At 37.8% G+C, this 70,291-nt stretch overlaps 8 protein-coding genes across 9 annotated transcripts in view; 5 read left to right on the top strand and 3 right to left on the bottom strand.

The window, feature by feature from the left end:
* LOC135687366 (uncharacterized) overlaps positions 1-6,047 on the top strand; it is an 11,706-nt gene extending 5,659 nt beyond the window's left edge. Inside the window, exons 3-10 of the mRNA XM_065203909.2 lie at positions 763-1,089; positions 1,540-1,686; positions 1,853-1,989; positions 2,876-2,939; positions 3,579-3,779; positions 4,352-4,449; positions 5,139-5,231; positions 5,773-6,047. Coding sequence (XP_065059981.2) covers positions 763-1,089; positions 1,540-1,686; positions 1,853-1,989; positions 2,876-2,939; positions 3,579-3,779; positions 4,352-4,449; positions 5,139-5,231; positions 5,773-5,860 — 1,155 coding nt within the window. The 3' untranslated portion in view covers positions 5,861-6,047. The remainder of the gene's footprint in view (positions 1-762; positions 1,090-1,539; positions 1,687-1,852; positions 1,990-2,875; positions 2,940-3,578; positions 3,780-4,351; positions 4,450-5,138; positions 5,232-5,772) is intronic.
* Positions 6,048-10,732: 4,685 nt separating this feature from the next.
* Positions 10,733-18,877, bottom strand: LOC135687367 (uncharacterized). Its single transcript, XM_065203910.2, has 6 exons — positions 16,392-18,877; positions 15,365-15,484; positions 14,351-14,396; positions 13,728-13,954; positions 12,831-13,080; positions 10,733-12,630 (listed from the first exon to the last, which is right to left on the bottom strand). The coding sequence occupies exons 1-6, from the start codon at positions 16,634-16,636 to the stop codon at positions 12,559-12,561; spliced, it is 960 nt and encodes a 319-aa protein (XP_065059982.2). The 5' UTR covers positions 16,637-18,877; the 3' UTR covers positions 10,733-12,558.
* A 129-nt stretch (positions 18,878-19,006) lies between these two features.
* Positions 19,007-25,973, bottom strand: LOC135687229 (1,25-dihydroxyvitamin D(3) 24-hydroxylase, mitochondrial-like). Its single transcript, XM_065203739.2, has 2 exons — positions 25,422-25,973; positions 19,007-20,454 (listed from the first exon to the last, which is right to left on the bottom strand). The coding sequence occupies exons 1-2, from the start codon at positions 25,694-25,696 to the stop codon at positions 19,134-19,136; spliced, it is 1,596 nt and encodes a 531-aa protein (XP_065059811.2). The 5' UTR covers positions 25,697-25,973; the 3' UTR covers positions 19,007-19,133.
* A 239-nt stretch (positions 25,974-26,212) lies between these two features.
* LOC135687228 (cytochrome P450 27C1) lies at positions 26,213-43,270 on the bottom strand. 2 transcript variants are annotated; one of them, XM_065203738.2, is made up of 2 exons: positions 42,927-43,270; positions 26,213-29,704 (listed from the first exon to the last, which is right to left on the bottom strand). In XM_065203738.2, the coding sequence occupies exons 1-2, from the start codon at positions 42,935-42,937 to the stop codon at positions 28,384-28,386; spliced, it is 1,332 nt and encodes a 443-aa protein (XP_065059810.2). In that variant the 5' UTR covers positions 42,938-43,270; the 3' UTR covers positions 26,213-28,383. The 2 variants fall into 2 exon arrangements, with proteins under 2 accessions (XP_065059810.2, XP_065059809.2); XM_065203737.2 differs by lacking the exon at positions 42,927-43,270 and adding an exon at positions 41,980-42,357.
* On the top strand, positions 36,651-48,385 carry LOC135687232 (uncharacterized). Its single transcript, XM_089114338.1, has 3 exons — positions 36,651-36,956; positions 46,177-46,369; positions 47,712-48,385. Exons 2-3 carry the CDS (start codon positions 46,348-46,350, stop codon positions 48,239-48,241), a joined length of 552 nt encoding a protein of 183 aa, XP_088970464.1. The 5' UTR covers positions 36,651-36,956; positions 46,177-46,347; the 3' UTR covers positions 48,242-48,385.
* LOC135687167 (serine/threonine-protein kinase Chk2-like) lies at positions 46,402-47,650 on the top strand (the record flags this gene model as incomplete). The annotated part of the gene is given in 2 exon segments (XM_089114573.1): positions 46,402-46,909; positions 46,944-47,650. Coding segments are annotated over 2 exon segments (915 nt in total), but the record flags the coding sequence as incomplete, so codon positions are not given.
* A 400-nt stretch (positions 48,386-48,785) lies between the features above and the next one.
* LOC135687231 (uncharacterized) lies at positions 48,786-50,912 on the top strand. The gene is made up of 3 exons (XM_065203740.2): positions 48,786-49,340; positions 49,568-50,007; positions 50,376-50,912. The coding sequence occupies exons 1-3, from the start codon at positions 48,922-48,924 to the stop codon at positions 50,582-50,584; spliced, it is 1,068 nt and encodes a 355-aa protein (XP_065059812.2). The 5' UTR covers positions 48,786-48,921; the 3' UTR covers positions 50,585-50,912.
* A 9,299-nt stretch (positions 50,913-60,211) lies between these two features.
* Positions 60,212-68,390, top strand: LOC135683610 (cytochrome P450 27C1). Its single transcript, XM_089114569.1, has 2 exons — positions 60,212-60,759; positions 65,218-68,390. Exons 1-2 carry the CDS (start codon positions 60,476-60,478, stop codon positions 66,539-66,541), a joined length of 1,608 nt encoding a protein of 535 aa, XP_088970695.1. The 5' UTR covers positions 60,212-60,475; the 3' UTR covers positions 66,542-68,390.
* Positions 68,391-70,291: the final 1,901 nt, after the last annotated feature.

Here is a 70,291-nt window from a genome sequence, read left to right as displayed (position 1 = left end):
TTTTCGCCCAGGTTTAGAAAGGGGACCATGGCTCCAGGGACAAATTTACTGGGGGGGTGTAGGGGGTGTGACAACCCCCAGTATTTGTGTGTCCTTCCGTAAATTTACCTTGATTCGGTAAAAGCAATTATTGCTGGTCAGTTGTAACAAAACGATGCAAAATTTTGATTTTTGTATCTTCTCATCTTCTTTTACTTTGAAGTAAAGGCTGAATTGTTAGAATGGGTGTTTCCGTCATTTTCCAGTCACCTGAAGGGTGTGGCATCAAAATCCAATGATTATCTAACAACCTCCCCAATCCTTGCCGCTTGAATTCGTCCCTGCATGGCTCAGCTTGAGTATAATAATTTAATATGCGATCTGCTTGTTACTGTTTATCAACTCCTCTGCAAAACTTTTTTATATCTATTACAATATTCGAACTCTCCCTCAATTTTATGCTTAGCCTTAAATCATGAAACCGTTTTCGTTCCTAGTCGCAGATTATCTCCCTATATTTCCCGCCAGTCTACCTTTAATTATAAGACGGCAAAAAGTGGCGTTTTGAGCGCCTGATTTCGAGACAATTATTAACCTTTTTATTTAAAGTTGTATTAGAAGTCTTTGCTAGTGGAAGAATAGTTAGACCTTAAATTGTGCAGCCTGTTCCAACTGCGATTTAATTTATGTTAAGTTGCCATAATTAAGAGTTTCTTAAAATTGTTTAAATCATGTTTTTATTCCAACTAAAGTTTTTAATTTTGTTTTCTCTCTTTCTGTCAGCTTATATTCCCATTTCTCGATTTGGACTGCAAATATTTCGATCTTGGGTTGCCATACAGAGATGAAACGAACGACCAAATCACAATCGATGCTGCAGAGGCAATGAAGGAATACAATGTTGGCGTAAAGTGTGCAACCATCACCCCAGACGAAGCTAGAGTTAAAGAGTTCAATCTGAAGAAAATGTGGCGCAGTCCCAATGGCACCCTCAGGAACATTCTAGGTGGTACAGTGTTTCGTGAACCAATCGTTTGCAAAACCATCCCTCGCTTGGTGCCTGGATGGGAGATGCCGATTATAATTGGGCGTCATGCTTTTGGCGACCAGGTGGGCCTTCTTCATTGATTCCTCTAGAAGCGCCCATGCCAGATATAGATTTAGTTTTTATGCTATGCTTGCAATATCAAACCGTTTTATTTGAGTCTTTTCCGTGGATTCTGTGGTGCTATTCAACAAATATTTTGTGATGAATTAGAGTATAAATTGCTTTTTATGCGACTTAAAAAAACGAATATTATTTGTTTATAAGAATTACACTGTTGCCATCAAATGCCCAAACATTGTGCAAATAAGTAGTATGGTCATACCGCCAAGACCATTTTGAATTCTCTGTACGATTTAATGTTCCTTAAAGCCCCTTTAGCAGACTGCGTATGAATTAAATATCTACCTTAAGTTCTTCTTCTCTGTTTCGTCAGGATTCAGTCGTTGAATTTGCCACAACGCAAGAGATTTTATCCATTGCTTTTCTTAATACATTTGCTTCTTTATTTCCAGTATCGTGCAACGGATCTTGTGGTCAGTGGTCCTGGAAACTTTAGTCTGACTTTTACACCGGCTGACGGCGGTAATAGTACTTCCATCAGTGTTTTTGATTTCAAGGATAGTGGGGGCGTCATTCTTGGCATGTATAATACCGACGAGGTAAGACTGATTGTCAAGTTGGCATTTCAATGTTTTTAGTTTAATCTGTGAAGTACTTCCTGGGCAAGAAAACCAAGGTTGTTTCGTTTTACTGCTTTTAACAATACACAAATCAAAATTGTTCAAGATGAGACCCCCACCAAAAGACTCTTCTTTTCTTTACTAGTCAATCAAGGACTTTGCACATAGTTGCTTCAACTATGCCCTGTCTAAACAATGGCCGCTCTACATGAGCACAAAGAACACCATTTTGAAGCGGTACGATGGCCGATTCAAGGATATATTTCAGGAGATCTATGAAGCGTAAGTTGATTTGTTCAATTTGTTAAAATAATTATGTCGATTAATACATAAGAGTACTTAGCAGTAGAGAGTCTCTTCTAAGAACCCATTTTGATTTTGATTGTTGGAAAAGTAGGAAAAGGCCATGTCTTCAATCACCCTTTTCGACTGACCACCTTTTACGACCACCTTTTAAGACCACCCTTTTCGACCACCCTTTCCGACCACCCTTTTCGACCGATCTTTTGTAACTATATTTCTTTTTGGACGATATCCGCAAAACTACATTCAAAGTTTGATGCAAAACACGTTATTCATGGGCCAAGACATCTTGGTTTCTCCGATCTTTGGTCACATGGTTTCAATTACCACCCTTTTGTCCAGTCTGGCAGGCAACATCCATCCTGTTTGTTGATGGTTGTAGTACCTATGAAACAGGGGCGGACACTTGGTCAAAAATTATTGGGGAGGGGGAAGCCTATTGTTTTAATAAAATGGCGTCACTTTTCCATTATTTTGAACAAGATACCATTGTCCTCTAAAGTATTAGGGGCAGCCGCCCCCTCCCCCCCAGGTGTCCGCCACTACTATAAAATCAAATCATTTACTGTTTTCTAACTCCCTTTTTTCGCTGAAAAAGCTCAGTAAGATTGAATCCTAATAACACAAAGAACAGCCTTATCAAGCAGTTATCACATGCTTTCATTGTGCGTGCAGTGAAAACATTTTGCTCTGCACTCTGCAAAAAATTGGACAAAGATGGCCAAAATTGTCCCAGTAAACTTTGTTATATTTTTCAAGTCGTCCGCCCAAGCTTTGTGTGAATGTCCTTGTCTCTCTGAAATGTTTTCTTACTTTAAGACGCAAAGTTAAACTTAATTTTCGTTCAATGCATTTGACATTTTAGAAGCTACAAATCAAAATTCGAGGCTCTTCAGATCTGGTATGAGCACAGGCTTATCGATGATATGGTAAGAACCTGCCTTCAATCTGCCTTCAATCTGCCTTCACTCTGCCTTGAATCTACCTTCAATCTGCCTTTAATCTGCCTTGAATCTGCCTTGAATCTGCCTTGAATCTTCCTTTAGCATTAAGCTATGTTTAATAGACTGCTCCACAGTGGCTTCGTTGCTCATGATAACCCAACAGTTTAAATTACTGGAACCAATTGTTTCTTGTTCAGCCTCTTTGACTCGTATCATCTCACTGACCAACAATTTGGAAAACTATAAGTCGTGCTGCTGATTGCAGATTTTCTATTCCACAAAGTGCATTGAAGCTCGTTAAAGCTTTTAACGTCACTTTTGGTCAAAAAACCTCCGCAGATTTGAACCATGGAGAAACAGAATCGCCCATCGTCGGCATTTGTTATCTGTGGATTGCCTGATTCTCTTTCATTTGTTTAACAAGTAACTTCAGGCACCGACAATTTATTTCAATTTTTTTCCTTTGCATTGATGATTCAATGTGCGTTTCTTTGACTCACGAACGGGCTGTTTCATTAACAAGAAAACTTTAACTTGTTTTTCTTCCCGATTATTATTCATATTAAATGCAATTCATCCTCATACTGCGATTGTTAAAAAATTGTTAAACGCTTTTCAATCAAGGTTGCTTACGCTTTGAAGTCAAGCGGTGGCTTCGTTTGGGCGTGCAAGAACTACGACGGAGATGTACAATCAGACACGCTGGCCCAAGGATTCGGGTCTTTAGGGCTGATGTCCAGTGTTTTGATTTCGCCCGATGGAAAGACTGTTGAATCAGAAGCCGCCCATGGAACTGTCACCAGGCATTACAGAGAGCATCAAAAGGTATCCGTTGTTTGTGCTTGTGCTTGAATCAGGATATCCTCGTTATTCTCTACGATATCATCGCAAAGTTATGACGATTTTAAATTAATTTTGGAATTCAGATTTGATAATCTGTAAGAATACTATGAAATAGCCAAATTAGCCACTGTAATTTTGCCTTGGTTCTATATATAATCTATGAACCATTCCAAAACAACAGTAATACTTCATTAAACTTCGGGTTCTGCACTGGTTATATCGTAGCCAGTTTATAAAAGATCTAGCTGGTTTTGCAATTTTTGGTAGAATTATTTCGTGTTCATTCAGATTTTAGAGTATTGCCAAATTACGGCCTACCCTTTTAAGTCATTTTTGCTAAGGCTCGTCAGTTGCATTAAACCTTGCTGCTCAAATGTCTGTGTCAACAACGTTGAAAAAAATCTAAAAAATTTCGGCCACTTTTCAGTGCTTAGGAGAATGAAAAACAAAGAGCCGTTTATTTAGTCGTAATTAGAACCTCTCTCATTATTTCACACATTACTTCGATAGCTTTGTGTAGTCTATCCACCGAATATGTTTCTGTTATTTTGCAGGGAAGGGAGACCAGCACAAACCCTATTGCCAGTATCTATGCATGGACTCGAGGCCTCCTTCACAGAGCCAAGCTTGATGGCAACAAAGACCTCACTGTGTCAGTATTTTAAACTGGTCTTACCTCAAATATTGCTTTAATATCAATGCGATTCAAAGGTCGCTCAACGAGGAATGTTTAACAGAGAATGCTATATTTCTGTGGTATTGCTGTCATCTTTGTCCAGTGCAAAATCTCATCTTGTATACCTGCTATAAGAGAAAATCCCTCAGAATCTGGTATTAAAGAATTTATGTTAAACAGGCGAAATCCACAAAGCCGCAATAATAGGTGGTAGCAAGCCCAAGGAGAGGGGGAGGGGGAAGGGGGCAATTGTCCATGTTAGCAAAAAGGGGCCGGCAGGTATTTAGATTTTCTCTATTATAAATAGCAAGACTCTGAATGGCAAGGTAATTACAAATGATACCTGTATTTGGAAAGTTTGACAATGCTTTGAAAATAGAAATTAAATATATAAAGAATGATTTTAAATTCATACTTTACGCATTTAAAGTTTGTTTGTTATGGTCGGAAGGGGCCTAAGCATTCTGCCTACCCCTAAGCCCGGCGTGGTCCCCAGCGACCTTGGGTGATAGAGACACCTAGAGAGAATCTTTATGTCAGAATTCTACGAATCTGTTTGCCTGATCCAGTCACCGTTGTTGTTGTTGTTGTTGTTGTTGTTGTTGTTGTTGTTGTTGTTGTTGTTGTGTTGATACATCATTGTGATGTGCCCATTCTATTTCCAGGTTTTGTAATGCATTAGAGCAGGCTTGTGTTGACACAGTAGATGATGGAATTCGCACCAAAGATCTTGCTGGTTGCATTTATGGCTTAGCAAAGTAAGTTTGGCGAAAATGCTCTTCAAAGTTTATTTACCGAGCCGATCTTTTAAGCATCGATTTCCTGTTCAAGTTTAACAACTATGCGATTCACAATCTTAGATGTCAACGCCCAGGGACATTCGATTGCGACAGAGAATAAAAGCAAATGCCGCGCAATGTGGAAACATACCTGAAATCAATCGACAAACAAGCCAAAGTCCTCCATAGCTTCTCGCGAAATATTATCACATGAAATAATATCACATGAAATATTATCACATGAAATATTATCACATGAAATATTATCACATGAAATATTATCACATGAAATATTATCACATGAAATATTATCACATGAAATATTATCACATGAAATATTATCACATGAAATATTATCACATGAAATATTATCACATGAAATATTATCACATAAAATATAATAATGAAAAATTTGTCATTCCTGCATATCATTAAGCCTATGTTTGGTTCATTCATCTGTTTTTGATCACGACAGTTTCGCGATGCTGTTCTCGTATTGACGTTTTTCATTCTGTTTCAGTATTAAACGAGAGCACTATGTCCTTACTGACGAATACTTGGATGCTGTCCGCTCAAAATTGCTTGAAATTTGGTCACCTCCTCAGTGAAGAAAAGAACCGTCCTTCTTTGAACGTGTGTCGTACAGGCGTTGTTAAATCTTATCAAATTTTGCACAAATAGAATGATTTTTCTACCATTGAGTGTACAATATAGCTATGTTATTTATAGTGAATTGTGGAGGCCAAGTGGCCTGGAATTTGCAGTAGAATGCTATAACAAATAATTGTGCAGTCATATTGGTTTTTTCTTTTTCTCTCTATTCTCTGTTTTTTACCCTCTGATGGTAAAATGACCTCAGCAGGCCAATGAAATGCCTTTCCCAATAACAGTGTTACTTAATACCTACTGATGGTGAAAAGGCCGTTCCTATTGACAGCATTACTTAAGCATGCAAGTTTTCTATCAATATAATATCTGTTTTCTTCTGCCTTTAAGCCCGGAACAGTGTTATCGCCGTACATTCAACTACCTATAGCTAACGGGCTCTTGAACGTAACGTACCTTCTGTCCAAAATGTTCTCATTTACGTTCAGCTTTCTAGAAATTATTACAAACTTCTCCTACCCCCTCAATCGATTTGGAATTCCAAAGCTAAACAATTACCTATTTTCTCTAATATTTGCAAAATATTATTCTAAATCATAAACGATTTTTTTGTGTCATTGAATTGGCATCATTTTTTATTATCCAGTCTCAGCAACTGAAAGATTTTACTTCAAGTTTTATTTTAATGCCGATAAAGAGTTTAATTGATGTTATGACGAAATATCTTCAAGCTGAATGTGGTTGATTGATTTCTTAAAGGGCGCGCGCAGGGTCTGCACTGGCTAATCTTCCCTCTTATTTATCAGGGCCTAATTCTGTCAATCTCTGTTTAGGTACATATTTTGATGTTAACGGCCATTTAGTGGCGTTGCCTCAGGCTTTTATGGGAGGACATAAAGATGATACTAGTCTCTGCGTACAGTTAAGATACTACTTTTTTTACTACACTCTTTTTTTATAAGAACCAGTAAATTTGAGTTCAGGCTGACTGTTCTTAATTTTTTCGAAAATCTGAGGCTGGAATGTTCTTAATTTGTTCTTAAATTAAGAGGGTGTAAGCAGTGCTATTGCTAGCTTTTTCGTTCTAAGGAGGTGTTCAGGCCTCATTTGCCAACAAAGTGAGTGAGACAGCCTTAATTTGCTGACAAATTTGAATATTCACCGAAAAAGCACTCACACATTGCCAAAAATCCTCAATTTTGAGAAAAAACGTTGTTTAAAATTGCATTTTGCAGAAGCTCAGCCTCAGCTTGTTCTTAACTTTTGTCCAGTTTTGAGGCTCGTGTTCTTATAAAATTGTTCTTATAAAAAAAGAGTGTAGTACAGTGCGCCTCCGTGTAACAGATCAAACTACAATTTGATCTTTCAAAAAATAAAACGCTACAAACGGAGGGTTGGGCTATGGGGACATTTAAGAGGGAACATATAACTTGATTGAGGCGTTCTGGTACCGAAATATGGGGACATTTCAGGGTAAATAGATAGCTTAATTTCATGGCTCAGGTCATCATGTTGCCCAACGCAAGTTTATAAGCCAATATTTATTTGTTTTAATATGATGTTGCTTTGGACTGCTGTTATTACCTCAAAATCACAAGATGATATACAGTATTATAATCTAAGCTTGGCAATAAGGGAACAGGGTTTTAAAAGCGTGTCGACCTTCAAAATAATTGACAATTTCAATTACATTAACAGTAGTAGAAGACTACGCCGCCCAGCCTAACAGTTTGTGGGTACATTAAGTACAAAAACTTTCGACGTGAAAACTTCGGACAAATTCAGAAAGACTGGCGACATTAAAATTATCTGAAAATAAACTTTGAAACACGGCAAAAGCATTTTATAATAAATGTTTTTTATATTTGACCCGAGTTCACTGTTTGTGATTCCATTTCTAATGATTCCGAAAATTGTTGAAAACATTTGATTGTGAACCAAATTAAACGTTTAATAGTTGAAAACCTGGCAACAAATCAGTCTGGACGAAATCGGTATTGATGAAGTAGGAATATACCAAAAGCAATGGCACAAATATATCTTTGCAAATAATAACACTTTCAAACTCAAAACATTCTAATCGGTAAATTTTTGTAAACATTAGGAGGTATATGCATCTTTGGTTGAGCCACAAATAGCTAGATAGTTATATGATAATTGTCTATAAAGTTAATTGTATAATTGCGATTTGAACTGCACAAGAAATTAGATAGTTATTCAATAGATACTTGAACGGCAATTCCTACTCAGATATTCAGACAAAAATCAACTAATTCCATGAGCAAGAAACAAGCCTAGTTATTAATGTATCGAGGGATTATCGATCCTAAAGAAAATGGTGGAATTATAATAGCATGTGATGATGCAAAAAACTTAATTAAAATGAACAAATGTTAAGAGGGACAATTCTCCTTTTTCATCGAAATATCAAGATATGGACGAATTGCAAGCTCATTTTAAGTTAGTCGCCTAAGTATAGTGAAAGCACTAAGTGTTGCTATTGAATTTTGGAACAGGTTCAGAAGTACGGTAGAAAGAGAAGAAATTAGACCGATGATATAGTTGTTGTTCGTAGTAGCAATCCCACTTATGACACATTTACTCTGCAATGAAGTCAGTCATGCAAAAATGGCGCGTTAACACTTCTACTGCTATGATTTTTAAAATATTCAACCCTCTTCCCCTACAATTTTCTTTAGTATTCAAAATATTGGCCAATCTTTGAGCTTCTGAGAGGTATCATGCTTGTTGATTGGTTAATGGTTGAGTGACAGCTGGCTTTATCCACCTTGGCGTCTGTCGATTGCCTTCAAAAGCTCTTGCGCAACAGACATGCTTAGCGGAAACTGTCTTAAGAAATTGATTGTGTTTTGTATTTTCATGTAGTACGATATTAGGCCGGTTGTGAAAAAATATTCGCAAGGCATGCCGGTTGCGCAAGAGCCTTTAAAGTTAACTGAACGACGTTCACGCTGATATAACCACTCGAACTGTAACAGTAGTGAATTCATTCAAGAACCACAAAGACAATTTTTAAACTTTAATGACGCTGACTGAAATACAATCAGATTTTCATAAATTACTAAACAGGGGAAGAGGGTTCCTTCTACTTTCGAACTCAGAGCATGCCTTTATTTATATTATGTGCAAACATTTTCAGAACATATCAATGGGCAAACTACCGCTTTTCTGCATTCTTTGTGACCTCTCAAATCACATCATAGACCAATCGGTGCAATTACTATGGATCCAACTGCCTTAAGCCCAGTCTCCATTAATGCGAAAGTCAGCGATCGCTTTGCGCGGCCGCTAGCGAACAACTGGCAGTTGAATCTCCACTCTTCCCCTGATCGCTTGCGAAAATAGGAAAAGATGTTTCCCTCTATATTTCTGGCGCCTTCAGGTCACTTAATCAAAAACATACATGGCGGATTGCCAGCGTATTACACAAGAGCCTTACTCAAGAAAGCATACTATACTGAAGTACCTTGTTGAGCACAATAAACATTCAGGTATTCTAAGGCTTATTAAAAGCCATATTATTTCAATATTCACCCCCCCCCCCGGCCTTGTATAATATACGGTTTCAAGTAATTTTTTGACGACAGTCGTACTTCAAAATCAAAATTAAATCTGTATCGTGCAGCGAGAATGTTCAGTTTTCACTTCCAATGCTGTGGTGCCTTGGTGAACATGTCTTAGGAAATTGTGGTGTACATTTCTAAACAGCAGGCCAAGACAGACACCACTATGTTTCTTCTATTTTTGTATTCTGGATTTCATCAGGAATTTGTCTCTTGGAGCTCCCAAAAATTCGAGCACCATTTTCTTCTTGTTGATGAACTGAAGCCCTTCTTATTCAACAGCCTTTATGCATCAGAGTGTTTTTGTTAATAAGTAAAATTGGAGATTAACTGTTGCTTCATCGCAGCAGTGTTATCGTTGTGCCTGATTTCATATCTGGTTTTCAATTTGTGGGCTTTCGATACCCAGTTAGAGAACCATTGTTTATGCTGTTCGAGAGCGCTTCAAATCATTTACGAACATACCTATCTGGTTCCCAATCAAGATGGGACTCAAGCCTGAACAAGAATTTTAAGATATCTATGTGCCTGCTACACCGATTGGAAATTCTGCCTAATTCAGCATAAATAGCCTCAGTGCAAGAAGTAGATTTAACTCCAAGTATGTATTTACAAGCAGAGAAATGTAAACGTTCAAGGGTAGGCCACTCATCAAATCCCCAGATTTCTGAGCCATAATTTATGATAGGTACTATCATCTGGTTAAATAAATATAGAAAAAGTCAAGACTGTTAACCATTCAACTCTTTGCATTTAGAAATTAAAGCAAATATGCTTTACCAGCGTTTCGCTCGACCTTTTCAATACGCTCGTTAAAGAAACCATTCAACTTAAATTTGATTATTACAAAAATGAAATAACAGTAGGTTTTTGAAAACTGATAAACCGCTTTTCTCCGTCAAAACTCAAACTTCATCCAGAATCACATTAATGAAAAATCATACGCTAATCACTGAGGAAAAAGAAGTAGAAGAAATGTTTGATGGCTATTTTTTAACATTACCGACCCATTAGGATAACCAACTAAAAATGGCATTACCTGTACAACCATCCTCATAATTTCAGTTCCAACTGGTTACAACTAAAAATATTTTGCAAAAACTACAAGGACTAAAGCAAAATGAGGCATTCCCGATTGACAATATCCCTAACAGGATTCGAAAGGAAAATTCTGATATTTTCTTTGATATATTACAAAAACGAAGAGAACCATTCCATTAATAACGAAATGTTTTCTTCTGAATAAAAGGAGGTGAGTGTTAAAAAGGACATCGCATAGCAAAACTCGCAGTTTATGGTTCAAGCAAAGAGGCCCTCAATCTTATACACAGCTATTTGCCTGGAAGGCGGCAAAGAGTGAAAGTAAATAGTTCTTTCAGTACCTAGAAAAGACTTCATTTGGCGTTCCACAAGGCTCAGTGCTAGGCCCCCTGCTCTTCAATATCTATATTAACGACATTTTGTTTCTGGTGAAATATACTAATTTATGTAATTATGCGAATGATACTATTATCTTCTCATGTTGATCCGATCTCGACGCAGTATAAGACAGAGTTTATTTTATTGGACTTTTATCACTGCACATATCCTTTTAAAAATATTCACGACTACATCAAACAAGCTAACTGTATGGGAAGCTTTTGAATTACATCAGATCTCGTCAAAGCCTTACGAAATTTGACAAGGAAAAGTATACTAAGTTTAAACATGTTTTCGTGAACAAAGATTTCAAAGGAGAAGATGAAGAACAAAACAAACTAGATAGCTTCTAGATACTGAATAAATTTTATAGAGATTTCACAGACAATGATCATTTGTACTGTTATGTTCTCGTTTTTAATACTGTAATGCTCTTTTTTTAATGTCTACTCGTAGTTGCTGCAATTATACTTTTTCAAAGCGACATCTCTCTATTCTAGTTTTATCACTGCACAAAATATGAGCTTATCACTGCACAATTACGATTGATCACCGCACGAAATGGTTATCACTGCACGTTAAAATAAATCCTGGATAAGTATCAATAATTTTTGGGAAGAAAGATAAAGAAGTCTCTTCAAAAAAGTGTTATATTGTCCAGCGGGACAAGTGTTATAATAGATGTAATTGGCGTTGTCATTTTCTAACAAAGTACCCTGATGCATAAATAGCAAGAATTTATTATGAGAAAACTTAACCCAATGCCAGGAAAAGGCTCAAAAACGTTGATTAGTACCAATTTATTCCAATTTCAAAAGTCATATTTGGTAAACATGAGTAAGGTAAATCTTTGAAATTTGAATTGGAAATTTGACCTTCTAAAAGACATGAAGTAGATGCAATCGCTACTTGAATGTCCATTCTTGGTCTGGCAAGGGCTTTGTCGATTCGATACCTCTTGTAAATAAATTTATTCCCTTTCTCGGGGTCTTTCTTAAGCATTACTTTTTTCCAGCTGCTGCAATACTTTCCATTTATCAGGTGGTGCAATGTTGTCGTCATGAAAAATGTAATGGGCGACACAAGCTGCGTAATTGGGGCCAGTTCTCAAATATTCTTAAATGTCATATAAAGGGATTTTTAACATCATTTCTGTGCTATGCTATTCAAATAATGTAAAATAAGGCCTCAGTGTCAACCTTTGGTATCGCTGCTGGGTAGGGATGCAGGGGCTGTGGAGGGGGGAGGGCACAAATCAAGATGCAACAACCCTCCTAATGAAGTTAGTAAATGTTCGTAACAAGAGAGTTACAAGGCATTGATCTGCTAGCAAGATGAAGACTTATTATACCATTCATGTTATAGTAGTCAGTCGTCCCTGCGCTCTTCAGTCAGTAGAGAGAGCAAGCAAAAAGTGTTAATAGATATTAGTTAGATCTATTCGAGTTACGTCTGTGTAAATTTCTATCGTGTATGGAATTGATTTAGTGAACAACTTTTATTACTAAGAAAAACATGACAATTTTTTTGCAGTTAAGATATCTTTTTAGACTGCGAATCTGCAGTTTTCTTGCTCTGCCAATATCGTGTACAAGCAATGACAGCCATTGCTCCTTCAGCTGACATTACGAAGAGTTCCACGCCAACCTCTTCATACATGGTCGATTTGAGCTCCAATCTGATACCAGGTCATGACTTTATTCTTCCCTGGGGAATTCTTCTCCAACATACTTTGCACCGGATGTATTTTCAAATATGTTTTCGGTGTCCTAGGATAAATTCCGGGTTAGCATAGTTCGGACAAAGTTTGCATAAATTGTGATAGCTGAACAAATGGTTGAATGCAATTTACAAATATTATATCGACTTTAAGCCTTGTCTTGTTAATAACTGTTAAACATTTCAGAATAAGATTGATAACGTTTGGAAATGTAAAAATGAAATGTGGCGATGAGAAATGATGGATCACCTTTTTGTTATAATCGGGAAACTCCAAATTTGGAAAGAAAGGTTTGTTGCCAGTTGTTCCCAGGCGACTTTCAGTCATTTCGCACACCGAGTCGGCATACAGCGATAGGTATTGGCCCCTTCCACGATAAAACATCCTATTTGGCGTTTGGACATCGCTAGCAATGCATTGCATTCCGTCGGATTGTGCTTCCTGTGTGCCTGTAGGAACCTTCCTAACTGTGCTTGATAACATTGCTCTAAAACCATAGCTGTGAGAGATATAAAGGCCTCTTATAAAGATATCAAATTGAAATGAAGCAATCAGTTCAAAGATAATCAGCTTGATTTTCAATATTAAATGCTTCAGGTCTTAAGAAGCTGCTTGGATTTAAGACATGCAATTATCGCGTCCTAAAAGTATTTGGTTATTAACCTAATGAGAACTATGCCACTGCCACAAAGGCAACGCTGTACACGCTTCGATGTATTTTACCGAACGGTTCTAAGTTGAAACTAAGAGCAGCGAATAGTTTCTTAGATTGAATTAAACTTGAAACATTGGCAACTTAAAAATAACTTGTTTTTTTTTACTTTAGTATTGGTAAAATACAATGGTGCAATGCTATCAAAATAACAAGGAGGGCTCTTACACAAAATCTTGCGATAAAATAAGTTTTCTTGCGATATCTTGTGATAAAAATAAGAATATAAAATTTCCAATTTTCGGCATCAACAAGAGGGGCTCAGCCCCCTTAGCCCTCTAGCTCTACAACCCTGGTGTAGCATATAAGATAGATAGTACGAATAGTACGAGCCGATAATTTTTTGAAAAAAAGATAAAATTTTTGGAAAACATCAAAACATCTTTTTATGTATTCAGGCATAAGACTCTTTTCAACTTTTCATATCGTCCTACCTTGGATTGTCTCGGCATTTCCTCTTAAGTTGTTGCAAATGGCAGTTGATGTCAAATTTTGTTCCTTTGGCTGGATACTTCATTGCCCCAAGAGAATTTTTGACCTTAGGCTTTTTTGGTCTGAGCTTTGACGGATGGGGAAGGTCTTGGTGGTCTGGTGTGATACATATCCTTGGTTGGGCGCTATTTGTTCGTTGACTGTTGTTTCCGATGTTACTGTTGCAGCCCTTAAGATATAGTGAGAAGCGAAATGGATCATATGGCATGTTGATGTGGCACATGTGTTTAAAAGAAAAAATTAGGTCCATTGCATTAGGAGACTAAAATATTTCTTGGAGCACAGCTTTGCTTCGTTGGCTGTCCGTTGTCTCACTTAGATGATCTCTTATGCATTAAACACTTTTTGCTTGAGGAAATGCCAAGTTTTTAAATAAGCGAAGTATAACAGATCTAATCACTTTATCTACTTGAAGTTTTGAAAATGTAAGAGGGCCAGGATCTTCCATCTCTAGCAACATGCTAATCGATTCATTAAACACATTCTTGCAATCAAAATAGTTAGCTATAAAGTATTTATATCGATTAAACTCCTCATCTATTGCAACTGAGAAAGTTCTACTTACGAAGTCGATTGCTTGCTCACGGATCATCTGGGAGCTTGGTGTACTGCTGCAAAAAATTGCATTAATAAGGTATGAATTCATAGAATATTGCAATATCAATTAATGCACTTATAAGACATTGTCTTTTAATGGTAATGCATTTAATAAGATATCGCTTTTGAATTTTATTGTGCATGGAAAATGTTGCATTTATACCGCAATTCTAATGTGTTGAGCGTATAAGGTTTTAAGTTGTGTTGGTATGGTTTAAGGCCTACGCCGCCCCTTTTTAGTAGCAAGGAGGGCAGATTGCGTTTCCTTTGTCGTCCATTTTTCAGGTTCCACAGGGGGCTTTTCCAAAAGTGCCCAAGTAGGGGGCAACACTTTTTCTTGCAACTGTAAATTTCTAGTCTAGAGTAAGTCATTAGGGAAAAAGTTTTTATCTGAAAGGATAAGCGAAGACTATAATGCTTGTGAGAAGAAAAGCCAGATTGGGTCAAACTTGTTTTCGTAGTGCAATTCATTATCATAGCATCTGTACACCCGTGCTAACTTTAAGTGCCCAGCAAAATTAGTTTTTCTAGAATGGTCATTTTTCTGGTAAACCCGCAAAGGTACCATTGTCCTTCCTTGAAGAAAGCAGGGTGAATTGGTGATCAGAGCCACACGAGAGTATTCGGTAGACCTGGGAAAAACTGAAGGAAGAGGCCCCCCCCGCAAGCAAACGACCAGAAAATGTTTGCAAACAGACTCTTTTTATTAGTTAAAAATACATTTTCATGCAATGATCTAAAAATTTTCACTTTTGTTAGGCAACTTTTGCACCGTTGGATTAATTTTGTTCTTAAAATGAAACTTAGTACTTTATGAGGCCGCTATAGCCTTAAGACAATTTGCCCCTGCCCCTGCCCCTGCTCCTCTCTCGGCGACCCTGCTCGTGACAAAGAAATGCGCCCATGTCAAAACAGAGGAAGCTTTTTCAACCTTTCCTTGTTTGTCATGTTTGACGCATTTCGATAGCAGCAGGCAAATTACCTATTTTCTGATAAACTCTCTGTTTGATCAAAAACATCACCATATGCACTTTCATTGACAATCTCAACTCTTCCAGAGCAGTTTAACTGATCTTGGCATCTCTGGACTTTTCTGGAAACTCTGTCAAAACATTGTTAAAACAGCCACAGAATATTGGAATTAAGAACATATTAAAAGAGACAGAGCACACAAGCTGATGAAACTGTCGATTTTACTTTAGTTTATTTAGGAATCCTTTGCATCGAAGGTAAATTTAATATCTGTCATTGTCGTGCATAAATGCTAAGTATCATACAATAATGTCACAAAAATTTGATAGGGTCTTTAAATACACCAAAGAGTCTAATAGACCAAAGAAATCATAAAGATCTTTAAATTCACTGAATTTTGATGACAAAAAACACATTATGACAAGTGCTTCTAGAAAATACCCTGAAAACATGCTCTTATTAAACATGGCGTGTGATAACTACGTATTTGCTATTTTCATATGTTTTTTTTCAATTGGGGGGGGGGGGGGGGGGGGTGGAAGGGTCTAAAATTCCACAGCTTTTCAGATAGCTCCTTCTCAAGGATTCCCTACAAAAAATCTCTCAAATTATCCATTTTAGATAATATGTACAATTAAAATTTTGTTTGAATTTCATTTAAAAAATCTTGTTTTGTGGAACTTTATAAAATGGAAAAAACTGAGTTAATAAGATGATTTTGTTTAGGAGTATGAGAATTTAAAAACATTAAAAATTGAGATTATCGAGATTAAGTTAATTGAAATCAGGTTAAAAAGGGAACCAGAACAAAAAACTTTCTTAGGTTTTCAATGTTTTCATCTTATTGTCCAGCACAGTTAACTCAGTCTAGCAGAGTCAACTAATTCAATCTAAAAAACTAATAGGAATGCTTTTTGTAGAATTATTTGGATTCGCCTCGTAAATCCGTTTCCTCTTTGTTACTTGTCTTTGGTTAGCAAAGAGTTTAAACAAAGAATCGGGTAATGTTTCTAAAATTTCGATTGAATAACGAATACCTCAAAAACGATAAAGAATTCTTCCACGGGGATCTATTGCCAATGCCGCTTTTCCTTGAAGAGGAAACATCCAGTGAACTCTCTCCAGTTGATTCTCGCTCTCTTGATTTCTGAAGGAGGTCTTGTTTGGCCAGGGCACAGATCTTTTCAAGTTCTGAATGATGATTGTCTGAATGCCTTTCATCAAACACACATCCATCTCCAAATGGGGTATTTTCAACACGATACAATGATCTTTTCAACATATTTTTACAATTTGCAACATCGGCTTTCTGTTTAGGATCACGTCAGCAGCCAAATTTTCCCGCCTTTAAACTTCGTTCCCAGACCCTCGCAGCCTAATTCCTTTTAAGCGTATTTAAGGATAAAATGTTTCCTTTTTTCTTGTGCAGGCATGACATAGAAACTGCATCCGTTGGCAAGGCTCTAGTTTGGGAAATCAATAGTTCTGGAGATAAATGGAGATAACCGCTGAATTGTCACTGCTCCTAGGCCCTCTCTGACCCGAACTACATTTAGTGAGCAAAAGTATTGCACCGGTTTGACAATTCAGTAATGGCGACCGCGTTGTCAACAGCAATGCGATCGAAATTCAAACCACTTTTGTGAAGCATTAGACGTCTTTTTATGGCTAAAATCTAATCACATCAAACTTCAGACCATTGACAACACTTTTTGCTTAAAAATTGAAGAAAGTAACTTTTTAAGAAATAAATAATTTTAACTTTTTATTGGACAGTCTACCAGCTTTGAAACCTTTGTGAGACTTGCTAAACTTTATCGAAAAGTTTAGTAACAGGTTCTGTTAATCGCGACATGATAAGTTCAGAAAAACATTTGCAAGATCACATTTAGGTGTTGAAGTACCAAGTTAATCATTAATGGCCTTGTATTTGGTGGAAGTAGCATATTTTAAGCCTTTTTTCATGTCCACTCTTTTACAGCTATGGCCACCCCGCCCCCCCCCGGTGGCGCGGGCCCTGCAAGGTCTGGTGTACCAATGAAATTATGCAAAAAAGGCACTTTACAGAGTATGCAGCCCTCTTTTGTACTCTTGTAAGGGTGCAGCTGTGAGATGATATAACAGGTCCTTCATATAACATTTACAAGTTTTTGAAGACTACTCTAAGGTCCTAAATAGAAGGGGGGACGCTTATTAATTTTTTCGATTTTTTTCTGACCCCACCGGAGCTCATTTAGACCCACCCCGCTTATCAATTTTTATATTCAATCATTCACATCCCTTATTTCATTTGTTCTTTGTTCTTTCAGGTGTGAAATTTCTGTAAAGTTTTTTTTAAATGAAGAGGTTGCATTTTACAAAAGTTTTAACATAGAAAAGTAGTATAACATCCGAAAAAATAAGCATAGGTTCCAAAAATGTGATTGGCTGAGCGACCAAAATTCTGCATACTTCACTAGCCAATCAGAATTCAAGAATATGACAACAAATATGCTTCGCAGCTAAATTTAGGCCAATTTTAGACGTTTTACCACTACCGGCAGAAAAGTTATGGTGTAAAATTTGCTGAAAGATAACCTAGATTTTCTTTAGAAAATTGAATCTTTGATGAGTTTACGAAAAAACTGCCGTGGTACTAAGCAAAAATTGTTCCGCGATCGTTAGTTACAAAGGCTTGAAACTGTCCCTTTCAAACCTTTATGATAATTAGGGGAGAGGGTGAACAGAAAAATTACAGTTTTTGAACCTTAAAAGATGGTTTATCCACGTAAGTGACATATATGAACTTACCCTACAAGCCAATGTTAAAATCTTCACTTGCCGGCATTGATATTTGTGTTAACGACAAAATATATCACTAAATTCCACTGAGAGAAATTGCAGTCCACCGTTCTCTTAAAATAACTACAATTGTAAATTTTTTTGGCACTCAGGTACTTTGTATATTCATTTTAAAGGCTTGAAGATGGATGAGAAGCTCACGTCCACTGATGTTCACTGCTACGGCCGTGTAAAAGCTGACGCAATTCGTCAACGATTAAAAGGGCGGGAAAATTAAAATGCATCATTTACGAAAAATTACTTTGCTGTGTAAAATATTAAATTTTCTTACATTTTATTTGATCGGGGATCCTTTTGAATCTTTTTCAACCAACCAGATATCTTTTTACCTAGAAAAGGTGATTGGATTAAATGGGCACTTATTAACCTTTTTTGAGTGTTTTCCTAGCAGAGATTTGTTGCAACCGGGCAGATAGGAGCGACAGAAAATGGCATGTTCTCTACCTTACAGGCTTTAAAAGGACCTTTGGAGCATTTCAATTGAGTGTTCTGCTGACAAACTTTTGCTATTTACTGCTATCTATGTTACAGGAGGGATTTTTAAAAATTTGAATCCTCCTGCGCAGCGATTATTTTACCAGTCGAAAATGGTTGAGAACACCTGAATACATCAATAAACCTGAATACATTTTACCCAGTATAATCCCAGAAAGGGATTTTTTTAATTCTATAATCCCAGAAAGGGATTTTTTAATTCTAAGAATTTTTTACTTACAATCACTATTTTTTGATATTATTGATCAATGAATATTGGTGCATTCAAAACAAGTGACTGTAAGTTGAATGAAAGACAGAATAATAATGGAATAAATCTTGCATAATTTTCCATGAAAGACGACGGAAATATCATAAAAGCACACTTAAAAATAAACATTTTCGAAACTTCCATTTTTAAAATATTCAATTAAAAAGTCCATAATGGGCATCATAGTTAACATTTATCGTTGGTCGGTCTTTCTCTCTACGAACTTAACCCGGATTGGTTTGTCCGGAATGTTCACACTTCGGAAATAGTTATCAACGACATGCCCAGGCGGTATTTCCAATGTGTACCGGTTCAATATCTTGATAAGCAGTATCTGAAGCTCAAGTTCCGATAAGCGACGACCAAGACACATGCGGACCCCATGCCCGAACGGTATCGAAGCATAAGCGGAATGTTTTGTGGCAGCTTCCGTCCGTAGCCATCGTTCTGGCACAAATTCTTGTGCATTCTCAAAAAGATCCTCACTGCGGCCCATAACATGGTGCATAAGAAAAATCCGAGTGTTTGCAGGTACGTGGTATCCGGACAAAACGACATCGTGCTCGAGAGTTCGGGCAGTAATAATAAGGACCGGGTAGAGACGTAATGTCTCCTTCACAGCAGCTTTCACCAAGCTCAGCTGTTGAAGTGACTCAGCGGTTGGCTCTTGTCCTTGCGGCAGAACTCTTGAAATCTCTTCTCTGATACGAGATTGCGCGTGCGGGTTTTTAGCAATCAAGTACAGCATCCACTGCATCGTGTTGGACGTCGTGTCTACCCCTGCAAACAACGTGTCCACTATGCTCGACCCAACCTCGTCCTCTGATATCCTATCAGAAGACAGCAAAAATGGTATGAGTTCGTTCCTAGTATCGATATCTTCTCCACGTTCCCTTCGCTTGGCAATGTCTGATAACTTCTCTTCGATAAGTTCCTCTGCAAATTTATACAATAGCATAAAATTGTGATCAAAATCCTTGAATGCCTTCGTTTTGTAATATTTATATAAACCAGGAGGCATAAGATAGGCAGATGAAAAAGAATCAAGGAAACGACCAACTGCCTTGATGAAATTCGTCGCCACTTCAGGTGGACTGTCGCTTAGCGCATAAAATCGACGATCAAACAGAAAGTCTGCCACCGTTTCAAACGACCATTTGAAGAGCTCCATATCAATTTCATCAACTTCAAATGTTTCATTGTCCCTTACTTTTGAAATACGCTCAACCATTTCTGAAGCAATGCAGTTTATTCTTGGAATATACTGGTTTACTTCCAATGGACGCAACATCTTTTTGGACAGCAATATTCTGGGCTTATGCCACTTTTCGCCGTTGAGAAAGAAAACTCCGGGCTCTTTAGATCTGCGAGCGTAAAAGTCATCGAGAAGCGGGATATCGAATCTTCTTGGATATTTTGGTTCGGCTCGGAAGATGGTGGCCACGTCTTGGGGATCAAACAGCCAGACTTCATCGCCTTGTGGACTGGCTCTTTTTGCAATTGAACCATAGTCTCTGAAAGGAAAAATTTAGCGATACTTTAAATACAGCTCCTTTGCGTAGAATTTCCTCTTATTATTCGCGTAATATTAACTTTGGGGAATTTGTTGAAAATCTCTCGATTTTGGCATTTCTTTAGCCTGAAATACACGATCAGTTTTTAACTGCCAGTTTTTAGTTTTAAGTCAAAAACTGATGCATTATTGACCGTCAGTTTATGACTGAAGAAGCTGAACATGTCCAACTTTGTCAGTTTTTAACTGAAGGGATTTTATTCCTGTAGACTCTATTGTTTTAAGCTGGCATCACTCTAATACCCTCTAATAACCTAATACCCTCTAATGCCTCTAATTCGCTGGCATCACTCTGATACCCTCTAATACCCTAATACCCTCTAATGCCTCTAATTCGCTGGCATCACTGTAATACCCTCTAATACCCTAATACCCTCTAATGCCTCTAATTCGCTGGCATCACTGTAATACCCTCTAATACCCTAATACCCTCTAATGCCTCTAATTCGCTGGCATCACTCTAATACCCTCTAATACCCTAATACCCTCTAATGCCTCTAATTCGCTGGCATCACTCTAATACCCTCTAATACCCTTATACCCTCTAATACCTCTAATTCGCTGGCATCACTGTAATACCCTCTAATACCCTAATACCCTCTAATGCCTCTAATTCGCTGGCATCACTCTAATACCCTCTAATACCCTAATACCCTCTAATGCCTCTAATTCGCTGGCATCACTCTAATACCCTCTAATACCCTAATACCCTCTAATGCCTCTAATTCGCTGGCATCACTCTAATACCCTCTAATAACCTAATACCCTCTAATGCCTCTAATTCGCTGGCATCACTCTGATACCCTCTAATACCCTAATACCCTCTAATGCCTCTAATTCGCTGGCATCACTGTAATACCCTCTAATACCCTAATACCCTCTAATGCCTCTAATTCGCTGGCATCACTGTAATACCCTCTAATACCCTAATACCCTCTAATGCCTCTAATTCGCTGGCATCACTCTAATACCCTCTAATACCCTAATACCCTCTAATGCCTCTAATTCGCTGGCATCACTCTAATACCCTCTAATACCCTTATACCCTCTAATACCTCTAATTCGCTGGCATCACTGTAATACCCTCTAATACCCTAATACCCTCTAATGCCTCTAATTCGCTGGCATCACTCTAATACCCTCTAATACCCTAATACCCTCTAATGCCTCTAATTCGCTGGCATCACTGTAATACCCTCTAATACCCTAATACCCTCTAATGCCTCTAATTCGCTGGCATCACTCTAATACCCTCAAATACCCTAATACCCTCTAATGCCTCTAATTCGCTGGCATCACTCTAATACCCTCTAATAACCTAATACCCTCTAATGCCTCTAATTCGCTGGCATCACTCTGATACCCTCTAATACCCTAATACCCTCTAATGACTCTAATTCGCTGGCATCACTGTAATACTCTCTTATACCCTAATACCCTCTAATGCCTCTAATTCGCTGGCATCACTCTAATACCCTCTAATACCCTAATACCCTCTAATGCCTCTAATTCGCTGGCATCACTCTAATACCCTCTAATAACCTAATACCCTCTAATGCCTCTAATTTGCTGGCATCACTCTGATACCCTCTAATACCCTAATACCCTCTAATGACTCTAATTCGCTGGCATCACTGTAATACTCTCTAATACCCTAATACCCTCTAATGCCTCTAATTCGCTGGCATCACTCTAATACCCTCTAATACCCTAATACCCTCTAATGCCTCTAATTCGCTGGCATCACTCTGATACCCTCTAATACCCTAATACCCTCTAATGCCTCTAATTCGCTGGCATCACTCTAATACCCTCTAATACCCTAATACCCTCTAATGACTCTAATTCGCTGGCATCACTCTAATACCCTCTAATACCCTAATACCCTCTAATGCCTCTAATTCGCTGGCATCACTCTGATACCCTCTAATACCCTAATACCCTCTAATGCCTCCAATTCGCTGGCATCACTGTAATACCCTCTAATACCCTAATACCCTCTAATGCCTCTAATTCGCTGGCATCACTCTAATACCCTCTAATACCCTAATACCCTCTAATGCCTCTAATTCGCTGGCATCACTGTAATACCCTAGCACATGATGCAAATATATTTCAGTGCAGCGTTGATTTCAAAATGAGAAAAAGTAACAAAAAAGTAGAGTAACTAATACATGAAAGTTTTCTATTTATAAACATTATAAATTGAGATATGTTCCAACAGAATTCAATTGATATAGAATTTGTCAAACGCCTTCAAGTCCTTTTTTTTCGATTCATCACGATATTGTTCAATCCAGTGTACAGAAAACTAACGCTAACTTTATCTCCTTGAATGCATGAACCCTTTCGAACAAAAATAAATTCAGGCTGGCGATAACGACTCTTTAATTCAGTGAAAATAATCTTTTGAGAAACCCTTCCAAAATGAACCAAGTCGTCCAAATGTTGCAAACTTCTGTTCTTTTCATCTGTTATTATTATTTTCGTTAAAATAAGAAACCCTTGCGCAAATCAACCGATTTCAAATCAACGAAGAACAGGAATGTCAGGTGACTAGGACTCAGTTCAAATGGGCCAATAAAACATAGCAATTTATAACAAATTCCTTCTTGAGACACAATTAGTTTGAGTAAAGTGTTTCTTTCAGTTGGGAAAAATATTTGCATGTAGATGTCACGGATCGATTAAAAACAAGCACAGCATTTGGAATCATCTTAGCAGTTCTGAAACGCTTTTGCAAAGCAGAACTAGGTACCTATCATTTAGAAAATGGTCATAAAGCCAGGTAACTTAATTACAGAGGCAAGTCTTGCTGAAGTCGATCGGTACGAAGATAAATTATAATTTTTAAATATTTGCCTTTTATAAATCTTTATTTTTGCCTTGCAAAATCTACCGACAGCTCTTTAAAATTCAATTTTCTTTGAATATTTGCTGCAATTCTGCGTAATGATGCAAACCTGTTTTGATGCAAATCGGTCATGGAGGAAGTTCGGCCTTTAGTGTCGTGAGGATTGTTGCGCTTTCAAAAATTTTTACGCTTCTTTTTTTTGAAACTTTTTTGCATAAGTTGAAAAGTAGTGTTTGTGCATCCAGTGATGTTAGCCTTTTGATGATTGTTCTTTCCATCATTGTGATTAACGATAATTTCTAGCTGCTGTTCTAAGTCAATTTTCGTTTCCTTCGCTACCAGCTCCACAAAAACTCTCACAACATTTACTTGCACATCGATAAAATAAATGTATTTGACAAATAAATTTCAAAGGCCAAAGAAACTTAAAGGAAAAATTCAAGCAAATTTAGGAAAAAAGGCTTCCCTATAATATGGCTTTGAAAGTTGTAAACAGATTTATTTAACAGCAGATTTGCAACTTCAAATCTGTAAATTGTGAATCCGAAACTTTTCGGATACATTCGTGAGGGGAGTGGATTTAGAATATACACTAGCAACAAAAATCAAGGCCAATATGATCATATTGGTTTTCCAACAACTAAATGGGATTTTGCAAAAATATTTCAAAATTCATCATGCCTTGTTTAGAAAACCTTTTGGCAAGTCTCATCAAGGTTTAAAGGCTCAAACACTGTCCAAAAAGTGGGTCTTTTATACTTTTTAAAAAGTGAATTTTTCTTAGATATTAAATTTCAACCATTGCCAATATTTTGGTCTTTTTTGGCTTCAAACTATGGACTGATGGCTTCACAAAAGTGGTCTGAATTTCATTGAATGTCATGCTCAGGAAGGGGGTTTAGAAAGGGCCTAGGCATCCCATGCGGTAGTATAAGGGAGGGAAAAGGCAATTATAACGCCTAATATTTTTCAAAAATACAATATTTCCAGGTAATGGCTGGGTGATTTATTTGCGCAAAACATCTGGTAACTTAAATCTTAAAATGTTTTCTTGTTAATTACCGAAAGCTTCACAGGGAGAAAATTAGGGGGTGGGCATTTTTGGCGGTAGGGCCGGAGTGGAAAATACGTTATGTTTCACTCCAGATATTTTACAAACCGTTTGTTTTCCTGCTTAGGGCTCCTAAATTCGTACCAAAAAATTACTGTAGAAAGTAAGTTTAAAAAATCTTCTTCGTAGAAAAACGTAAATTTTTTCCCGGGCAAAAGTATAGAGGTAGGTTTTTCTCCACAGCAACTGTGTTTTGGTTCGAAATATTGAAAAATCAAGCTCGAAATGGAGGCAGGTGATTGGCTAATGAAATTTTGTAAACAAACCCGCTGATTGGTCTAGAACAAAATGTGCTCTTGTTGGATTTTGCACTTTCGAAAAATGCCCCTATTTTCGACGCAAAATAAAATCATAACAAAGTGCAAAACCCTGCAGCCTATAAAAAAACTGTGTAGCAGGTATCGAGAAAGAGAATTAACGGCCGTTTGGGCAAAAAACCGGAGATTTAAAAAAGGTATTAAAGGAAAACTGAGGTACGGTTTTGGGAAATTCGAGATTTTCCCAACATTCGGGGTGCTAAAATGGTCTTGCAACACTCTTAACCTCTTGCAAACTATAAAAACAGTGTAGCAAACTATGTTCTATCGATTAAATTTTAAATTGTATTTTTACCATTTTTCTGCGAAAATATATTAAAGGAAAACCGGAGGGCAATTTTCACAAATTGCACATTTTTGTTTAAGTTTCCGAGACTTTCATACAAACTGGAATTTTTATTTAACTGTGAAAATATGAGAAACAGTAAAACTATGGTATTTTTTATGTTTAAAAATCAAATCAGTTCTACAGATTTAGTTAGCCAAAAGTTATTAAAGGAAAACTGGAAGGTAGTTTGCGTGCGAATCGTCAGATCGAATCATCTGAATCGTCAGGCCTAATATAAATGAATAGTCTGACAATATCAATCTTAAAAAGACAGCAAAGAAATTACTGCATGCCTTACCTTTCTTGTATCTTATAGACAGATTTGTGGAAACCTCCTTTGGTGAGAAATATTTCCAAAATGTTCAGGACCCAGCTCTTACTGCCTGCGTAAGGAATACTCGAAAAAGGTTTTGCGTCGCGAAACTTGTCGGCTAATTTTGGGTCAGCGTTAATAGGAGCCTGGCTTGACACAGATCGACATGCAACATTCCCAAGGCGGTTTATCAAGCACGTACCAATGTTCCTATGAATAGAAATACGCGAACATTCCTTTAATGCCGTGATGTGATTCATTGCTGCTGTCTTAGGCCAGAAATTCAAAGGTCTCAAACTGCATGATTGCTCGATGGAAAGGCAGCTCTCGGGATTCTTCTGCGTCTAGTTTTGCATAAGTGGAGACAAGGCAAGTGTTGATAAACAGGGTCCTCTGACAAGGGCTTTTGGATCATGGCCCTTCTACATTTTCGCAAAACAGTAGAGCTTTTTTCAAATTCTCTTGTTACGAGTGATAAATTTTCCCATGCGCCCTCCCCTCACATTGCAACCTTTGTCGGAGCCCATAAGTGGAGACAACATGCATGGCTGCTGAAAACGCAGAGATGGCTGAATACTTTAAGAATTAGGCATTGTTTTGTTCCAACGTTTGTGAGATTGTGGTTGCGACAGTGGCGATGCAAGCTGGAGATCCTTTATTTTCTTAATCGATATTGTTTTCTTTAGTGTTTCAAAGAAAGAAAATTTAAAAGGCTGCGAAAGAAGGCGAAAAATATAAAAGGTTCTTGAGAATGTTTTGAAAATATGTCGATGAGCTCTTGTAACTTGTTGAATTTGATATTTAAAAATTAACACAAGTCTATGAGAGGCAATACCAGCAAAGATAAAATTCTCAACAAGGCTCGTTAGTTTTGTTTGTCTTGCATCTCTATTGCGATACAGAGGCAATCTGGTGTCCCAAAAACAGCTTCCCTCTCTTCACAAATATATCAACTGTATGTTTTTTTAATTCTTTGACTCTTTGCAGCCATTAATAAGCATTTCAAAAAGCAACGTGGTCAAAAAAACCTGGCTGATGGAGAGAAGCCCTTGAAGTGCAGTGCCCGTCATTAAAGAGTTCGAGGAATACAATAGCAAAAAGTTGGATGAAAGTTGAACACATCCAACTTTTTAAAAGGATTTTTCACTTTGTCGAAGCAGCTATTTTGACATCAAATTTTGCGTTTACACTGTCTATTTTTCCAGCATCCATTTAATCGAATCCATTTAAATGCATAGTGTTTTTGAGCCTTAAGGCTGACAGAAATTCCCGCCATTGGGACACGTTGTGGCTTTCTAGTTTAGTTCGTAAAATTGTGGAAGTTTTGGTTAGGCCGCTTATTCAAGTATGAATTACAACATGGTGTCAGGTGTGTTTTGGATACGAAGATACGATTGTTGAGTCATTAAACACGAAAGTTGCTGGAGACTAGTATCGGAAAACAAAATGGCGGAAAGAGAGTCTTTTAGCAAACCGGGGCCACTGGTTTTTGATGCCTATGCAGTTGATAACTGGCGGAAATTTCGTATGAGTCTATCCCCACAGTTATCCACCCTCCGAGGAAAATCCTTGTTGCACTTCTAGAACCTACAAAGCAGAAGCTTTGCTTGAAATGGAGATTGATGGGATAATTGTCAAGGAGGATGAACACACCCCTTGGGTTTCCTCCATGGTTGTTGTCGACAAACGTAAAGAAACAAATCGTGATAGCCCTCCCACTAAGGCCAGTATACGGATCTGTATTGATCCAAGAGAATTTAACAGAGCTCTCAAAAGATCACATTACTCGATGGTTACCGGTGAACAGGTAGCTGAACGTCTGGCTGGGGATACAACTTTTACTACACTAGACGCTAGTAGTGGTTACTGGCAATTACCTGTGGATGAAGAAAGCTCAAAGTTGTTGACATTCAATACTCCTTGGGGCCGACATAGATTTACCTGACTCCCGTTTGGTATCTCATCAGCCCCAGAGTTGTACCAGCGTAAAATTGACAGGCTATTTGCTAATGTACCAGTTGAAATTATTGTGGACGATATTCTCATTCATGGAAAGGATGGCAGTGATATCAAAGAGAAAATGATTGCAGTACTTGACAGGAGCAGAAAAGTGGGACTGAAATTTAATCCACTAAAGGTGAAATTACGTGTTCAACAAGTGACTTATGTCGGTCATTTTTTCACATCCGAGGGACTCAAACCAGACCCAGAGAAAGTGCGAGCAATTAAAGACATGCCACCACCATCAGACAAGTGTAAGGGAGTATAGTTATTGCCTTCATCTACCCCCGGTATTCGCCTTAAAACGTTACGTCATATCCGCCCTTGTATATAATTCTGTCTTGTTGTGTTTTGGTTATTCTGCGATAGATCTCAGACAAGTAACCACTAGAAGTATTCTCTTATTGAGTTTCGACGCTGGCTACAATGACACAATTGTAAAACACACAATTCGACAAATGTGCCTTCTAACATGAAATCACATGGACACGATCAGTTCTCTACCTTACAGGCTTTGAAAGGACCTTTGGATCATTTCAATTGAGTGTTCTGCTGACAAACTTTTGCTATTTACTGCTATCTATGTTACAGGAGAGATTTTTAAAAATTTGAATCCTCCTGCGCAGCGATTATTTTACCAGTCGAAAATGGTTGAGAACACCTGAATACATCAATAAACCTGAAAACATTTTACCCAGTATAATCCCAGAAAGGGATTTTTTAATTCTAAGAATTTTTTACCTACAATCACTATTTTTTGATATTATTGATAAATGAATATTAATACATTTCGCGATTTAAGCGATTGTAAGTTAATGGAATAAATAATGCATATTTTATCAAAGACGATAAAAATATAATAAAAGCAATTTAATAATACAAATATTCGAAACTTCTAATCTATCAAACTTCCGATGTAAAAAGTGCATAATGGGCAGCGTAGCATCTATCGTTGGTCGATCTTTCTCTCAACAAACTTAACCCGGATTGGTTTGTCCGGAATGTTCACACCTCGGAAATAGTTATCAACGACATGCCCAGGCGGTATTTCCAATGTGTACCGGTTCAATATCTTGATAAGCAGTATCTGAAGCTCAAATTCCGATAAGCGACGACCGAGACACATGCGGACCCCATGCCCGAACGGTATCGAAGCATAAGCGGAATGTTTTGTAGCAGACTCCGTCCTGAGCCATCTTTCCGGGACAAATTCTTTTGCATTCTCAAAATGATCCTCACTGCGGCCTATAGCATGGTGCATAAGAAAGAGCTGATTGTTTGCAGGTACGTGGTATCCGGACAAAACGACATCGTGCTCGAGAATTCGGCTTGTTAAAATAAGGACCGGGTACAGACGTAATGTCTCTTTCACAGCAGCTTTCACAAAGCTCAGCTGTTGAAGAGTCTCTGAAGTTGGCTCTTGTCCTTGCGGCAGAACTCTTGAAATCTCTTCTCTGATACGAGATTGCGCGTGCGGGTTTTTAGCAATCAAGTACAGCATCCACTGCATCGTGTTGGACGTCGTGTCTACGCCTGCAAACAACGTGTCCACTATGCTTGACCCAACCTCATCCTCTGATATCCTATCAGAAGACAGCAGAAATGGTATGAGTTCGTTCCTAGTATCGATATCTTCACCACGTTCCCTTCGCTTGGCAATGTCTGATAACTTCTCTTCGATAAGTTCCTCTGCAAATTTATACAATAGCATAAAATTGTGATCAAAATCCTTGAATGCCTTCGTTTTGTAATATTTATATAAACCAGGAGGCATAAGAGAGGCAGCTGAAACGGAATCAAGGAAGAGACCAATTGCCTTGATGAAATTCGTAGCCTTTTCAGGCGGACTGTCGCTTAGCGCATAAAATCGACGATCAAACAGAAAATCCGCCACCGTTTCAAACGACCATTTGAAGAGCTCCGTATCAATTTCATCAACTTCAAAAGTATTGCTGTCCCTTACTTTTGAAATACGCTCAACCATTTCTGAAGCAATGCAGTTTATTCTTGGAATATACTGGCTGACTTCCAATGGGCGCAGCATCTTCTTGGACATTAGCAATTTGTGCTTGTGCCACTTTTCACCGTTGAGAAAGAAAACACCGGGCTCTTTAGATCTGCGAGCGTAAAAGTCATCGAGAAGCGGGACATCGAATCTTTTTGGATATTTTGGTTCGGCTCGGAAGACGGTGGCCACGTCTTGAGGATCAAACAGCCAGACTTCACCGCCTTGTGGGCTGGCTCTCTTCACGATGGGACCATAGTTTCTGAAAGGAAAAATTTAGCGAGACTATTAAGACAGCTCCTTTGCGTAAGATTTTATATTAAGTTTAATGCAAAAACCTTACTATTCCGTTAAATTCAGGCTAGAAGCTTAGAAAACCCTTGAAGACTGGTTGAATCTTGCTGTAACAAATGCACATTTCTATCTAAAATATTGTGTTTTAGGAAAAATACACATGAAGTGTGTACCTCTCTAGAAACAAAGACACATTGTTGACGATGGGGGCTAAAAAACCAATCCAGCCAAACGTCAAACCATTTTTTTTTCAAATATCGAAAAAAATTAATTTTTTAAAAGTGAAAACGTTAACTTTTTATTGGGCAGTCTATCAGCTGTGAAACCTTTGTGAAGCTTGGTTGAGCTTTATCAAAGAGTTTAGTAACAGGTTCTTTTAGTCACGACGACTTGATAAATTCAAAAAAACATTTGAAAGGTTACATTTTGCTGTTGGGGTGACAAGTGTATCATTTTGGTGGATACTGAAAGCCGTCTTATCGTGCTGACTCCTTCACAGTTATTGAGGCACGCGAGGGTGCCTGTTAATCGCGGGAAATTTTTTTTTTCATTCAACAAGAAGACGAAGTGTTGTTTTGAGCGATTCGCAGCATTATTTGTTCTCTTACCAACATCGCAATTGGTTGGAAAGGATGGACTTGACGATTTGTGACACATTTTATTGATTGTCTTATGTTGCAATATATCACGAAGCGGGCGCTGCCATTAGGCCTTTTGCAGCAACAAAAAAATCTGACCCAACGTTTAGCATCTTCTTCAACTAAACAACACTGAGGAAAATGACAGTACTAGAAGTCCAAGCGTAAAGTAAGTATCCCTGAGTTCATTTTAATAAGATATCACAAATTTGTGTAAAGAGTATATACTAATGGTTGTGTAAAGTGTATGTATAAGCCAACATTTTTTTGTATAAGATGTTGATTTAGACAGCTTTCACCTCAAAAACACGATATAATACACAATATGACACTGCAAAGTTGGAATACAAAGAGGTGTTTTATAAAACGAGCCAACTTTCAACATAACTGGAAAATTAAATGTTGGGAACCTGCACTCAACAGTTACGTAATTGCTGCGTTTGTAAGTAAACTAATGACCTTCGTAATTAGTAGCTAGTGTAGGACGCGTTGTTAGAGTAGATTGCTTGCTGCTCTATTGTCAGCTAATTAGAAGCTTCTAGAAAGTTCTAATGATCGCCGAGGTAGAACTTTTTAGCACGCGTCACGTAGAGTTTAGATAGTTGCATGTTTCGCAATGAACAAGTCGCTAGAATCTCAAAACAACATTAAATTCTTCTATTTTCACTGATAGTAGCAAGACAAAGGTGTTGAGCCTTAAATGATGCTCATTGAGACACAGAAAGATCTAAAATGATTAATAAACGGAGGAGAGGGTCCCTTCTATCTTCGACATAGGAGTAGGCCTTCACTTTTCGGTATAACGAACTTGACGTCTGCTCCCTTGAACTCTGCCTAATAAAGTCCTTAAAAATTCTCTTGGTATAACGAACCTTAGATATAACGAACTGTCGTTAATGCTAACAATGAGGTCCCTTTATCATAATTACCCTTGATATAACAAACATTTCAAAAAAATTTCATCTGTTATTTTGATTTATTTCTTTCCGGTGTTCTGAATTGTCATCAGTAAAACAAACATCGGGAAACGTGCACTGTTTATGATGCTAGAATGAGATGAATTGCGTGCATACGGTAAAACACCTTTTCAAGGCTTTATGACAATTCAGTGAAAAAAGCCAGCACACAGAAAGCAAATTTGTAATATGCAATAAACAAGATTTACATTTTTTACCTTCATAAAATGCATGGTTTCAAAATGCCTATAACTCTTGTAGGCCTATAACCTGTATGTTCGGATACTTTTGTCCAACATAAAGGTAATGGGAAGGACCATTTTGAAAGGTGAAATTGTGATGATGACCATTAGTAAATTTTGAATTTAGCTTGTTTGTTTTGAGTAAAATTTGCACAGATGCTGGGGGTAAGCCTAAACAACCCTACTGAAGGGTTTTCGATGCCTGAATTGCAAAAAGAACTCAAAAAATTTTCTCCCACTTTAACGATCTCCCGATATAACGAACAATTCTCTGGTTCACTTCAAAGTTCGTTAGATCGGGATTCCACTGTAACTGCAAAACCTCTCAGTTGCCACCTGGCACTTGACACCTTCTACTTAATGACACGAAAATTTTTATTCGCCCCCATCACGTAATCGAGTATGCTGATCACGAAAATCACCATAAAATTTTCGAAAAACAAACACTTTCGTAATTACAGCTGTTTCAATGTCGATTTTTGCTTCAAATTCTGTCAAAAGGGATTGGGTCGAGTTTGACAGGAAGTGATGTAAAGTGGTTGTGTTAGTGAAAATTTTACGGTGGCCCACAGGTGCCACGGCAAAACTTTCTTTCTCACGGCAAAACTTACTTTCTTACGGCAAAACTTACTTTCTCACGGCAAAACTTACTTTCTCACGGCAAAACTTTCTTTTTTCACGGCAAAACTTTATTTCTCACGGCAAAATTTTATTTCTCACGGCAAAACTTTCTTTGAATTTAATTTATAACTTAAATTTAATTTATTTTGAAAATTTTATCTCGTGACATTGGATTCTCGTCGTCGTATTGCTTTGTTCCTATTGCTTTCTAACATAGGCGTAGAAGACAAGGGTCTGGGGAGATAAGGGGGCTGCAGCTGCAGCTGTAGTTTCTCAACACTGAAAAGTTTCCAAAAAAGCGATAATCAGGCAGAAATCTACCATGATTCAGTCAGGCAAAATTTTCATAAACAAATGATGTTGTTTGTTGGGCAACCACTTCGATTTTTTTCTCCCCTTATATTATGCCCATGCTTATTATTTCATTTCTTTATTCATTGTTATTACTATTATTAGAAAAATTAAGTACCTAGCCATCAACCCACCCTGTGAGTAATACGATATGATATGATATTAAACACAATACCCAATTTATAGGTTTTTTACAAGCCACAATCGAGCGTGCCAAGTGCACGTACGAGATTTTTTTGCACGAATTTTATGTGCACGCCAATTTTCAACGAATTGATCTTTTTCACTGCTTTCAAAACAAAGGAATCAAAGACCTTGCATGCGGTACTGTTTCGTTGAGATAGGCATATAGGCCTAGCCTAGCCCAACCTAGATAAATTTTAGAACATTTCTGGGCTGTCTTTCTGCAAGAATTATCAAGAGAAGATGTAGGTATTCGCAAATTCTGCGAAGTTTAAAACGTCTAAAGCATTGATTAGATCTAAGTATCACGTACACAACAACACGTAAAGAAAGTTTTGCCGTGAGAAAGAAATTTTTGCCGTGAGAAAGAAAGTTTTGCCGTGAGAAAGTAAGTTTTGCCGTGAGAAAGTGAGTTTTGCCGTGAGAAAGAAAGTTTTGCCGTGAAAAAGAAAGTTTTGCCGTGAAAAAGAAAGTTTTGCCGTGAGAAAGTAAGTTTTGCCGTGGCACCTGTGGGCCACCGTAAAATTTAGATTGCTAACTAACAAGAAGTTATACGGCGGAATTCTACTTGCGAGTTTATGAACATGTCTCACGGCAAATATTCAAGCTCGAGGGCGTCAGCTTTTGACGAAAGTGAAGGAGGATAGCTTTTAGGTGCTGCTGATGGGCTATTTTTGCCTTGCAAGAACGAACCAGTCTTTTTTCTGCGGATAATTCAGACGCGGAACCAGGCGAAGCTGGCATGGCTCGAAGCTTTCATGACCGGGCAGAGGACGAAGATGGAATACAAAAATCCCAACAGCGTGATCGATGGCGAGGAATTATTACTTTGAGTCAATGGTGAGTGAAATAAGTTGTCATTGTGTTTTTTAGTGTTATAAATTCAGTATTCCCTGTACATCTCTGCTGTTTTTAGGCCACCATTCCCTGATCATAGCCCAGTCTGCAGAGTATGACATCTGCACACCGGAGATATTTTTGTGCAAAACTTGTTGCACGCCGGGTATTTTTGGGTGTGGCCACTAAGACGGGCATGGCTGGGTGTGGTCTCATAGAAAATTGTCAGCGGATATATTTGCCAAAATGTCAGCGTACCACTAGATTTGAAGAAAGCCAACAACAAAATATCTTTCAAAAATAAAATTAAACGCCACCTTTTAGAAAGTCCGACCTAATCGAATATGATGAAATACCAGCACATACTATAGACCAAATTTTCACATTTTTTATCTTTAATGTAGTTTTTTTTCTTTATTCATTTCCTTTGATTTTTTTCTAGTGTCATTTGCATTTCTATTATCACATTCTTTCTGGTATTCAAACCAAAATGAATTGAAAACTCGTCGTCAAATCACGTCAACCTGGCACATGTGTAAAACCACTTAAAAAGGGGGTTTTACAAACGTGAGTTCCTATGTCGTTCGCAGAAACGTACACGATAAATACTGCAAAAACTGTTATCCAATTCGCTAATTTCTTACACTTCTTCTAATTCATCAGTTCACGTCAAACGACTAAAGAAATCTTAAACGGCTAACGACGACAATGTAACGGCAAACACAATTCTTCAAGCTAGCGACAAGGTACACTGAGTTCGACAAAGCTTACGGCAAGACTGAACCTAACTATAAAGCCACCCCTTATATACCCTAAGAATAATACAATTTACAGAAGCTGATGCAATTGCAGCGCAATGATGCAATTGTCATGTGATGTCCTGCAATGAATGGGAACCCTGTGTTCTAACACATGGCTTTGATAGCTCTATCGTGAGTTTTTTTCATGTGTCAGCTGATTTATAATTGTATATAGGGTTGTTTTTCTTTAATGTTCTTATTGTAATTTTGGATTTAATAATTGAATTTTGAGCAAATTACTTAAATGACGTAACATGTAATTAATTGATTTGCTGAAAAATGCTTTTGAGTTTGAGTTTGATAAAAACAAGTCAAGTAATACTTGACAAATATACAAATAAAAACTTGCGCTATCTTCAACAGTGTACTTCACACACATTTTTACGGTGAAATGCAAATTTACAAATTTTAACCACAACAGGGGATAATAGTCGGTGCACACCAGCACACCAGAAATTTTTGGTGGCGCACACCGGCACGCCAGGCTTTTTGCTCGTGCACACCGGAGATCTCGTCGAAAAGTGCCATTCTCTGCAGACCGGATCATAGCGGCCTGGCCTATTGCGTTGTATGAGCGAATGAAGAATAAGTTATACAAATACTGTCTAGTTGTTATACTGTAAAAGTTATACTGTCTAGAAATACAAATTCTGTTTGGCACCTTCAATTCTTAGAATTAGTAAATTTAATATTTTATTTTAATTAAATCTGGCAGAAAAGAGTATACCATATACATATAATATATGTATGCAATGTTATGATCATACAATGTTTTTGTTCGATAGGTATCTCTGTGCAATGGCATACAGTCTTGGTGCCTGTCAGAGACAAACGTAGATACTTCAATTCCAGAACTTCTGAGAGATTCAAAACCTTGTTGATGCCAAAGCAACTCCATCTGTGCAGAGCTTCCGTCAACGCTTCTTGCCTGTGAAGAACGAGGAACACAAATTCCAATGTTTACATTTAACAACAAACATGATCCAAGATTAATTTTTTGGTCTTTGACCAAGGCTGACCAGGTCAAAGACCACTATTTCTGTTATACAGAAACGACTGAGTCCGTGATTTAATTGAAAGTTTTTATATCATGTTTTGTTACTTGATGACTTCTGTATATTGTTAATCGATTCTCACTTTCATTTTGAATCTTTATCCCATAGAATATCATTTCCCTGCTTCTTAAATATTTCTTGAGTTGCCAACCCCCTGCTTTTTTAGTTTCCAAAACCTTTTTCGCTTTTGTATAAAATATTGAAGTAGTTTACATTTGTCTAAATGGTTTAAAAAAATAACTGCAAAATTGAATATTTGGGTAATTTTTATGTATTAAAAACGGTGATAGACAGAGAGACAAGGAGTTCCTTTTTTCCATAAAGCGAGTGCCCCCGGTGTTGTACAGTCATTACCAATAACGTATCTCAGCTGTTATACAATAGAACGTTGTTAGGCAGTTATAAAAAAACAATAGGAAACTTATTACTCACCATGCTTTTTCATTCTTGCTTCGTTCTTTGTCTTGTTTTGGTTTGCGGACTGAGGGTAGAGCATCACATCGAAAAAATGTTTTGGTATTTTCGGTGTCAAAACCAGGAGGAGAGGGAAATGTACGGGAAAAATCAGTCGGAAAAAGGTGATCTTGAAAAAGATGATGGCTCGATATCTTTACGCTGCATTTTTAATAAGTAATCTTCTGTTGGGGCAGGTTTTCCAGGATGGCAGTCAAGCACAACGGTATCTTCCTCAAGGGGGTATTCGTTCCATAAAGTCATGCACAACACTTTATTTCAATTTTTATCAATTTTATATTGAACCAAAAAATTTTCTAAATTACTTTCCGACCTTTTATGGCATTGCTTGAGTTATCTAAATAAAAATTATTACAATTATGGAGGAAAAATATCTTTAGGGGGACAACAGTAGTGCCCGCACATAGTGAAACCATACATAAGCCTTGTTCTATTCAACGGATACACAACCACTTTACGTCACAGGGGTCACGTGACCACAGGTTCGACCGCGTTTTTCTTGTGACACATTTTAGCTCGAGTGGGTGTTTGAAAACACCGTTTTTTGGGGAAAGTAAGTCGCAAATGAAAAAACTAAGTTCACCATCGTTACCAGCGATGTTTCTTTGATGATTTAAGCGAATAAAATTTTTCGTGTCATATGCACTTTAACAAAGTACAGTTTGTGAAGAAATAAGTCTCAGATTTTCCATATTATAATAAAATACTAAAAAAAGATATATAGATTTTTCTCGATAAGAAAATATACATATTAAAATCAAAACACAATCAAGAGCCACGAAAACTGACATTTGCCACAATGACGAAAATTTCCTCCATCACTAGAACCCAAACTCCTTAGGTATTCAAACAATCCGGAGTGGTGCCATGTTCTGCATGATGTCATATTTTTAGGAGAGCGTTCCCTGACTCTAGGCGACCTGTGATTCGTTGATGCAGTCACAAAACTCCTTGACGTGTATGACAGGATGTTAATCAGATTATCCAAACCGGATTCTTCACCTTCGGCCCGGACTAGTTCAGTCTGTGGGTGTTGGATCGTGACAGTAAAGGCAGCCAATTTGTAAGTTATTCTTGCTAACTTCTTAGTTGCCAAGTATTCTTGTTAACTTTGAAATAGTTTGTTTATCTCTTTGCTTTTTTATTTAAGTAATGGATAGTCAGGATAATTTACCAAAACTCCGTTCTATTCTCGGTCACCTTTGACCTCAATGACCTTAGGCCTTTGCCTCAATGTGCAGGGATCAACTCGTCTCGTGAAGATTTAAGTAGTGTAAATGATTTGTTTAGAACCACTTTTGTTTCCTTCTAATGGCCAAGTATTTTTGATGATTTAAAAAAGGAATTGACTCTCCTAACAGGAATTGACTTCTCAAAGACTTTATCGATTATAACATGAATAAAGATCAGGTAGAGTCCTCCCTCAACTGGAAATCAATATAAAGATGGCGGAAACGAAAAATTCAGGGCCTTAGTAATGACATCGACATTTTGCTTGAAACACAAATTTTATCAGTAATGAATACCTTTCTAGAAAAGATTCACCCAATTATGACCCATTGCAATCTGTGAACCTTATCATTAAATATTTGAATTGGCAGTTTGGTGGAAGATATATTATAGAGGAAAATACATTTCTATTGACAAGAGCTTGGTTGGCATGAAAAATAGAGTTTCTGATGGAATCAGACAATACATGCCAAAACATCACCACAGATAGGGGGTGAAATGTTTTGTTCTCTCCAAAGCCTCAATAAGCTATACTTCAGAACTGGCTTGGCCAATCCCAAGATAAGTGTCCAAATCATCAAGCAGGCATCCCTCTTGACGATGCAAAACTTGAAAAACTTCCTCTTGAATCAAGAACTGATAATTTTGTCCTGCATTTGCTTCATGGGGATCCAAGCAAACATTAAGAAAGTCCTTTAATGAAGTTACAGCCTAGGTGCAGTCAACTTCTACACTTCAATCCATTAACAAAGCTTAGCAAACATTTGCAAGCTTACAAGTAAAGTAAGGTTTATCCCAAAGCAGTTGAAAAAAGGCTAAAACCAGGAGAGGGTAAATTCTGTCTTTCAGGTCCACTACTCGTGTGTCTATTTCGAGAAAAGAAGTCTCACAACGAAAATGTATTTCTTCTCTGCACCAGAACATCTGCTGACTATGTTGCAGTCACAAAATGCAGCAGCAGCGAAGCAGTAATACCCAGAATTGTGGATATCTATAATCACAATAACGAAAGCATTGATCTTGTTGATCAACAAATTTTAATCTTTATGATAAAAAGACTCCCCCCTCCTTCAATTTGTTCAAAATTTGGTTTAACATACTGTGTATTCTCAAATTTCCCCCCTGACCTCAAAAAAGCCTCCCCTTGAATAAACCCCCATCCTAGAACAATAAATTGTCAATAAGCCTCCCTTGAATAAGCCCCATTGCTACCATAAGTCCTCAAATTGGCCCCCCTCAACTTATTGATTGTTGCCATCTGAGGTTGCCTTTGATGATTGATTGAATTACCACAAAAATTCATACTTTCGGTAATTATTAATTAAATGTTAATAAAGAAATTCCTATTGAAATATACGAGGTTTTTTTATAATGTCTTCTTGATGTCAATTATAATCTTATTAGCCCCCATTTGTATAAGCCCCCCTCAAATAAACCCCCATCCAAAAAAATCGAATATAAATAAGCCCCCAAGGAGCCAATTTGAGGATTTAGGGTAACCCACATAGAAGCAGATTTAATGGTTTCTGTTCAAACATACATGCACATTTGGTGGGTTTCTTGCTGTAATTATAAGAAATTATTCAGCCTGTTTTACTTTTTTGTCCATTTACAAAAAGTTCTTACAAAATGAGTTTCTATATTGATGGGCAGTACTGTATGGTTACAGAATGTGCATTTGCACAACTAAAAGGTTAAATTCCAGTTCTGTGGAGAATGCTGAATACCAATATGATTGATATAGGCCATTTTTAATATCTATCCATTCATGCTTTGTGAAGTAAATTATGAGTTCATTCCCCGAGAAACAAGTCATCAGCAATATCATAGTTTCAACCTCAAAGTCAGGGCTGTCAGCCACATAATGAGCTGAATGAGACTGAGGTAAGGCAGACCAAAGCGTGTTAATAATATTTCGACCCATAAACATTCAAACCAACTCAACCACTCCTTTGTCAAGTATTCTCCATAAGGATTTGTGGAACATTTCACAGCAGTGACATACATTTGCCACTTTATATTGAAGTAAGTCTAAAATGTCATTTTGGAGTAAGACTAGCTGTAGTAGTTCATGACTCAGTAGTTCATGATCTGACACAAACTTAAAAAATACCATCATTGCAAGAACATTTGTAAAACCTTATTCTTGAAAACTTATTTGAAATTTTATTTTAAAGCCCTACAGAATATATAGATTTTTCTGATATTTGAAGCAACATATTTGTTAAAACTACATTAAAATTCCAAGCTAATAAATAAGACAGGGATTAAAGCTTAAAGAACTAAATAGGGGAGATTTCAATGTGAAATGAAAGAAATTTACCTATTACTTAGTGTTGACCCAACAGTTGACAAAACATTGTTTTCTGTGCTACAATACTACTCATCCTACACTAGGTAAAGTCCCCTTACCCCAGCATATTTGGAAGAGTATAAAATCTTCTCTAATCTCCAATTTGGCTTTTCTGCTATTCATTCTGTTAATCATACATAAAAAGGATCAACTAAGAGTTCTTAGAATGAAAAGAAATTTGGATCTGGAATGTTTTTTGACCTAAAAAAACCTTTTTCACTGTTAATCATCAGATTTTTCTGGAAAAACTAGAACACTATAACAGCTCCAGCACAGTTTAGCTCCAATCTTTCCAACATAAGCCAGATTCAAGGTAATTAACTTTTTTTGATTCTCCAGCTTTCTCTGATTTATCCTGTACAGTATAATCTCGTTATAACGTACTCGGTTATAATGTACTTTTGAATATAATGTACTTTCCGATATAACATACTTTCGGATATACACCTTACTGGTGTACTTGGATCCCGCCAAAGTTCCTTACTTTATATTAAGAAATTACCCTGCTTAGAACGTATTCGTTTAAAACATACCTTTGGTTATAGCGTACTTCTTCTTCAACCTTTCTAAACAATTTCCATCAAGACAACATACTTTGTGAGTCTTCTGTGTTAAAAATCCATTGTGTTGTGTCACTTATGGCAAGGTGCCAGGAAAAAGTGAGACCTTTGGGATTTTTTGATATTGTTTTTTGCTTCCTTGATTGATTTAATTTTTGTCCAAGTTTCACAACAATTTTTCGATATTTTCCGATTTCTCTAAAGCTGACAAAACATTGAAAATGTTGAGCAAAGTTGATGCTGCAGTCAACAACACCTGAATACTCAGAAATCATTTTCAAACTTTTTTTCACTATATAGCCTATAATAATTTAGCTGAAAGTGTGGTTTTTAAATAGTTACATTTTTTAAAATTCAGGTCCAATTTTTCCTACCCTGGTTTCAACATACTCCCGATATAACATTCTTAATCTGCCTGTCCCTTAAAGTATGTTATTACGAGGTTATACTGTACCAACAATCTTCTGGTTGAGTTGCCAGGTTACTTTTTTTTCAATTTCCCAGTTGGTACCTTTGGCAGATTGTTGTACAGTAACCTCGAGCAATTCTATTTCATCATCTGACCAGAAAATATCACCTGTCTCTGTTTGCAGTCTCTCTCCCCAGCAATCTTTTGCAAAGATATTAACACACTTCATTTTATGCAGTTCTGTTGATGGCAAAATATTTGGACCACATGTTGCAATGTAATTTACATATCTTACAGCACCACTCCTGAAGCTCCAGTGGTGTAGCTTGACTTCCCGGACTATGGGAATGGATTGTTACTTCCAGGGAAGCCTGGATTTGAAGAAGGCAATGGGGGCAAAGTGCAAAGAAAAATGACAAAACAACTGTAAATGGAAGGAAAATGCTCAATTGTGCCATTGCCCCCGCTGCCTCCTGGCACAGGTACCTAGGTTATTTCAGATCAAAGAGAGTTTTTTGGTTTTTTGAACTAAGGGTTTTTTGGACTTACTAAAGATCGATCAACCAACTTATGAAGGATTTTGAGAGGGGTGTCAGCCCCCTACACTCCCTGCTAGCAATGCCCATTCAAAGCTCAGCAAAATTGTGCTCACCATCGTCTCTAGGCCTACAGCATTCATGGTTAAGGCGAACAATGCAGGATGTGTGACAACATGAAGTTTTCTAATGAATGGCCTCAAAAATGAAAATCTGTGTGAGAATTACAACAAAGAACTATAAAGCTGAACTTGAGCTTTTAAAACCATGCATTCAGATGTGTTTGTCTTTTTAATTTCTTTAAAGTTGTTGCTTTCAAAGTTTTTATAGAAACTCAAACACCCTGCGTAAGAATCCCTTAGAGCTTTTTGACAGGGGATAGCAGGTAAGCAGCAGAGTAGCAAGGGTGTTAGGATTAAGGGGGCAATAACAAGTTGGGTGAGGGAAAATAAGGTTTCACATCTACACCTTTTGGTACATCATAAAACACCCTCTTTCGAATATACTTTTGCCATTTGGGGGGGGGGGGGGGGCATCCAGGGCCTGTTGCCTCTACCGCCCTATGCTCCAAACATTTTGTTGACTGGCAGAAAAACTATCATTTTTGCATCTTGCAATTCTGTTTAACATGCTACAGGCTGATGAATGGTAGCATTTTGCAGTGGGTAGCTTTATTCCTAAGGGCCTGAAATGTCTCCATTAAGCCTCTGGTCCTTATTAAGACCTTGAATAAAACAATCAAAAAATATAGCTGTAAGGGGTAAAGTTTTACTACAATATTGGAAATTTTTCATATCCCCGGATTCTTGATTTTGGCATAAAGTTATTTTCAGGAATTTATAGGCAATATTCGCGGCAATAAATTTCGCTGATTGACCAAAAGCGAAAACTTTGCGGGAATTTACTAAAATATTCCCTATTTCGGCTTTTCGTAGATTGCGTGCCGGTTGCGTTAGAGCCTTTAAAGAAGTCAGCAAAAAAGTTATTGCTTGCCTTACCTGTGGGCATTTTCTTGTATCTTGTAGAAAGATTTGTGGAAACCTCCTTTGGTGAGAAATATTTCCAAAACGTTGGGGATCCAGCTCTTACTGCCTGCGTAAGGAATACTCGAAAAAGGTTTTGCGTCGCGAAACTTATCGGCTAATTTTGGGTCAGCGTTAATTGGAGCCTGGCTTGACACAGATCGACATGCAACATTCCTAAGGTGATTTCTGAAGCACGTACCAATGTTCCTATGAATAGAAATACGCGAATATCCCTTTAATGCCACAATGTGATTCATTGCTGCTGTCTTAAGCTAGAAATTCAAAATTCAGCTGCATGATTGCTCGAAGGAAGGGCAGCTCTCGGGTTTCTTTTGTGTCCAATGTTGCATAAGTGGAGACAAGCAGCGGTGTCGCGACCGGGGGGTGTGGGGGGGAGGGGGGAGGTGGGATATCACACACTCCCAATAGTTTATCAATAGGAAGTTTCAGCTAACATCCACTCAGTGGAAGAAACGCTTTAGGTATTTCAGAGACCTTCATTTCCTGAAAGCAATAAAGAATCAAGCATAGGTAGTTGCTTCGTTGGTTAAATATGATATTCCTTGATATGAATGTAGGTAAACAAACTAACGATTTGAAGATTTGAAGATTCCTTGTTGGCACTGAATCTTAAAATCCAGGCCCTCTTTAGGTAAAATTGTGCCTTGTGTCCATTTCCCCTAAAGTTTCTCGGTAGAAGCGTCAACTGCAATTCACTATGAGCTCCAGATTTTTGTTAACATTCAAAAGGCATGCTAAGATGGAAAGAGGGATCTAGATTGACAACCAGTGCTGCTTTTTACCAGGGGCGTTGTGGCTCCTAGAAAAGACCGGGAGAAAATGATCCTAAGAGGGTTTCACTCTTTTGTACGACATCTCCAATCACAATTCACAGGTCGCCAAAAATGATATATACGTACCTGGAAACCATGCACCATGCATTGAAAAGATGCCAGTTTTTATCATTTTTAAATGTTCATTTGCCATGTTTGTTGTGGTGTGTCCTCTTTTCTCTAGCCATAGACTCTTTAAGACTGCGAATCAAGTACTGTAGGCACACTTGATACAAACACAAACGAGACAAAGCAATTACGTCAACTACGAGCGAAGCGAGCAGAAAATTTTTCGCGGACACGCCCTTTAAGTTCGCTTGAAATACATTTCAGAAATTTTTTGCAGTTGTTTACAAAGTTTCACAATTTTTAGGCATACTTTGTTGCGTTTTATGAAAATTCATTTCTAAAATTGGAATTCCTTGCTTTAAGAGGCCCCTAGACCCCGAGGCCCTGGGGCAGTTTGCCCTTCCTTTTCCCCCTCTCAGAAGCCCTGTTCATATTCCAAGCATCTCTTTCACAGGGGCCTGTTTGTCTTGGGTTTCACAAACTCATTTGAAAGGGGCCCACCGGGAAATTTCCCGGTGTCCCGTCTAGCCACAACGCCCCTGCTTGTTATCTAGCTTTGGAAGTAACTGACAACCTATGACATGGTATTTTTCAAAACCACGACGAAATTTGACCAGTTGTTTTTATCTGCTTTCAATTTGTTTGCAAGAAAATAATTTTCAATAGGATTAGAAGGATTGCTTTAGTGAAATGTGCTTTAAAGAGTGCATTTTCCAGGGAACTAGAAGCATCAAAATTCGAAAATCTTCTTCTCCTTCCGCGGCAACCATGGTGCCGCCTCGGGTAGTAACTGTATCCTTTGCCCGTCCTGATATAGAGACTTGACAAATCTTAGGAAAGTCCATTATTATCATAGCAAAATAAAAGTTGTAAATTATATGCAGAGTTAGATTGGCAAAATGTATTGCAGAGGTTTGTGACAGCAACTGAAGAATCTCAGGCAATAATTTTTTAATCAGGTAAATTTGTAGTCTATACTCCCCCCCCCACCCCCAACAAAGGCTTGTCTCGTGACAGCCCTGGAGACAAGGCAAGTGTTGCATAAGCAGGGCTTCCGACAAAGGGGAGGCGGGGGTCCTGGCCCCTCCACATTTATGCAAAATTGTAGTGCTCTTTTCAAATTCTTTTGTTATGAGTGATATATTTTCCCATGCGCCCTCCCCCTAGTTTCCAACCTTCGTCGGAGCCCATAAAAAGTGTAGACAGCATGGATGTCTGCTGAATATTAAAACACAAGATATTGTTCCAACGTTTATGGGATTGTAGTTACGACAGTGGCGAAGCATGCTGGACCTCATTGACCTTTTTTTAATCGATATTTTTCTCTTTAATTCCATCGCGGGGGCCCCTTAGTTATGATAAACAACACCCCAATCTCAGGAAAAACATTTTGGGCTTTTGGTGTAACAGCCCTTGTCTTGCCTGAGCAATGACGTAATTTTATGGTCGGTGTTTGATTCCAGGGAAAAAACTGCCTCAGTTTTTTACCCTGATAATCATACTGATACACCTGTCACGCATTCGAATGACTGTGTGAGAAGAAGTGAGACAGGAGAAGGCAGGTGGAAGTATGTAACGGAAAATAGGCAGGAGGAGAAACGAGTACCAGGGGACAGAGATGGGAGGGGAAAAAGCATACAACATAGCGTGACTTGTGCTGCAAAATATGGCGTGACTCGAGCTGCATCACTGTGATTAAACAAATATGCTAGGGCAAGGCCTCGTAGAAAAGGCATACCGGAAAACAAGGACCCAGGACCTTAAGGCAGGACCGAGGACCAGGACCGAGGACCAGGACCGAGGACCAGGACCGAGGACCAGGACCGAGGACCAGGACCGAGGACCAGGACCGAGGACCAGGACCCAGGACCAGGACCAGGACCAGGAGCGAGGACCAGGACCCAGGACCAGGACCGTATATGTTTTCGACGATGCACTCGCTGTTTCCTTTATAAGAATACCAAGTTATAGCATATGTCATTACTGATTTATGAAAAAGGTGGGAAAGAAAAGATTTAGGTGCATTATCATATATTAAAATATATTAAGAGAAAAGGAAATGAAAAATTGGCCCTTTATGCTATTTTTAGAATATGAAATTGGTACCCATGGCTTTATTTAGGCATTCTTCTCTAAATAATTACTCTGTTTCATATGAATATGAAATGTAGCTTTCTCCATTCTTTCAACAAGCTGAAAAGTAATACGATAAGATGTAATTGACAATCTTACCCCTTGATGCTATTTTTAGAATGGGGTACTGGAACCCAGTTCTCGAAATTGGGTTTTACTTACATAGTCTAGGCTCTAAGCACGGTATTTGACATGAATTGTGCAAATTGTGGTACCAGCATGAAAATGGGTACACTGAGGCAATTTGACACGTTGATAATGATGCTGAACAGACACAAGCTGAAAAGTGCCCCCCAAGTGCTATTTTTAGACTGGGGTACTTGACCCCAGTCCTCAATTTTGGATTTCATCCATACCTAGTTAACTAAAGTTTAAATTGAGCATGAAGGTATAGGCTCAAACACAAATCTACACGATAAAAGTATAACACAGAAATAATATTATCCTTTGATTCTATTTTTAGATTAGGGCTGTTGCCTCTAGGCCTTTATGTAAACACTCTTCTACAGGCCATTACTTGCTTTTGACGTAAACATGATAGTATGGCTGTCTACCTTTTTGGTTAACCAAACAGTACTTATAGAAAAAAGTAGAACTTGAAATACTTGAGACAAAGAAGGTACACGTTTCTGTTCAAGAAGTAAAATTATCTCAGTCAATACAACAGCTTCTTGTTATTCTTATTGATGTGTACTCTGAACAAAACGTCACCCTTTTTTTCTTTCATCAGCGTCTATCACAAGAGTTTTATATGACTCCTCCCTCCCAGATTTTTCCTAAAAATCAATCATCAATATTTTTCTGAGAATCCTCGCATTATCAATCGTTTGATAATCAATTCCTATTTTTTGGGCCTATGAACTTTTAACATTATGCATTTTCCAAACATTATTCGGGAAAAATGCGACCAAAATGTATTATGAATGATTTGCCAGACTTTAAAGGGCTCCAAATGCTTTATGCTGTTTACCGCAAAGAAAGAAAAAGTACAAGCTAAAAGATATTATTGATATATAGAATATAAAGTATAGTTATAAAATATTTCAGTACTGTCTTTTTCTATATATTCAAAGTCTTGCTTCGATCACACTGTTAAATCATACTATATTGTCATTTAAAACTCCTTTAACCATAGGCAAAGGCTCCTTCGCTGTTGCAGAAAAAGCCATATATGATGGAAAGCGAATTGCTGTTAAGAGACTAACTGATGCCTCTCCAAGCACAGATAAAAGCATTTTCGCAAAGGAAGCGTCGCTGTTGAAGCAAATAGACTGTGCGAACATTGTAAAATTGATTAGTGTTTCCAATGGCTGTCATGCTAGAATATTGTGAGTTTTCCTTCAAACCATTCAATTTTTAGAGCAGTGTGAACTCTCTAGACCAGTTTTTGAGCTATCTAGATGGCGAAGAGCTCTTTGCATATTTTCCCTCTATCTGCAATCAAATTGTCAAGCATGTGCTCACTGCTGTTGACTTTTTGCATAGTAGGGATATTGTTCACCGGGACATTAAACCGGCAAACGTGCTCGTTAGCAATTTGCACTATGCAGACTTGAAACATGGCAGCAATGAAGTTTTCATGAGTCAACCTAGAGTTTGCAAGCTGGCAGAAATGGGAGAAGCACGATCAAGAGTAACGCACACCCGTGCATTAGTTGGAAATAGCCGTACTAAATTTTTGGCAAGGGGTAGCCCCGCATTTATGGCTCCCGAAATATCAGTAGAAGAGTTCATGGTAACTTCGGCAAGTCTTGGGCAGCTGAAAGCTATTGATGTCTGGGCAGTTATAATGACATTTTTTGTTGTGATAAATCCTGATTAATGCTACCCATTTCAACATGACATCGCGCGTTTACTGGATGAAGATGGCAAGGAAGTCATTAACAGTGAACACGTACTAAAAACTTGTCTTCGCGAGAGGAAGACTCTGTCCTTCTCAGACAAATTACCTTGAATTGCAGTCTGATCATTACCAACGCATACGGAAGATGTTCTGTGAAAACCTCTGCTACGATCCAGACCAGCGTTGTACTGTGAAAGAGTTGATAAAGCAGTCGGAAGATGCAAATGATCTAGTTACAATGCCACTTAAAGTCTCTCAAGCTTCTGCATTGAGCGAAAATGGCACGAATGTAATAAATATGGTCCAGGGATACACAGAGGAGTTGGCACAAACATTACTACCACAGAACGACGGCACCAACGCTTGTGCTTTCCTTTCGTTGGGAATTATCGATCGTTTGCTGAAACGGAGATCAAATGGCATTGTGATGGATGACAATCTAGTACGGGCTTTTCAGAAGTTATAACTAGCTTTCCGCTCAAATTCAACAAATTCCCCGACATCTCTAATGAAGCATGATAGTGTAACTCCCAGCTCCTGCTCAATGTTGGCAATGTTTAGAAACGCTGAGTTAACTGATTTACCGCTTGTCAATCGTTAAATGACTATCCCAGTTAAGCATCTTCAAAGGGTGCTGGAAAACAAAACTTTGTTCTCCTTGATAAGCATTATTGAGAGATTGAGCACACATAACTATTTTCAAGGAATTTTGGATTGATAAAACGGAGGTGTATGGAGTAAATGCACTTGGTAACACGCCTTTATACATTTCTAAATAACTATGTTAGTGAAGGAATTTCCAATTATTGTTATATTTTCTCTTTCAGTGATTTTGCTCTACAATGAAGATCCTACTTTACCAATATATGCTAAAGGAAGAAGTCAGCCTTGCTCAACAGCAGAAGTAGCCGAGTTACTAATCATTGGCGTCAAATCTGAATTGATTTGCGCGAACACTCCCATCTACGTAAAAAACAATGTTGAATTCGTTGTTGATGCAAATTCATTAAATGACTGGAGAGACATTCGCGCAGACATGAATTGTGGATTGCAGCGCTCCGGGAAAAAATCATTTCACTTTGATTTTTCAGAAGGCAAAGCCTTCACTGCTGATAAGAGCAATAGCACTCACGTTGCTACAAGATACCTTTATGTTCACAAAACAAACAGCGATTTCCATAAGGTGATTGTCAGCGTCAAGCACTTGGAATCTGACAAAATCCTACCACTCTTTTATGTCCAATTCTACTTTAACGATGGTGAGCATCAGATAGAATTCGATTTTCAACGTGCTGGGAAGGGCTCCAAGAAAAACGTACGGCAAACGAAGTTCTCTGTTAGGGCTGAGATGAAGTAATTGTCTAGAGAAGGACTGCAGGGAAAAGCTATTTTCGATAGGCTTTGTAAAAGTGCTGGTGGCTTTAAAAATGCAAGATCGTGTTCGGATTTTCCCAATTCTACGACACAGATATACGACATAGTGAGAGAAGAGGTGGCCGTAACAAAGAGAGATGAGGTAGTAGAACTAATAGGTTTGTGCAAAGAAACCTGCGAACAGCCAAATGCATTTGTACGAGAAGTAAGAACAGCTCCAGAGTTGAGTGTTGTATTGGCAAACAATCGTCAACTGAACGACATACGCAGATTCATCGCCTCCGACCATTGTTGGAGTGTCTTGGTCGTCGACACAACTTTCAACATCTGCAATTACAACGTTACAGTGGCAACATACCGCAACCCTTTGCTATACAGGGAGGGAACCGATATATGTCCTGTGATGATTAGTCCCATTCTTATTCACTTACATAAGACATTCGAGTCGTACTTCAGCCTACCAGCTACGATGGTGTGTCTCGATCCAAACCTTGCTGTACTGAAGGCATTCAGAATGGACGGTGAAGGTAACGTCTATAAAGCACTGGGTGCTTGCTTTCAAAATGCGAACCACTTGCTTTGTTGGATTCATGTAAAAGATAATATAAAGAAGAAGCTTTCACAGTTAGGTGCTAAGGATAGCAAGACTTATATCGAGGAGATATGGATGTTGCAACAGCCGAAAAGTTTGAGCACGAATGGTGTGAAATCGAACGCAAGTGGATGGAGAGAGGAACTTTTGGAGCCAAGTTTCTTAAGTATATAACTGAAAAAAAAGAGCTCATGAAGTCATCAATGATGGCTGGAGTACGGGAAACGTGCAGCCTTGGAATTCCTCCGCTGGAATACACACAAAATGCAAATGAGTGCATTAACTCGATTCTTAAGAATAGCAAAGAAAAAAGAGCTCTTTCCCTTAAGGAGACAGCTAGGCTTATTCACAAGGAGGTCATTAGCCAGGATGAAAGACTAAATCTTGCAATTATCAGCAAAGGCGCATGGAAGATCCGTAGCGAGTTTGCAAGCAAGCTACAAGTTGAGGAGATAAAGTTCTACCAAATGAACCAAGCACAAAGAGATTGGTATGATATTTCTTCGTGCCATACTCACTTTTTTACATTCCCCTATTTTGCTTTATTTCAATGAAAGCATTAATACATTTTCGTTGGTGGTAAGATTGATAAAGTTAGAGTAAAAGTATTTTAAACTTCTTTAACAATCCTTAACTCACGACAAACGAAATTATGGCTATTAAACTATTTTTATGATTTTGAACTGTGCTTTTTGTAATTTTTTACATTTTTTTTAGCCTAACAAAGAGGTTCAATTCTTTTATTCCTCCATACAAATCCACAGAAAGTGAACAGCAAAAAGACGTATCTGCTTCTGCTCCTTGTATTTCCCTGCCAAACCTTTTACTTACGGGAGTTCCAACGTCAATTCAGCAGGAAATCCAAAAAGAGGCATGCAAGCTTCTCAATGAAAGTGGGAGGATTATCCATGGACCAGCTGAAAGTAATTTGTATATGGTTACCAACAAACGGCAATCATCGCAGCCTCACTTGGTGACATATGACAAAAGTAAGAATAAGGCAATCTGCCAATCCAAGTTCTGCTTCAGGGGAAAGGGCTTTGGAATATGTGGCCATGCTGTTGCTGTGGCAAAGAAAGAAAATTTCCTTGCCAAATTTGTCCAGCAGTTTAACAAAAACAGCCCGGCCGATTCCGTTAGCCGTCTGGTTGATGCAGGTAAGAACAGGCAGGATGATGATTTATAGACCCCTATACATCTCTCCTATAGACAATCTCTCCTGCATGTTCTTTAAACCATTTTCTCACTCCTTTATTCAACTTTGAACTTGATTTGGAAGTTAATGAAGCTTCTTTGCTTGAACTTTTCAGCCAGTGAAAGGAGATATAAATAATGTTTCAGTGCTCTCAGTGCTACTTTCCAAGGAAAGTTGCTCATTTGTATTTAACAAAAGCAGTAATTCTTTGCTACACAATATTTAAGCAACTCCTTCAGTTTTACTGTCTGCCAAAGTATTACTTACTTACTGTCTTACTGCCAAAGCGCTCGATTCTTAGTGGTCAGACAATTTATCTCTATTTTGCAGGTAAAGAGAAACGAGCAGGGCAAAAGAAGACAAAAGCCACTCAGAAGAGGAAAGGTCCTGCCAATTCAACAAAAGATAAAGTTATGAAGTTTATAGATCGAGCCAAGACCGTCTCAGTCAAAAAGAGCAACAACAGCAACAAATTCAAGTGGCTACTCAACCCCTGCAGCAACACTAGCCTTTGCCACCATTATATAAACAGACTCTAGACCTGTCCTTCTTGTCTCCTGCCTCCGGAGAACCTTCCGAAGAACTGCTTTTTGATCAACATCAGCAACCTGGATTTCCAGAGCCTCCGATAGCCGGCTACGTTCTAACATTATTGAAATTCTGCCACAGAAATGTTGCAAGCTGCTACGGCTGCCGAGGTAGATTTTTTGATCACGGCTATCCGATCCCCCCAGAGATCTGGTTGTTGTCACAAAAACAAGACGGTGGTACAAAGATCCACAAACTCAACAAAGAGTACAATCGGCACTGTCATCAAATGTATACTTTCATTTTAACAAGGCTTGCATCAACGCGTTTGAGGCAATGTTCCAGCCTGAAATGATAAATATACCGAAGGAAGTGCAGCCATTCCTGCTTCTAGAGCACAGGAACGTTTTGCTGTCAAACCATTTCTGTCTTTGACATCTTTAATGTTTAAACACTTTTTAAATATATGAAGACTATTTACGCTTTGATGGCTTGTTAATGATGTGTTATGAATTGTTATCGTTTGCATGTTTTGTTGTTTTCGTTCCTCATTATCAATTTCTTTACCTTCCCACTTTTTCTAGGGTTAGAAAATTTTCAAATGTTTACCTGTAACTTGAGTAGAAAAATCTTAATTATCAGTTATAAAGAGGACTTTCAGGTCACGCAAGAATGCTTATGTCAACAAGTAATATCGGTTCAATCAAATATTTTATTCTGGCAGAAATTAGCCAAGATATTATAGAATGATCCATCAAAAGGAAGAGGCGCAGCCCCCTTTGAAGAGTAGAAGGAGCATGAGCCCCCCTGAGCCCCCATCTTCTACAGCCCTGGTTTCAAGGCGTTGTTTTGGTATAATCGTTATTTTGCATTTTGACCCAGCTACCCGAGCTTTCGTTTTTCACACAGGGCCAGAAAAAAAATCAGGTTATTTATGGGAAGTATTCCCCCCCCCCTTGCTATGATAAGCAGTATTCCGTTTGATGTTTGCAACTTTTGTATTTCATAGAGAAATTGTTCATGGTATGTGCTGTTATGTTTTGTTACGGATTTCTCATGTCTTGATCATCCACAAAATTGCTTGTGTGTTTTGTTTCTCTTTTCTGCTCTGGGAGATTATTTTTTGCATGACGCAGGTTGTTTGGTCATTTTAGTTCCTAGGCATGCCTTAGGTTCTGAGTCCTGGGTTATGAGTCCTTGGTCTCCTTATCCGTCACTTTAAAAATGACACTCCTTTCTTGGCACACATTGGCGTCTGGGTCATCAGAAATCTTGCCAAGTCATTATGTACTGCAAATGTTCAATAGAAGATTCAAATTAGACGAACTGTCTCGGGACACCGCTTTATGGGTGTCACGATAAGATTCCAAAGAAATTTCCTTTCTGCTCTTTTTCAGATGCATTAGTTTCTTTTTATTTAAAAGGAGCCCGCTTTCAGAAAGATGTAGTGGTATTTTTCAGAGTAGAAACACTTTATGGAATAGTAAACCTTTTTCAAATCCAGATCAGGACTTTTGACACAATGGTTCAATCTGAAATGATATACATAATGGCACCGCGGAAGGGGGCTGTTCTTAAAACCATGCAAAATCGCCTTGTTCTTGATTATGAGCATGCTTAGCGCCCCACCTAAAAAAAAAACGTTTTAGCCCCCTCACTCTTTAATATGCTCCGCGGTTCATGAAAAACATACCAAAGGGAGTGCAGCCATTCCTGCTTCTAGAGCATAGAAACGTTCTAATGTTTTGCTATTTAAACATATTAAGACTACTTATGCTTTGGTGGCTTTTTAATGATGTGGGCTTACTAAAGATATAAGGTTTGAAGTGTGCATCAAATATACCCCGATTCTACTAAAGAATAGCAATTGCTGTGCTAGCCATCTATGTTAAAACAACCACGTCAGGTTTGAATGGCCAATAACAGTGCCGTCGGAACGAAATTCATATTTGGGGGGCTGCCCATTGTTTTCCTTCTCATTTAGTACACTGTTATAAAGGAAACATACTACAGTTTGACAATTATTGGGGGGTCCAGCCCCCCCCCCACAAGCCTCCCCGGTTCCGACGGGCCTGAATAAGAGTATTTCACATTTCAAGGCGTTGCTTTTGTCTAATCGCACATTTATATATTCCCGAGCTACCCGAGTTTTCGTTTTTCACACAAAGTCAGAAATAAAATCAAATTCATTTCCCCCTTACAATGATGTGCAGTCTTTTGTTCGATGTGTAAAACTGTTGGATTTTATGGACAATTGTTCATGGTATGCAATGTTATAACTTGGTATTCTTATAAAGGAAACAGCGAGTGCATCGTCGAAAACATATACGGTCCTGGGTCCTGGTCCTGGTCCTGGTCCTGGTCCTGGTCCTGGTCCTGGTCCTGGTCCTGGTCCTGGTCCTGGTCCTGGGTCCTGGTCCTCGGGCCTGGTCCTGGTCCTCAGTCCTGGGTCCTTGTCCTCGGTCCTGGTCCTGGTCCTGGTCCTGGTCCTGGTCCTGGTCCTGGTCCTGGTCCTGGGTCCTGGGTCCTGGTCCTGGTCCTGGGTCCTGGTCCTCAGTCCTGGGTCTTTGTCCTCGGTCCTTGTCCTCGGTCCTGGTCCTGGTCCTGGTCCTGGTCCTGGTCCTGGTCCTGGTTCTGGTCCTGGGTCCGGGGTCCTGGGTCCTGGGTCCCAGCTTAGGTCATGTTGCATAACTTGACAATAATTGCTGTCTACAGAAATCGGTATAACGAAAACGTCCAGTTATTAGTGCTGCTAAGTGGCCAAAACCATAATATCCCATTTATTCCTTTGATATCAACGAATTTGACCCTGTGAAATATATCGACCCGAAGGAAAGAAAATGTAGAGGAAGATTTGCGCTGCAATGGCATCGTCAACAGAACCATTTTCAAGATTTTTAAGAAATGAATTTGACACTATATGATGACTATAAAACGAAAACATAGAATGACATTGACACAAAGCCCGATCGTCGTTCCATCTAGCAGGAATCTATCTACTTATGCATGGAAAAACTGCTACTGTGTAATTTGTGTTGAAGATACTTCAGACGAGAAAGAAAACCATCTATAAACCTTTTTAGAGTCAACACAAGTAATGTATATTCCTTCATGCTTACGATTAACGTGGATATTAAAAAAATTTAAACAACCATGCGCAGGTAAGGCCCTACATTATTCTAAAGATGAAAACAACAACAACAACATTAAAGATAGCTGATACTGCTCAATCAATTGTTCAATTTTTCTTATTGAATTCTAACAGCCACCCTTGAGCAATATCGGCTAACTTGAAATGTCAATAAGTCCAAGTTTCATGTTCATTTGATTAAAACATGGATATGGTACAGCTTTTGTCATTATGTCTGCTAACATATCTGATGTTCTGCAATATTGAATATCAACATCTCCTGCATTGACACGCACAAGGCAAGACAAATCATGTATCTCAATATGTTTAGAACGTTCATGGTACTTTGCATTCTTTGCAAGCTGTATTGCTCTTTGGTTGTCTTCAAATATAACAGTAGCATTCTCTTGTGTAAAACATAAATCAGACAACAAATGTTGCAACCATATACATTTTTGTGTGGTACAATTTCTAACAATTTGTACTGGAGACACGATTGTGCATTTATTAAAAGTTTAAATCCAGATCCAAGAATTTTTCAATATATAGTTTATATGCATCGTCATCTGTGGACAATGCACAATGTATTGTTGTCCATAAGTAAGTCATTTCGCACAAGATGAAAATTCTTATACAAAACCCTCCATCATTACTCTGTTTTCACATTCTATTCTGCTTGTTTTTCATTTGTCTTTCATATCAAAAGATTTCATTTAAATTTGTTATTGACTCCTTTCATAATCATCTTCCGAGTAAAGCCACAATTGATGAAATAATCGCTCTCGATATCAAACAAGCAATAATGCAAATATTCCAGTCTTTGTCACAAGTAATGAATTTCCAAAATATGATTGAAAACCTCGTTATCCTTTGGTTTTTTGTCTTTCAATTTGTTGATTGCCTCGATAAGGTGTTCCAGTTATCTTTAAAAAATTTATCAATAAAAATATTTAAAATAAAAAAGTAATAAAGCTGTAAAAAAATAACATAAGAACAATTAAAAAGAAAAGATAAATGCATACTGATGATTCTGAGGCTCGAATCTTAATCTGAGTCTGGTTTTTCAGTTTCAGTCTCATCCGTTATGTTTGAAATGAGATGTTCTTCGTGTGTTGTTTTATCGTCATCCACATTTTCTTCCCTGATTAATTTGTCTAGCCATTTTGATGCTTTTAGTGCGATGAATCTGATCGAATTGATTTTTGAAGCTACTTCTTGACTTTTATGGAGAAAATTTTATTGATAGGTATTCAAAGATATTTAAAAGATATCTGTAAAATATACGGGTAATTTTAAAATATCCGTTCAGAATGCAGATAATTCAAAATGTCCTTTAAAAACTGATAATTTGATTCACTTTAAGAAAAACATAGCGAATTTTATAATGTAGAGCCCTGTTATCCAATGTGAACAAACATAAATAGCGAATATACGAAAAATATATTCTTGAATTGAGATGTGCATGTCCGTATAAGTATAGGCAATATTGCCAACGTCTCATTTGTTTTTTTCAAGGGTTATAACCCTTGTATCAAAAATTCTGGTAGCTTTGTAAATATTATTTACAAAGGATGTTATTTTTTACAAACGTAATCCAAATCTGCCTCAATATTGTACATTTACATCTGCTCCTCCACACGTCATAAATTTGTGGAGAATGTGGACAGTTCAATAAATTGGAATCGGAATGTAAAGAGTGCTGCCTCAAAACCCCTCTCGAAGAAAAAACAAAAAGTGCAGATGTAGAAATTGAAGAAGAGAAGACAAACTATGAATAGTATCAAAGAATTAAAGAAAGACTGATGATTGCTGGCGGACAAGTAAAATGGAAAGTTTGAAAAATTGGTTTCTACTACAACAAGGAAGGTTCTAAAATAATTGATATAAGCTCTCAACGTTTTATAAATTTTTTTCGCCTTTTTTAATTTTTAACCTTTGATTAAAAATAACCTGTAATTTGCTTATAATATATGATATATAAACAGCTGTAGTAAATTCTGCTTCACTTTCTTGTTTTTATTCTGGAAGAATAACGAGTTTATAGTAGATCAGGAAACCGACCATAAAAAACAACAATTAGATGATTGTAAAAATTTTATTGAAAATAACTTAGCATTAGCTTAGCTACAAAGACGGGATTATGAAATAATGTATAAAGATTTCTTCGATGAAGATAAAGAAATTTTTTTGTTTTGGATAGTCTCGAAAATTGAGGAATTTTCTCATGTAACGGAATCAAGCTAGAAGTTGTTGCCCTTGTTGATATCATAAAACTACAAAATGATATACTTGCAAGTCTTGTTAATGATGGTTGCAAAGAAAAATTCATCATGAATTGAAAGAGATCATTTGCATCAGTGATCTATGTAATATATATGGCGCATTTGACTACAGAGAGAAAAACAGTTGTTTTGTAATACATCTATATCAATCGCCGTTGATTTATAATCAAGGACAATATCAACATTAAATTGTTAAGAAAATTCAAAATTTGTCGATATAAAAACGTGGCTCGCCAATTCTGGAATGACAACGGAATGGATAAATTTCCAAAGAGAAAATGTAAAATCTCTTTTTCAGTTAGTGGAAGTTAATTTTTAAAAGAAGGATGTTTTGAAACTAGGAGAAAGAAACTAGACTGTGGAAGTCCGACCGAGTTAGAACAGCAGATGAGAAGAAACTCAATTAGACTGTCGTTAGAACTAACATTTTACTGGATATTGTCGTTATATTTATTTCTTTTTTCGCATTGAGGAAGATTCTACTTATACAAGGAAAGGTATGTAAAAGAGCTAGAATAATTCTAGTCTTAGCATTAGGATTGCTATCATTTTGTATACATTTGTAATTTGTATATTACGTAATTTCTTAGGAAATCCCCCTGTGTCTTGAATGTTCTGTGTAGCATTACCCCTCATCAGGGTTAAACCATATTGCGTATTCGTCTCCTTTTATAATTATCTAGTAGTCATTATCTAGTAGTCTATTCTTAGTAACATTTTATGCAGTGACATGCTAGGGATGAGACCGCGGGGGGAGGGGGGGGGGCAATGAGACAAAATGGCGCCCCTCATTTAGCTATCATCAAATTTTTCCTTCAATGTTTTGGAAATGTGTAGAAAAGTACAAGAGCTCGGGAACAAGCAGATCTATATCTATCTATCTTTGGCGAACTGAAAGACCTTCAAATGAGGGGAGATGGGTGTTGAGGAAAACCTCCAAACTACAATTAATAGAAAAGTTAATCGTATACTTTATTACAAAGATATGAAATCAGATTTTGACACAATGTTACTCAGAGAAAATGCGGTCCCAATCCACATCAGGAATTTAAAATTGTAGATGATTGAAATTATAAAACAAAATGGGAGCTCAAGCTCAATCCTACTTTCATGAAGGATATCTTCTATCTACTACTGCCACAATCTACTACTGCCACAAGCGCACACTACGTTCTATGGCTTAGAGACGGTATCGTTTCTAGGGAGTAGATTGTGGCAAGCACTTCCCAATGACATGAAACAATAAGATACCCCCTCTAGCTTTAGAAGGAAAATAAAATCTTGGAAAGGAGAGGAATGCAACTGTAGACTGTGTAGACCTTTCGTGGCTCAGGTTGGGTTCTTGAAAGGAAAAATGTGTTGTAAATGCCAAAAATGCTGTAAAAACATTTTAAAATATGTATACACACTCTTTTTTTATAAGAACCAGTAAATTTAAGTTCAGGCTGACTGTTCTTTATCTTTTCGAAAATCTGAGGCTGGATTGTTCTTAATTTGTTCTTAAATTACGAGGGTGTAAGCAGTGCTATTGCTAGCTTTTTCGCTCTAAGGAGGTTTTCAGGCCTCATTTTCCAAAAAAGTGAGCGAGACAGCCTTAATTTGCTGACAAATTTGACTATTCACTGAAAAGCACCCACACATATCTAAAAATCCTCGATTTTGAGAAAAAACGTTGTTCAAAATTGCATTTTGCTGAATCTCAGTCTCAGCTTGTTCTTAATTTGTTTTTAAATTTTGACCAGTTTTGAGGCTCGTGTTCTTATAAAAATGTTCTTATAAAAAAATATGTATGTAATTATACTTATTTCTTATGTTAGATATTTATGAATTTTTATTTTTTTTATTTTTAAACAATTTTACTTTTTAGTAGGCTTGAATTATCTTTTTTTTGTAGTTATTCTTATACGCTTACTCTAAATAAAAAGATAATAATAAACAATAATAAAGTTTGCTTTGCAAGGCCATGTCCACAACATTAGGATTGATGATTTAATCATTGTTTAAATTGTTTGATGATATCCAGTTCAGTTCAGTTCAGTTCATTCTGAAAACTGTACGTAGATATTTTGTCTGCCTTGCAGAGACAATGTTCTTTAAAAAATATTTGACCAGGGAACCCTATGACATCATATAAAACTCCCGAAAATTTCTTGGGGATCCTATTTGTTTGTTGGCCCGGTGGGAAGTACGGCTCTTCTTACACAGCCATAGAGGTGCTAGTTACACTATATCACTGTGTTATTTTACCTCTTTGGTATGGGCACTATTGTTTGGCGGGGTGTCGCGACCCGGGGGTGGCGGGGTGTGTCACACTCCCCCCCCAATTGTATCTCAATAGGAAATTTCAGGTAAAATCTGCTCGGTGAGAGAAACGCTTTAGGTATTTCAGAGACCTTCATGTCATAAAATCAATAAAGGATCAAGCAAAGGCAGTTTCTCCATTGGTTTAATATGATTTTCCTTGATGTGAATGAAGGTAAACAAACTAATGACCACTAATGATTTGAAGATATGAAAATTTCTTGTTGGTACTAGATCTAAAAATCCAGGCCCTCTTTAGGTGAAACTTTGTCTTGTGTCCATTTCCTTTAAAGAATCTCGGTAGAAGCGTCAACTGCAATTCACTATGAGCTCCAGATTTTTCTTAGATGGAGGGAGAGCTAAGATGGAGACAGGGATCTAAATTTGAAAGTAACTGACAACCTGGTATTTTTAAAGACCACGGCGAAATTGTTGTTTTATCTGCTGTAAAAATTTTTTGCAAAAAATCAATAATTTTCAATAGGATTAGGAGGATTGCTTTAGTGAAATTTACTTAAAAGAGTGCATTTTCCAGGAAACTAGAAGCATCAAATTCGAAAATTTCCTCCTCCTTCGGCGGCCGTCTCAGGTAGTAACTATACCCTTTGCCCGTCCAGATATAGTGATTTGACAAGACTATTAGGAAAGTCCGGTATTATCATACAGAGTTAGATTGACAAAATGTATTGCAGAGCTTTGTGACAGCAGCTAAAAAATTTCAGGCAATAATTTTTTGTCAGGTAAATTTGTAGTCCACACCCCCACCAACGAGGCTTGTCTCGCGACGGCCCTGACTGCTTATTGTGTCTTAATACGAGATTGGGAAAAATACCTTGGATCAAATCAATCAAGAGTTTGTTTGATAATACTGGCATTTCGATTGTATGGAACCATCATTTTGTAAATAATAGTAAGAAACTAATGGAAGTAGTTGAAAATAATTTAAAGGACCAATTCCTACAACAATGGAATAGCGAAATGCAGGAGTCGAATAAAGGGATAATGTATTCGTGTATGAAGAAAAATTTTGGAAAGGAAAATAGCTTGACCTTATTCCTTCAAATTTATTACAACACCTAGTCTGGTTTAGAACAGCAAACCATAAATTGGCAGTAGAAACAGGCAGATGGGGAAAAATAAGTTATGATCAAAGAATATGTAATATTTGTTTATCCAACGAAATCGGAGACGATTTCCACACACTCTTGAAATGCCCTACTTTTTCGCATATAAGAAATGATTACATTCCTAGCTATTTTGCTAAATACCCGTCAATACTAAAATATCAAATATTGATGACAAAAACAGACAACAATAAAAGACTCTGGGCCAATATTGCAAGATTTATAAGGGGAATCTTTATGTACAACAAAATGCAGGTCACCTCCTGTAAAGCAGACTAAGTTCTTTGTTTTAGTTGTTGCTTCTCTCCCCTTGTTTGTTTTGGCTGAATTTACATAAAATTTAATAGTTGTCGCTTAATCGTGTTCGTACTGTTACTTGTTGTTGCTGTTAATTAATTAATTGATTTTCTTTTTTACCGTTAAATGCTCTAATTTGTCATTTAGACGTAAAGAGCTTTTTTAAGTATCAAATTGTACTGTAGTTAATTTAATTGATGATGGTGATGATGATGTTTACATTTCCCCTCCCTCTCTTGTTCTAACTGACAGCAATGAATGACTGACAGCAATTCTTACGTTACTCCTATTCGACATGGAGCTCTTTTCAACACCTTTGGCGTGGAATGAAAAGCCTTGCCGCGGACCGTTATGTCATTTGAAAGCCGCAGCCGCATTATAGAAGCCGTAAACCGTTGCAAATTTATACTGAAAAACGCGAGACCGAGACGCACCTTTTGTTGAAACTGCAATCCGTCCGCAAACCTATAATAGGCCCCCTTTAGAAGTAAACCCCTGTGAAAGGGTCAAAGGTTCATATTGGTCCAAGGGTCATAGGTCCGGTTCTCTAATATGCCTATTGCAGTAACCGACGCTTTAGGTGAAATTGAAAAGAACAAAATTGGGTCTGTTGATTCGAATTGAAAAAGATAAGCTTTGGAACAATAGCCCTTGTTCTAATTCTAGCGAAACTTCCTCATGGCATCAGAGATACAAAAGAGAGCTGCCATTTTGTAGAGTTATGATGTCGTTTTGGGGTCCCTGAATTTCTGGCCTAAGACAGCAGCAATGAATCACATTGTGGCATTGAAGGGACATTCGCGTATTTCTATTCATAGGAACATTGGTACGCGCTTAAGAAATCGCCTTGGGAATGTTGCATGTCGATCTGCGTCAAGTCAGGCCACCATTGATGCTGACCCAAAATTAGCCGACAAGTTTCGCGACGCAAAACCTTTTTCGAGTATTCCTTACGCAGGCACTAGGAGCTGGATCCTGAACGTTTTGGAAATTTTTTTCACCAAAGGAGGTTTCCACAAATCTTTCTACAAGCTACAAGAAAATGCCCATAGGTAAGGCACATGCAATACTTTTTTGCTGACTCCTTTAAAGGCTCTAGCGCAACCGGCACTCAATCTAAGAAAAGCCGAAATAGGGAATATTTTAGTAAATTCCCGCAAAGTTTTCGCTTTTGGCACGTTTCGATTTACAAGTCTGCACGCAGCAGGCTAGGCCCATCCGGGAAAGTCCCCAGTGGCGTAGCTAGCCAAATAGCAATGGTCATGCCCTCCCCTCAAATTTAAAAAAAATATGGGTGTGGCCAAATTTTACCACGCCCAATTTTTTAGTTGATCAATGAGTTCCTTTTGGAAATTTTAATTTTAAGGCTTGTGACTTATAAAAAAAAATTTGATTAACTTTTGGAATGAGCTTTTCTTATTTCATAGAAATCACCTTGTTACACCATGAAATGACCTTTATCTTATAGCTGTGACACTGTTTTGGTTTGTTGGTAATTTATACAGACAGAGTTCTGACAATTTCCAAACAGAACTGTACAAAAGACATTAAAAAACATTAGTTTAGTATAGTAGATAAATTTAGCTTAAATCAAAATTTAAGTTATTCTCCTTTTTTTTCAATTTTGCAGGCTGAAATACATTTGTAAATTTTAGAGATAAGCTAAAATTTGTAAATGAAACAATAAATCACATGAAACTGAATGGGAGCTTTTTGGTCATCTTTTCCACAAATAGACTTATTATCAATCTATTGAAGGTATTTTAAAGCCATCACGATTAACTAACAACCCCAATAGAACTGATAGATGAATAAAACAAATTGGCAAATGAATATGCAATGTAAATATTGATATGAAATATAGGAAGCTGAAATAATGGATAGGCCTAGTTGCAAAATGTTTTCTGCAAAGTTAGACTTAATAGAAAAATACCTTGATGTTTCTATAAGTTTAGCTAATAAGTTTAAGTTTAGCTTAACAAAAACATTGATGTTTCCACATATACTTGTGGTAAATATCCACATGATTGGATTGTCCTACTAAATCTAGCAAACAAGGGTTGTAAATGAAATAATTTGATCTTGTAAATTTTTAAATACATCAAAAGTTGAGATAATGAAATAAAACTGTTTAACTAACAAGATCAGTAACATGCTTGACTTGTCTCTGGTCATTTTATTTCAACAGCTATAAGTAGTAAAAAGGTACTTTCAATTACAAGTGAAGTCAGTAGAGTTTGGGTTTGACTTAAATTGTGTGTAAAAACAGTGTTATTGCATGTAATAAAATTGAAGAATAACTTTAAGCAAGTTTTGGCATTCCCTATCCATTAACTACAATCTTATTGTCCTAATAATAATATGGTAACAATGCTTTTAAAGGGCTTAACAGTTTCTGAATATGCTGCTAAATGTCTGGAAAGTTTAAGCTCTCAAATCTGTTGGTTTGGAAAATAACACTGCTATCTCCTCCATCCATCTCCAGTGAACAGACCAAGATTTGACATTCATTAAATTAAGAAGATTCTCTGCAAATGTTCAACTAGTAACAATTGAATACTGAAAAGGCTGAGAGTTCGGTTTGGTTGCATAAAATGATCCTGTTCGCTGATTTTATGTCCAAAAATGGCCTTTCGTGCCTGTCACTTTCTCCACACAGTGCAACACCATGAAGGCTGAAAAACCCTGTCATTGCCATAAATGTTCTGGAGATTAACATGAGTCGTGGCTGCTTGGCAATAAGCTATTCCTTGCATTTTACTTACAGAGAATTACCTCCCAGCTCGTGGATCTAGACATAGCAGCGCCGCCATTGATGCCTCGCATTCGCGTTCACAAAATAACACAGGACGGTTCTGATGATTATAATGATGGTCATGCCCTCTCGAAATGGCATGACTAGCCTTTGTTCTCTCCTGCGTCACTCCTATTGTTAGGCATGACCAAACATAGGGAACCAGCGTTATGGGCATGACTAAAACACAGGGTTTGGTCATGCTCATAGTTATGGGCATGACTAAATTGGAAACCCTCTGTTTTAGTCATGCCCGACAATAGAAGAGCGCCTTCGGAGGGCTCCATATTCTTGCGTGGAACCATAGGGCTCCAAAGGCGAATGGCCTGAGCTACTTCATCAGGAGAATACGACTATATTCTTACGAAAATATAATTTTTTGAAAAATATTATCTCTGGAAATAGATGGTCATGCCCGGCATGACAAGCATGACCGCTAGCTACGCCACTGAAAGTCCCGCAAAATTTGCAAAAATATTCCTAAAAAAAACTTCCTACCAAATTTAAGAAACCCAGGGCTAGATAATAACCTCTAAAAATTTAGCAAAACTGTATCCCTTACAACTATATTTAACGAATTATTTAATGGAAGTTCTTTACCCTAATAAAGTCCCTGTGTGCAAGGGGCGTCATGGGCAGTGACCTTGGGGAGGGGCACAAAACGGGTTTCCAATAAAAATACAATGACGTCATCGTGCTGCAAGACATGACAATCAAAATGTATCTTTTGCTGCGTCAGTTGTATTTGCACTTTCCGTCAATAATTGGCTTCAGTAATTCAGTCAGAATAGCCATCCCTAGTATTCAAACTTTGGATAATCATAATCATCTTTAGGGGTCATCCATTTTTAATTTCAATTTTCACAAGTTTACCGAAAGTAGAATTTTCTTCATATTCTATGTTCCTGATTTGTTGTGAAGTATTTTCCTGAGAGGATTTGACTGTAAAGCAGCCAGAGGGCTAACACTAAATTGTTCCAATACTTTGTATATACCACTGGGTCCATAATTGAATTCTAAAGCTGCAGAATTTACAGCAATTTCAAGTGACTCTTTATAAACAAAAATATTTGTTTGGCATTTTTGCCATATGCAGTTATTTAAAGCCTCATTTCCATTCTGCGTATTGCTACGTAAACATCTTGATAAAAGATCACCAGAGCTCAAATCTTTGAATATTGGCTTCAGGATATCATGTATCCATTTTGGTATGGCTATGTTATTCTTATAAGTGCTTTTTCCTGTCATCTTATCTTTTTGCCATTTGTATCAAGAATCTACTTCTCTTTGACAATAACAGTGGCACTCATTCTCATTCATATCTGTAACGTCAAAGTATTGCTGCAATGGCCTTCTTCATCTTGTACAGCTCACCTTTATTTTGATTTATGGCTAGTCAAAGTAGTTCTGAAGAGAGTTAATTGCCTTATCAGTCATTTCACTCCTGCCAGATGAAAGGGGTATCTGTATTTTAGGCAATATTTTGAGGTGCAGTGAGGACCAATTTGTGCAATGATGGAAGAAAAATTTGCAGCAATGAAATTGAGTTTCAAATTTGTTTATCTATTGACATGATGTTTAAAACTACCACACCACTAACTAAACAAAAAGGACACTTAATTTAATTAAAAACATTTTAACATTAAAAAACGTTGGGGGCTATGGATGCATGAGCTCTTCCTATATAAGAAATGTAAAACTGTAAAACTTAGCAATTTTCTAGATTTATCACTTTCTCTTCAATCGACGCGCAGCGACTTTCTCATGAATTGTTACTGGTGGTACTAGTCCAACCTTTGTTTGTTACATGTTACATGAATTGAAGGATGGTACTAGTCCAAGCTTTGCAATTTTTTGACATATTTTGTTGTTTCCAAGCTGAATGTCTTACATTATATAGTTTTTGAAATAATTAGAGGGGTCTGGGCTTTAAAAGAATAGAAAGCCAAAGAGACGCCTGCACAAGATCAAGGCAGGAGGGGCAGGGTTGGTGCTGAGGGCAAATAGTGAAATCTTTTTCCAGTACCATAATCGAGTATTCATGAGGGTGCGGGGAGGGGGAAGGGGGGGGGTAGGCACAAAATAAAGTATTGGCATGGACCTGTTATATCCATACAGCTGGGTTTTTGCAATCAAAGGCTCTTCGCTTTGACATAACGTTGATGAAATTATCCATGCAAGTGGGTATTAAATGGTCTTATCATTATTCGAAATGTTTTGTTTTACAAAACTCATAACAATTATAAATGGGCTGGTTGTAAAACCTTCATTGTCCGCTTAGTCTCAATCCTCCATGCAGACTAATTGACAATGCAACAAGGAAAATAATAATCACAAGAAACAGAAGTGAATTAAATAATTGTTTATTTCGGCGTATTTTTATATTAAGGCAAATAATAAGTGTAACATCCTCGTTCTGACAATGTGGAAAAAGTCAGATAAGACGCCGTTGCTGTTTGAAGTTCATTTCTGGAAATAATAATTCTTTATCAAAGACCGACAGCAAAAAAAAGGTTATTATATTTTTATAATTTTTATTTTCAAATATTAAAGACAAAAATGTGCATTTCCTATAGCAAAATTCATCCCATCTTCAAGGGTTTTTTAAGCTTTTAGCTTGGATATAGCGGAATAGCAAAGTTCTTTGCATTAAACTTGATAGAAAATATTACGCGAAGGAGCTGTCTTTCTAGTCTCGCTAAATTTTTTCTTTCAGAGACTATGGTCCCATCGCAAAGAGAGTCTTCGTACGACAAGAGGAGCATGTCTGGCTGTTTGATCCCGAAGACGTGGCCACCGTCTTCCGAGCCGACTCAAAATATCCAAGAAGATTCAATGTCCCGCTTATCGATAACTTTTACGCTCGCAGATCTAAAGAGCCCGGAGTTTTCTTTCTCAACGGTAAAAAGTGGCACAAGCACAAATCGCTCATGTCCAAGAAGATGTTGCGCCCATTGGAAGTGAACCAGTATATTCCAAGAATAAACTGCATTGCTTCAGAAATGGTTGAGCGTATTTCAAAAGTAAGGGACAGTGAAACATTTGAAGTTGATGAAATTGATATGGAGCTCTTCAAATGGTCGTTTGAAACGGTGGCAGACTTTCTGTTTGATCGTCGATTTTATGCGCTAAGCGACAGTCCGCCAGAAAGGGCTACGAATTTCATCAAGGCAGTTGGTCGTTTCCTTGATTCCATTTCAGTGGCCTCTTTTACGCCTCCTCGTTTCTATAAATATTACAAAACAAAGGCATTCAAGGATTTTGATCACAATTTTATGCTATTGTATAAATTTGCAGAGGAACTTATCGAAGAGAAGTTATCAGACATTGCCAAGCGAAGGGAACGTGGAGAAGATATCGATACTAGGAACGAACTCATACCATTTCTGCTGTCTTCTGATAGGATATCAGAGGACGAGGTTGGGTCAAGCATAGTGGACACGTTGTTTGCAGGCGTAGACACGACGTCCAACACGATGCAGTGGATGCTGTACTTGATTGCTAAAAACCCGCACGCGCAATCTCGTATCAGAGAAGAGATTTCAAGAGTTCTGCCGCAAGGACAAGAGCCAACCGCTGAGTCACTTCAACAGCTGAGCTTGGTGAAAGCTGCTGTGAAGGAGACATTACGTCTCTACCCGGTCCTTATTTTAACAAGCCGAGTTCTGGAGCACGATGTCGTTTTGTCCGGATACCACGTACCTGCAAACACTAAGTTAACGTTTATGCACCATGCTATGGGCCGCAGTGAGGATTATTTTGAGAATGCAAAAGAATTTGTCCCAGAAAGATGGCTCAGGATGGAGTCTGCTACAAAACATTCCGCTTATGCTTCGATACCGTTCGGGCACGGGGTCCGCATGTGTCTCGGTCGTCGCTTAGCGGAACTTGAGCTTCAGATACTGCTTATCAAGATATTGAACCGGTACACATTGGAAATACCGCCTGGGCATGTCGTTGATAACTATTTCCGAGGTGTGAACATTCCGGACAAACCAATCCGGGTTAAGTTTGTTGAGAGAAAGATCGACCAACGATAGATGCTACGCTGCCCATTATGCACTTTTTAAATTGAATATTTAAAAATGGAAGTTTCGAAAATGTGTATTTTTAAATTGCTTTTATGATATTTTTATCCTCTTTGATAAAATTACGCATTATTTATCCGATTATTATTCTATTTTTCATTCAACTTACAATCGCTTAAATTGCGAAATGTATTAATATTCATTCGTTAGCGAGAGTTTTTAAGCAGACCACGCGATTTACTTGCTCCAATGATCTTTTAAATCCATGCTAGGAGAACAGTAAAACATGTTTTTATGTACTCTCTTATTCCAGTTTCAAAGTAAATCGAATTTGATCAACTCCAGCGAAGGAACTGTCTCTATATTGAGCCAGGTACTTCGGAAGCGGGGTGGGGGAGGGCAGCTAAAAGAGCTTTGGCCCCCCCCAATAACTTTCAAAATATACTTCGATATGGATAAAATTGCTTACGGCCACTGATTTTTAGCATGTTTAGCCCCCTCCCAAGAAAACATCTTAGCCCTTCAATCTGCTGCGCGGTCCTTGTATTGAGCTAATGTATACGTCTGTTTCAACGATCTGTTATATACTCAGGGGTGTCTGAAGTATGACAAGGAGGGGACAACCTTTAACCGAAGGCATGAAGATGAGGCAAGTGAGTCGAGAAAAGAAAAGGGGGTCAGTGGGTACTAAATAAGAATTTTTTGCTACCATGCGCCACAGTATTATTTAGAACAACATCAATTTATATCCTAATTTGATGCTCTATCAAAGATTTCTATCTAATTTTTGAAAACATCAAAGATTTTATGGCACTTTGCTTTGCTTTCACTCGTTTTGTCTAATAGTAATTTTTAAGTAGAATATTTAGTCGTAGATTAATCTTCTGTTCGAAGTTTCAAAGAGGACGGGAGGAAAATGACGTTGATCCTCTAACGTAAACCAGTCCCTTGAACCAGGCCAAGTTCCAGTAGCAAGTTGGGCCTTAGTGTGATAAAGATTTTTCGTCAATTATTAATATAATGGTATCTAAACATTTGACAGACAAGTAAGTTATGTAAGAAAGCCATGTGAAGAATGATCATGAGGCATTCATTATTCACTGGACCCTAGGATTTCCATGGCACTGACACCAAAAAGTCACTTTCTGTCTCCTTTTCTATCCCCTTTAGTCAAGGGTTTATAGGGACAGCTGCTTGCTCTGCCCCCCCCCCCCCCTCCTTGTTACGGCATTGCTGTATATACGCTTTGGACTGGACCGAACAGATAGAACCGGACGGTTTCAAGTTGCAACTGCTAGCAGCGGATTAAACAGTTGCCTAGAACTTGATAAACTTGAAACTCGCAGTTAATACCTTTGTAAGCGTAGGATATTAATGAGTGTCTGCTGTCTCTAGGTGTTACAAAGATCTTATGTGCTTCAATGAGCTGAATGACCGTTTCTCCGAACATAATGCTGATCAAATAGTGGCCAGGATTTGCATCCATTCAGCGAAACAGGGAACTAAACGTTGTCATCATGCATCATTTTCAGCAATTGACCATTTCTAAGGCTTTAATAAGTGCTTATTCTTGTGATTACTGAACAGTTTTTTCTCCATTTCTAGGAGGTCAGAATCTATTTAGTAGAAGAAGTTGATATTTCCGATGATTTCTGTCGAAGAGCTAGCATTTATGTTTGCATTCCCTATTTCCAGTGGCACTAGGCAGTTTAGCGCACCTTAGTTCAGCATTTTGCAACCTTTTCATAGTCACCCAGTTTATAGGAGAGAAAGGTATATACAATACTTTAGAAAAACTTTTAATTCAAATGACCTTCTGAATCACTTTCTTAAAGTTTTCCTAAAAGAGATCGATTGACACGCACGGCATCTTCAGCAGCGATATAAGTGGAATTGACAAGTTTCCATACTGCTCGACCTGATAGTCATAAATAAGCATGATTAATAGTCATAAATTAGTATGATTAATTATTTCAAGAAAAGGGTTAGGGTTAAGGGTTAGGTTTAGGGTTAGGTTTAGGGTTAGGGTTAGGTTTAGGGTTAGGTTTAGGGTAAACTAATTACGTCATAATGTTGAGCAGTATAGAAACTAGACAGCTCCGATATACATTGGCAAATGCAATTCACTTGCCGCAAGTGGTCGTATGATCCAATGCGCCGCGCTAACAAATGGTTCCTAGTGGTCTCAAGGGCTCTTTGACGCGCGTTGTTTTTCGTGGGCTCTGAATGCTGACCAACATAAAGCCCAAAGGGATTCTAAGCTCCAAAATCACCACATCTTCTTGGGTGAAATTGTTTGCTTTTTTCGAAAGATAGAATGTGAATATTAGGAGGTGTTGCTGATGTTGCGTCAAGTGACGTCAGGAGGTGTTGCTGATGTTGCTAGCAATAGAATGGAGCAAAAGCGAGCGTTGTATCAGGCGAAAGCAAAGTTAGGGACTAGAAATGTTTTGATCTAATACAACCAGCAAATAATAGTGTTTGTCTCTACATGTTTTGAACCAGAGTTAGAAAGCTGCTGGTAATTTCTTTGACTTGGCCTAGCCATTCATCATCGATGACGATCAATTAACCATCTCTATATACATTTAATCTACCTTCGTTATTTACTTGTTATTGTTAGCAAGAAACTTAGATCTTTAATCGCAGGCAACTCCACCTCTATGGCCGTTTGTGTGGATCAATCCACATGATACTAGGCCCCCAATAACGTCACAGATTCTTTGCTTCATTCAGCTGAGGCTGATATTTGATATGAATCAAAGCATTTCTTGAAGTATGATTTCCATGAAAAAACAGGTTATAATTAGATCAAGGTTTTAATAATTTCAGAGCTATAATGATTGGATAAATGTTGCGATTTAAGTCAGTCGTTTGAAAAATATCTCCAAGGAGGTTATAGAAATGTTATGAAGATGTCCTCTTCAGTACCATGAAACTTTCTCGCCAAAAATATGATATTGTCCTACGGCGCACGGTGAAAAATTCTTTCAAGATTAAAGGCATTGAGTCATGATAAAATGGATTGGGTATACCCTGAGCGCCAAAATCCGCTGAGTCATGATTTTCATGACTGCGATGCTATTGGTTGACCTTGAGCTGGTCAACCTCGTACTGATTGACAAAACAATTTTTATCAATAGCAAGTTGTCAACAACGGATGCAAATATCACATGAAACAGCAGCGATCACGCCGAAACCAAATGACCCCCTATAGAGAAGGCCTATTAACCATGACTCAATGCCTTAAATTTTCTCTAGGGGTTATGGGAGATTGTCCAGGTACCAGGGGCGTTGTGGCTAGACGGGACACCGGGAGATTTCCCGGCTGGCCCCATAAAAATGAGTTTGTAAAACCCCGGAAAATACTTAATATGAACAAACCCCTCACTTACATGTAGACTCAAGTTTACAGTTCAAAATCAAAGGAGGTCAACAAATACAAAATAGGACCCTGTAAAAGAGATGCGTGGAATATGAACAGAGCCGCAAGGAGGAGGACAAGGAGGGGTCTCGAGGTCTAGAGAGCCCCTTAAAGCAAGGAATTCCAATTTAACAACTGAATTTTAACGAAAATGCAAAAAAGTATGCCTAAAAATTGTAAAACGTGGTAAACGGTAAACGAAAATTTTCAAGCTAATTTTCTGCACGCTTCGCTCGAGTGCACAGACGTTCTCCATCGCGTTTGTGTTTGTGTTAAGTGTGCACTACAGCACTGGATTTTATCCACATTTTTTGCAGTCTTAAAGGGAGTATGGTTAA

Source organism: Rhopilema esculentum, chromosome 20 (genome assembly GCF_057945365.1).
Source record: "Rhopilema esculentum isolate cy_ngs chromosome 20, ASM5794536v1, whole genome shotgun sequence".
Taxonomy (NCBI): Eukaryota; Metazoa; Cnidaria; class Scyphozoa; order Rhizostomeae; family Rhizostomatidae; genus Rhopilema; species Rhopilema esculentum.
The sequence above is the reverse complement of the archived record's forward strand: the minus strand, read 5'-3'. Positions and strand labels throughout refer to the sequence as shown.

Bases quoted from the DNA above. Each gene is read 5' to 3' on its own strand.
- LOC135687229 (XM_065203739.2), bottom strand. From the start codon at position 25,696: ATGAATCACATCACGGCATTAAAGGAATGTTCGCGTATTTCTATTCAT. The intron at 20,455-25,421 runs GTAAGGCATGCA...TTTTCCTTTCAG, and splicing joins GTCTATAAGATACAAGAAAG to AGACTATGGTTCAATTGCAA.
- LOC135687232 (XM_089114338.1), top strand. From the start codon at position 46,348: ATGGCTGTCATGCTAGAATATT. The intron at 46,370-47,711 runs GTGAGTTTTCCT...TTTCTCTTTCAG, and splicing joins GGCTGTCATGCTAGAATATT to TGATTTTGCTCTACAATGAA.
- LOC135683610 (XM_089114569.1), top strand. From the start codon at position 60,476: ATGAATCACATTGTGGCATTGAAGGGACATTCGCGTATTTCTATTCAT. The intron at 60,760-65,217 runs GTAAGGCACATG...TTTTTCTTTCAG, and splicing joins CTACAAGAAAATGCCCATAG to AGACTATGGTCCCATCGCAA.
- LOC135687231 (XM_065203740.2), top strand. From the start codon at position 48,922: ATGGATGTTGCAACAGCCGAAAAGTTTGAGCACGAATGGTGTGAAATC. The intron at 49,341-49,567 runs GTATGATATTTC...CATTTTTTTTAG, and splicing joins AACCAAGCACAAAGAGATTG to CCTAACAAAGAGGTTCAATT. The intron at 50,008-50,375 runs GTAAGAACAGGC...TCTATTTTGCAG, and splicing joins TAGCCGTCTGGTTGATGCAG to GTAAAGAGAAACGAGCAGGG.
- LOC135687367 (XM_065203910.2), bottom strand. From the start codon at position 16,636: ATGTTGAAAAGATCATTGTATCGTGTTGAAAATACCCCATTTGGAGAT. The intron at 13,955-14,350 runs GTAAGTAGAACT...CTATATCTTAAG, and splicing joins GTGAGCAAGCAATCGACTTC to GGCTGCAACAGTAACATCGG. The intron at 13,081-13,727 runs GTAGGACGATAT...TATCTCTCACAG, and splicing joins AAATGCCGAGACAATCCAAG to CTATGGTTTTAGAGCAATGT.
- LOC135687228 (XM_065203737.2), bottom strand. From the start codon at position 42,263: ATGAATCACATTGTGGCATTAAAGGGATATTCGCGTATTTCTATTCAT. The intron at 29,705-41,979 runs GTAAGGCAAGCA...TTTTCCTTTCAG, and splicing joins ATACAAGAAAATGCCCACAG to AAACTATGGTCCCATCGTGA.